General features: G+C 37.3%; 1 protein-coding gene across 3 annotated transcripts; it reads right to left on the bottom strand.

The window, feature by feature from the left end:
- Positions 1 to 4,790: 4,790 nt before the first annotated feature.
- Positions 4,791 to 60,952, bottom strand: LIPK (lipase family member K). Of its 3 annotated transcripts, XM_037496992.1 has the most exons (10): positions 60,925 to 60,952; positions 33,085 to 33,199; positions 30,150 to 30,267; positions 29,036 to 29,234; positions 25,784 to 25,893; positions 24,634 to 24,770; positions 19,823 to 19,969; positions 17,928 to 17,999; positions 10,953 to 11,024; positions 4,791 to 5,024 (listed from the first exon to the last, which is right to left on the bottom strand). In XM_037496992.1, the coding sequence occupies exons 2-10, from the start codon at positions 33,187 to 33,189 to the stop codon at positions 4,791 to 4,793; spliced, it is 1,194 nt and encodes a 397-aa protein (XP_037352889.1). In that variant the 5' UTR covers positions 33,190 to 33,199; positions 60,925 to 60,952. The 3 variants fall into 3 exon arrangements, with proteins under 3 accessions (XP_037352889.1, XP_037352888.1, XP_054546277.1); XM_037496991.1 differs by lacking the exon at positions 60,925 to 60,952 and having other exon boundaries at positions 29,036 to 29,135; positions 33,085 to 33,189; XM_054690302.1 differs by lacking the exons at positions 19,823 to 19,969; positions 60,925 to 60,952 and having other exon boundaries at positions 33,085 to 33,093.
- Between the last annotated feature and the right edge of the window lie 2,400 nt (positions 60,953 to 63,352).

Genomic DNA, 63,352 nt, shown 5'->3' with positions numbered 1-63,352 from the left:
TACCATTAATTCCCACCCTTCCTTATCACATGACAAATAAGTTGTTAATTTGCAATAACTTGCAGAACACAGAAGTTACTTTTCACTTTACTATCTGTGACCTTTACCTATTGGGGAAGAAAAAATATTATTTTTCTTCAAATTATCAAAGGAAGTTTATAAGATTGTAACAGGCAAAGGAAGGAAGGAAGGGAAGAAGGGAGAAATTATATTGTTCTACATTTTAAACCCGATTTCATTCCTGATGAGTAGACAGTTGAAAATTTTTCAGGTCATTCTAATTACCCAGTCCATACTAGTAACAAGGAAAATGTACCATATAAGTTATCTCAAGTTTCATGCAAGCATGTGGGGAATGAGGAGACAGCAGACTCATCTCTTACAAGAATAGCCTATTTTTATTGCGCTTTAACCTTTTGAAATGGTGTCAGTGAGTTCATCATTTTACAAATGAGGACATTGAGGCTGAGAGTAAGGAAGTGGTACAGAAATGTCCACTAATCCAAAGATCAGTTTCTTAAAGGACCAGGATGTTCAATTTATGAATCTTGCAAAGGAAATAGCATTTTTCTATAAACTGCTCCATTTTTCCTTATAGTAAATCAAGTAACAAGAAACTTTTAAGTATTCACATGGAAAGCAGCCATGGCTCCCAAGCTACTATGTACATCCCTGGCCATGGTTCCATTGACTACCTAGGACTTTTCTTTGCCCTTTATCTGTAGTCCTTATCTCTCAAAATGGAGCAATTTCAATATGGAACAGATGCCTCTCCTGGAAGGAGGTTTCCAGCTGCAGCTGAATCTTTTAGTTTAGGTGGGAAAGCAGTGACAAATTTTCCTCTAGGGAATTCTTTGCTGTGTTGTCTGGTCTAAGTAACTTATCCTTATGTAATGTGCCCTGTGGTTTTAGGACTTTTTTGGTAATGTGAATTCAGAACAGTGGTCTTTTGAAAAGATTGGACCTTATCCTATAGTTAAGCAGTCTTTCTTTAACTGCAAGTTCAAAAATATATTACTATTTATGTGTTTGAGCATTATATTAAAATTAAACAATAAAGCAAGAAAATAAAGAAAATAAATTAAAAGTGAGAATTTAAAGAGGTATAAATAAAAACAAGAAAACCGTACTTGATTAACAAATGCAAGTTGTGACTTAGTATTAATTAACTCCATTCAGTTTAAGGCAAATAGTGTGGGCATATTCTGCTTGTGAGAATGAGAAAGAAGCATGAAAAGAGACAATGCAAATCTTGCCTGCATGAAAGATGTGTATCTGGTTAGGAAACAGAGGCAAATGTAACTTAAAAAACCAAGGGAAGCAGATTATGGGAAAACTGAAAGATAGGAGTTAGCATTTGATGGAATAAAATATAAAACAGAATGTAAGTTCTGCAAGTTTGTCACGGTGATATTTCATGGTGAACACATCCTTTGAACAAGAAACACATGGAGAAAAGGGATCAGTGGGAAAACTTGACATTAAAGACATTAGGGAGGAAGCAGTAAGAGTTTTGCAGAGAAAAATTTAGAATGCAGAAATTTAGAATGTAGAAATACTACATTGGATCGGAAATCTGGAAATAAGGTTCTAATCTTATTTTACTCACAAGCTCATGTACTGTGGGCAGGGCATTTAAACTCATTGTGACTGTTAGTATTTATATTTAAAATCAGAGAGTTGAATTACATCACAGTTGTGCAATATACTGACAGAGTAAATAAAAGAGACAAATTTGCATGGACCAGAGAGGTACTTAAAACTTTCCATATTAGTGTTTTTATTTTACAGTTATTTTCTGTGTCAGGTTACATTGGAGATGTATTAGTGGAATAATATAATTTTTAAAAAGAATCTTGACTTTTGCTTCTGGCCATGAGGGTCTGGAATTATCAATGTATCATAAAATGTTAGAAACTTGAAAAGTAATAAACAATTTTCAAGCACTGGAAGTGAAGCAGTTCAGTCAGACTGTGGTCACTGAGAGAAGGAAAATAAATGAAGTGAGCTCTGTGAACATTTTAATTTTTTGCCTACCATACATTTCTGTATCGCAGCAAAGGTAAGAGAACCCAAAGAAAGAACAATGGTTTGGCCAATTTAAGGATACAGAGATTATAATTCAAGCAGTTGAGGACAATAAAATTTGTTGGTTAGAATACCAGATGAAGAGGGCCTCCCTGGTGCCACAAAGGGTTAAGATGGAGCCCATGAATCTACCCACAGCTACTGCAGCATGAGTTCAATCCCAGGAGGAGCTAACCCACATGGCACAGCAGACCTCTCCTCCCTCTGCTCCCCTCAGCAGTGTATTTCAGTCAATCCACCTATTTTGTTCCCCATTCTGTCTCTCGTGAATCCTCTCACCCTCCTCTGGCCTGTACCCCAGTTCTTGTATACATGAATAAATCAATCTTAAAAAAAAAGAATTAGAGATGAAGAGGAGTAATGCTGAGAATAGCTCCAGAAATAGGGGAGGCAGGCCCTGGAGTCTTTGGCTTGATAATCATCTGCCCTGCAAAGGGTAAAATTATGTAAGAGTGAGCATCACTTCCAAAGAAAGAACATTTTCAGAAAAATGTAGGTTGAACAATTCTTAGTATGTACATAAGAATTTGAATTCCACAGCTTTCTGAAAACACAGGGCAACCCCAGATTAGCCTCAAAAAAAACCAATATGCCTTAGTAGTAAGGCAAAGTTTCTTTAGCAGGTAGATGATTCTAGACCTGTCCTTAAAGAGATGAAAAACAAGCTTTAAAGCAATCAAATATAACTGCAACTGAATTAACTGACTACCCCAGATTCTCTAGCCCTTTTTAAAGGAATAAAGCAAAATTTAGCACTCGGCAATGAAAAATTCACTGAAAAACAGTATGTGACTCCTCAGAAAATTGAAATTACCATCTGATACAGCCATTCTGGGTATCTGTAAGAAGAAAAGGAAGTATCTATATGAAGAAATTGAAAACAGTTTATTACAGGGATATCTGCAGTCCTATGTTTGAATAATTTCTTATTAAAGTAACTCATTATAAAGTACGTTTCAGTGTACATCATTATAAGTCAATATCTCTATGTTTATTACACTTATGTTGATCACTAAAAATCCAGTTCTATCCCTCACCATATAATTGACCCCTTTTACCTGATTTTCCAACCTTTTCCCCCTGCCCATTCACTTCTCGTAGCCACTAATTTGGTCTTAGAGTCTGAAAGCTTATTTTTGTGTTACATACATTATTCATTTGTTCTATTTATGCCCCACATATGAGTGAAAATCATATGGTATTTGTCTTTGTCTGACTTATTTCATTAAGCCTCTATATCCATCCATGTTGTTGAAAAATGGCAGGATTTCATCTTTTATTTTATTTTTTAATAACTGAGTAGTATCCCACTGTGTGTGTATATATTGTATATATACCATATCTTCTTTATTCAGCCATCTATCCATTGGCACTTAGGTTATTTCAAACTCTTGGCTATTTGTGCTCCCATATTTATTGCAGCTTTACAAATAATAACCAAGATATGGAAGCACTGCAAATATACACTAATGGATGAAAGGAAAAGGAATGGACACATACAATGGAATATTAATCAGCCTTAAAAACAAAGCAACCCCTCCCATACAACGTAGATGAACCTGAAGGACAATCATAGGACAAATATTGCATAATTTCACTAATATGAGATATCTAAAACAGTCAAATTCATAAAAGCATAGAGTAGAATGGTGGTTGCCAGTCACTTGTGGGAGGGAGAAATGAGTTGTCTTTCAATAGTTACAACTTTCCAGTTATGCAAAATGAGTAAGTTCTAGAGATCTGAACAACATTGTGCCTATAATTAACAATACTGCAATATACACTTAAAAATCAATGGACAGGGTAGATTTCATGTTAAGTTTTTTACTACAATAAAAGGATATATGAAATGAAGAAATGAAGGTAAATAATGATTTTCAGATACACACTGATTAAATCAATCATTAGCAGATCCTCAAAATAAGAAATATTCAAGGAAGTTCCAAAGGCCAAGGGAAATAAGACAAAGGAAGATAAGAAACAGGTGCTCTCAAACTTTTAACCCAAGTGACATAATAATAATAATAGCTTCTATTATTAATAGCTTCTATTATTATTAATAGTAGTAGTAGTTTGCTATTGCTGATAATAAATTATCACATGCTTAGTCACTTAATACATATTTATTATCTCACTGTTTCTATGGGTCAATAGTCTGGGCATGGTATAGCCAAGTCCTCTGCTCAGGGTTTCACCAATCTGCATTCCATATGTTGTCCAGGATGCTTTCTCAACTGGAAGGTTCCTGAGATGATTAGGCTTCCAAGTTCATTCAGGTTTTAGGCAGAATTCATTTCTTGGTATCTGTTCTGATTGACAGCCCTGTTTTTTTTTTTTTTTTTTGCTAGTTATATGGCTAGAGGTCACTTAAAAATTGCTTGCTATATGAGCTTCCTTAACATAGCTGTTCACTCCATCAGGACAAGGAGAATGTCTTACATCTGCTTGATGGATTCTTACATAATAAGATGTAATCAGAGAGTGGCATCCCATCATCTTTGCCATAAACATGATCCAACCAAGTGCATGATACCCCATCACCTTTTTCAGTTCTGTTAGCTAGAAGAAAAAGTCTCAGGCCCCTCCCATACTCAATGGGACCCTGGGATGTGAGAATCATCTGAGGGGTCACCTTAGCTTAGGTATACCACCTTAATGTTAAGAAAATCTGCTTGCTTAGAGATTGGAAATTGCATTTACCTTTACAAATATTCCTCCATTAATCTAATTAGGTCTTGATAAATTTCCCAGGGTGCATCCATTCCAAGGTAAAAATCCAAATGATTGTAGTGTGGAATCAACTTGTAATAAATAAGCCTGGAAATCTTAGGGAGTAAATTCTCAATGTCCTTGGGATCAGCAATTGGGTCCTGTTGCCCACTCCATACTGCTATTGGAACTTCCATCTTAGTGATGTTGTATATGGGTGGTGTAAGCTAAGTAAAGAGAAAGAAAAAAATTATTGTCACCACATTATAGAAGGAATATTAATAATCAGTTGTTAAGCAAGTTTTCCAAAACTTGCTAAAAGTATTTAATTAAGATATACTTAATGACATATGAACATTAGTATGTTAAAGAAAAATACTTGAAAACACTTTTGTGTGATAATGTAAATTGTGAATTTTAAAAGAAAGCCATTATATTCCTGACTTGCTCTTTGGGAAAATAGAAAAGGATCCTGATGAAAGAGGTGGAAGGGGGCTTGTTTTCTTTCTTCTGGTTCTTCTTTTATGGGGTATTATATTAGCGCTTGGTCTATGAGTATGTCCTTTTCACACAAAATATTGGATACATAAATATAAATACTCCCACTCTATATACAGAAATTCAGACTCAGGGAATTGTTGATACTAGAGCAGACTCTTCAAGGACCATTGAGATCAATGCATGAAAACAGATATTTGAAATATGATGTGAAAAATGAGCCAGTCTGCTATAGAGAAATAGAGTAGCTGTGGTGCTAACACAACCTTTCTTGCACTGATTTAACAAATTCCAACCCCCTGGTTTCAGAGTTATCTAGTGATACTAGACCCACACTGTGAACAGTTAGTGTCCATTTTTCTGGCCATAGTGATGGTATGAAAAACGAACACATGACTATAGTGGACCTAAGTTCTGGAAGTTTTTGGTAAAACTATTGAGAAAATATTGTATGTTCATTAAAAGAGTTTTACAAACTAGGTGCACCCAGTTACCATCTCAGTACTGTCTTGGAAAGAGCCTAGAATGGAAACAGCTTATGCAATTAGAATTGAAAGGGTTGGGGAGAATGTAAGAGGCCTGATGACAGCTTTTAAGTTCAGGCTATGCTGAGTTTACTGCTACACTACACTTCCCATAACAGTAAAGCACTATGATTCTAAACTAGACCTGTTTTCTGCTACTTGCAACTGAGGAGTCCTGACTACTACCATATACTATGGACCAAGTTACGTTTCCCCCAAAATTCAGGTGATGAAGCTTTAACTCCCAATGTGACTATATTTGGAGACAAGGTTTTTTTAAGAGGTAATTGAGGTTTAATGAAGTCATAAGGGTTGGGCCCCAATCCATCAGGATTAGTGGTTTTATGAGATGTGTTAGAGAGCAAACTCTCTCCACACTCACACACATAGGAAAGGCCATGTGAGTACAGGGTGAGAAGGCAGCTCTCTGCAAATCAGGAAGTCACTCTTTTTATGTTACGTATTTTTTGCCAACCTGAAGAGATTAATACACCATGGTTAATTTTGGCAGTAAGTCTAGAAGAAAATGTACCATGGACAAAAACATAGAGTTTTGGGACATGGTAACTTTGACCAGGGGGAGGTTTCTTTTTTAAAAAAAGATTTTATTTATGCATACAAAAACAGGGGTGCAGGCTGGAGTTACAGGGGTTGAGAAGATTCACCAGAGACAAAGTGGGGAGCAGAACAGGCAGATCTACTGAAATACACTGCTGAGGGGAGCAGCAGGCAAGACAGGAGAGATCTGCTGTCCCATGTGGCTAACCTCCCTGGCCAGGGATCGAACTCGTGCTGCAGTAGTTGCAGAAGAGCTTCATAGTGCTGAGTCTTAACCCTTTGTACCATGAGGGAGATCCTAGGGGGAGACCTCTGACTTGGTGATGGTGTATCTCAAGTTCTCTTAGCAGGACGATATTCAGGCAGAGCACACAGGTTCAGCCATCCTGAATGTTACTGTCACTTGATGAGTTGGTGCTCAAGCCTTTGCATTACAAAGTATTTTGAGTATTGCACTTTAACACTGAGTGGCCTGGATCTGAGCTGGGAAGCAAGCAGTAAATAAGAATGTGTTATTTTGAGAAGGCAATGCAAAGGGCAGAGAAGGAAATGAGTGCAGATTAGCACTGAGCAGTAGTGCGTGCAAAGGTAAGATGAACTTAGGAAAGCTTCATGCAGGGTCCCAAATACAAAGTGCAACTGATAAAAGAAGAAGGAAGAGGTATGCTATTCCTAACTCTAGTTTTCTCAGAATAATTGAATTGGTGTCCTATACCACAATTACAATGAGTATGTGAACAGGCTTCCCCACACAAGCAAGCAATTCTCAGCCACCAACTGGGTATCTAAGAATTCAACTCAATTCTGACTCTATCTACTTAGGCACAGCATCAGTTTCCACAAGTAAAACGTTCACTTTTTTTTTTTTATTTATGCATACAAAAGCTGGGGTGCAGGCCAGAGTTGGGAGGGGTGAGAGGATTCACCAGAGACAGAGTGGTGAGCAGAAAACAGGTGAATTGAGCAGAGCAGTGTATTTCACACTGTTAAGGGGAGCAGTAGATGAGACAGGAGAGATCTGCTGTGCCATGGGGTCAGCTCCCTGGCCTGCTGGGCATCGAACTCATTCTGCAGTGGCTGAGGATATTTTCACAGTGCTGATACTTAACCACTTGAGCCACCAGGGAGGCCCAAGTTTCACTCTTTTAAGACAACCATCCACTTCAAAAGCCAGCCTCAAACCCAGGTTACCATCAATTGACTACAATAGAGTTTCCCATGACCTCCTCCTCAGATCTCAGGTGACAGTTGCAAACCTAAATGATTAGCTCTGCTTCTGACAGACTTGGAGAAATCAGATTCCCAGGTCAACTGCATAAGAGGTTGATTAATTTGTCACAATGGCACACAGAAGTCAGGAAACCCATCTGCTCACTAAGATCACCACTTAATTACAAAGGATAAAACTTAGGAACAGCCAGAGGGAAGATACACATAGGGTAAAATATGGGAAAAAGACACAGTTTCCATGTCCTCTACAGGTAGGCCCAGATTCTGGAAATGTCTCCCAAATTGTTAGTGTGTGAGTGAGCGATACCCAGAGACCCAAACAATTAAGGGTTGTATGCTCTAAAGAGACCCATCTATTTATGTGCACAAATGCAAAGAAAGAATATTCTTGGTGTGAAAGAACTTTTTTTTTTTTAAGATTTTTATTTATTTATTTATACAAGAACCGGGGTACAGGCCAGAGGCGTGGGAGGTGAGAGGATTCACCAGAGACAGAGTGGGGAACAGAACAGGCAGACTGACTGAAACACACTGCTAAGGGGAGCAGTGGGAGAGACAGGAGAGGTCTGCCAAGCAATGTGGGACCCCTACAGGCCAGCTGGGATTGAACCGGTGCTGCAGAGGCCGCAGACAGCTTCACAGCACTGCGCTCAATCGCCTGCGCCACCGGGGAGGCCCTTGGTGTGAAAGAACTTTAATAGAATTGCAAAGAAAACGAGAGAGCAAAGCTATTCCAAATAATAGATTCCACGAAAATTATCCATCCCTTCATGGGCAAATGCCTAATCAAGCAGGGTTGGCCTGAAGTGGAACCACTGAGACTCTAAAGCTTGCGACAAGTCAAAGGCACATTTTAGCAGGGAACAGCAAGAAATAGATAACATAGGACTGGGACAAAGGAAGCAAAATCAAAACAGAAATCAAGATAATTGCTGCCACTGTCTGGCAAGGACTCAGGGAGTGGGACTGGAAGCTGCAACCTTCTAATTATAGTCTATTGTCCTGTCAACCAACCCCATTCTTAGGTGCTTCCACAAAAGTGCTCACATTAACATAACAAGAGACACATTTATCACTCTTAATACTTGGGAAATTCCAAAGGATTTGGGGAGTCCTGAGCCAGGAATTGTGGATAAAGACCAAATACATATTACCAAATTATTTATTTCCTGTAAGCCGCAATATGGCAATAATAGAGAACACGAATATTTAGTGCAAAGATGGAGAGAGATAAATAATAGAACAGCAACACGGCACAGAGGTAGCACCAAATATTAGTAAACTTTAAGACACAAAGTGGATCTGAGGAGTCTGAAAGAAGAATGCCTTACTGCAGTGATTTAGTACCCTGCTAAGAATAAATGGGCAAGCCTAGTAAACACAACGCAAAAATAAATATCAAGAAAAGAACCCAAGTGATAGGGTGAATTTTGTCTAAGAATTTTTTTTCTTAGTAATAAAGGATTGGTGATTACATTGGTAATTTTCCCTGTCTTATTTATGGTATTATTACTTATACTTGGGACTAAATTCATTGTTTTTTAAGCATTCTTATTGTTCAACCTGTTTTGGGTTTTCCTCTTTCCCCCCAAAGTCCCAAGTAAAAGATTCATAACTGGGGCCTCCCTAGTGGACAAGGGGTTAAGCGGAAGCAATCCGCAGTCTCTGCAGCACGAGTTCGATCCCCGGCCTGCCAGAGAGAAACCCACATGGCTCAGCAGACCTCGCCTGTCTCGCCCGCTACTCCCCTCAGCAGTGTATTTCAGTCAATCTGCCTGTTCTGCTCCCCATTCTGTCTCTGGTGAATCCTCTCACCCCCCACACCTCTGGCCTGTGCCCCAGCTCCTTTATGCATAAATAAATAAAACTTAAAAAAATAAAAATAAAAATAAAAGATTCATAACTGAACTTGACATACTACGTATTTTGATAGAATCTGCAAGCATCTTGATAAAATTTATACTGTGGCTCTATTCTCAGCTAAGCATGTATCTGAGTTTTTCAGTAAAAAACCTTTCCTAAAATAGCTTCATACTCTTGGCAAGGCAGGACTTGATTAATTATAAGAGTAAATAGTATTTTGACATAGTGTATGTGTCTCTGTGTATAGGAATGACACTCGTACACATAAAATTGTAACAGGTTAGGAGAAAAAATCAGATTTTTTTTTCACAGTTTGAATTTTTGTATTTTCATTATTACAGTTATTATGGTAGCACTGAATACATTTTTTTAATTTCTAGATTTCCACATCTCTGATTTGAAAAATCCATGTACTTTTGATGACTATTTGATTAATTTGAGCTCTGTCCATCAGCAAGAAGCCAAAATTGTTACTGAATTTCTTTCTATACTTAGATCAACAACACATAGCTGCCTTTACTATATGCTCCAAAGCTTTTTATAGATAATGTCAAGAAATATCTTGAGACACCATTACCTGGCAATAGCACCGCTTCTACCTAAAGGTGATATTTCTGTCTGGTGTGTCTTTGATGATCAATATGTTGTTGTTCTTTTTGTAAAGATTTATTTCTTCATAGAATTGTGGTGTAGGCCAGAGATGTGGATTCACCAGAGACAGAGTGGGGAGCAGAACAGGCAGATTGACTGAAATAGACAGCTGAGGGGAGCAGTGGGCTAGACAGGAAAGGTCTGCAGCACCATGTGGGTTAGGTCCCTGGCCTGGGATTGAATTTAGGCCTCAGTAGTTAGTGAGATAATGCTGAGACTTAACCCCCAGGCCACCAGGGAGGCCCCTGTTGTTGTTCTTTTAAATGAGTAGTAAATGACATCTCAAAGAACTATTAGGGCAGTGTTAGTTCATTTTGTGAGAGATGGATAAGAGGTCATGAAATGAATATGCCTTGTAATAAAGATAGTATGTCTTTGTCTCTTTAAAATATGGTCTTAGTCAACTGCTAAGAGTTTCCATTTTTTGAGAAAGAATAAGTGTAATAGAAGAAGAATGGACTTTAGATCCAGGAGCCCATGGGTAACATTGTGGTTCTTTTTAAATTTTATTTGTTGTTATTGAGGTAATGTTGGTTTACAGCACTGTATATGATTCAGAGATACATAATCATACCTCTCTGGATATATGTTACCACACCACGCCTAGCACCAAGGTGCAGCTCTTTACTAGTTAAATAATTTTGACAATTTTTCTAACTTCTCTGAGCCTCTTGAAAAATGTGGATAAAATATTTTCCTTGTAAGTACATTGTGAGGACTAGAAGCAATGCTATGGCAAATGTTAAGAACTCACTGAGTAGCATCTGATGAATACTAGTGAATATTTTTATCAGTTCATTTGTAATATGCTGCTGCTGATTATTATAGTACCTGGTGGAAGTGCTTCATGTTCTGATCAGGGTTCCCCCAGTCAAAAGCTTGGAACCGACCAGAATTAACAGCCTATAATAAAATAAAAATAATAAACACATTAAAATCATAAAAGAAAACAGTGCACATTTAAAGACAGCAAACTAGAAATACAGAGAATTGACATTATGTCCCACTGCATAGCACAGGAGTTAAAATTCAATAAAAATTAATCAGCCAGATAATAAAATGATAAAATTTGATACTATTTCGGGGAACTGACTTTATATTTCCTTTTTTATTTTTATATTTTCCCTGTAATACTATGTATTATATATATTTTTATATTTTCCTTTGATTTTCCAGTGAAAATCCTCAATCTGCAATGTCTCTATTATCAGAGTGCTGCATGTAGAAATTTCTTAAAGGGCACTGAATTGAATGATTCTTGATCATCTTTACTTCAGAAATTTTGGTAATTCCTTTTTTCTTTCAAAGACACCAGCTGGGCCTCCCTGGTGGTGCAAGGGGTAAAGTTGCAGCACTACGAAGCTATCAGCAGCCATTGCAACACAAGTTCAATCCCAGTCCAGGGAGCTATCCACATGGCCCAGCAGACCTCTCCTGTCTTGCCTGCTGCTCCCCTCAGCAGTGTATTTCAGTCATCTCCTATTCTGGTCCCCTCTGTCTCTGGTGAATCCTCTTACCCCACCCCCACCCCTGGCCTGTACCCCAGCTCTTGTACGCGTAAATAAATAAATCTTAAAAAAAAAGACACCAGGGGCTTCCCCTGGTGGCGCAGCAGTTGAGCGCTGGGCTGAGAAGCTGCCCGCAGCCTCTGCAGCGCTGGTTCCATCCCCAGCCGCCAGCGAGGGTCCCACAGGGCTTGCAGACCTCTCCTGCCGGGCCCGCTGCTCCCCTCAGGAGTGTATTTCGTCAGTCTGCCTGTTCTGTTCTCCACTCTGGCTCTGGTGAATTCTCTCACCCTCCCACGCTTCTGACTGTACCCAGTGCTTGTATAAATAAATAAATAAAGCTTAGGAAAAAAATAAAAATAAAAATAAATAAAAAAAGACACCAGCTACATACTACCCATATTAAAAAATTGCTGTTGTTATTATCAAGTAACTCTATACTTATTCTCCTTTTCAAATGGTTAAGAATATTAAGCTGTCGTTCCTAGTCTTAAACATTTTTGTTATTTTTAAAAGTCTACTCTCAGAGGCCTCAGGCTTTCTGCTGAGGTGCAGTACATGCCTGCGGGACCAAACAGTCTACTGTGATGTGTAACAGGCCAAAGGCCGAGGGGCAGAGATACCACGATCATTTTTACATTTTAATTTTTAGACTTTTAGGTATTAGAATAGAACCATTCATACACCTTGGGGTTTATTTTCTTGCTCTTTGCCACCATGTTGAATTGAAGCAAATGATTTTCACATTTACCTCAAGCACTTTATTATTCTCCAACTACTATAGGGGTTTGATTCTCAGATATTTTTCACTTTCATTCGTTTAATCCTGATTTTTAGTTTCAATTAATTCCAACATGATTTATCTGGACAGAGTCAGTAGTCCAGTGCTACTGAAATTCAGTAGACTTTTCCATAAGAGGAAGCAATATAGTATGCTGGTCAGGAATTTGGATTCAAGCATCAAGTAGACCTGGTCTGAATCTAGGTTAATGCATTTTGGTTTTATTTTTTATTTTTATTTTTACTTATTTATTTATACATACAAGAACTGGGGTCTAGGCCGGAGGTGGGGGGTGGGGGTGAAAGTCAGAGGGGAGAGCAGAACAGACAGATTGACTGAAATACGCAGGCAAGACAGGAGAGATCTGCTGCACCATGTGGGTTAGCTCCCTGGTGGGGACTGAACTGATACTGAGGTGGCTGGCAATAGCTTGATAGCGCAGAGATTTAAACCCTGGGTCACCAGGGAGGCCTGCTCATGCACTTTGAATTCATGATTCAGGGCAAGAGATTTCTCTTGTTTTCTCATCTAGAAACCAGGAATGACAATAACATTCTTCTCACAGGGAAGCAAAGATTAAATAAGATCTATGTAATTTAGGAATAAATATTTTATCTCCTCTCTCACCCTCTCTCATCCTGAAGAGGATTTCTGTCAAAACTGAAGAGTTCTCCTTAAAAGGAGCCATTTATGAGCAGTATAAAGGATTGACCCTCATGTTTGCAGAACGGAGCTAGGAATGGAGCTAAGATTTTACCTTGTCACTGAAAGATTATTATGAGAATTCAGTGAACTGAGAGCAATTGCATTTATGAATAGCAAGGTAAGTACACATGGGATGTGAACATGAAGTTGCATTATGTGGAAGGTTATGTTCCTCTGCGAGTCTATCTGTCTCCTCCCCAGTAGGAGTCACTGTGTCCCAAACGTTTTCTTCCTCTAGGAAACTGAAGCTGCATCTCCTGGGTGTGGAGCTTGTCAAAGAATTTCAGAAATCCTTAACTAGTGTTTCAAGCTGTCTGAGGTGAGTTACCTATAACATTTTTTTCTTTGATGTGCTAACTAAACACTGTATTAAGTACTGGCTCCTTTAGGGCAGATGAACATCTTGCTTTGGGGCATAATAATTTATCTGTCTTTTGGATTGACCCATCCAGTGTTTCTTAAACCCTGTGCATTTGTGAGATTTTTCATTTAACCCTTACTTACCTGCGCAATGAAACTCCAATTTTTTAAATCTTAAGATTTTCTACAAATTGCTAACATAGCTTAAGGATCCTTTATTCCCAATACAATAATTTGGGGAAAATAGACTACAATATACAGTCTTTTCATTCAGGAATATGAAATTTATCTCCAGTCATTCAAATCATCTTTTATGACTTTTTAATTTTCTTCATGTGGTTTCTTTTCATCTGTTTTTTAAAGGATTTTTTTTAAGTTCTTTTTTAAAAAAATACTTTTTTTACTTTAAGTTTTTCCCCACCATAATCCCTTGTGTCCCCTGTCCCTATCCCTCCCCCTCCCTCTTAATCTCAGAGCCCTCAGTATGCTTGTTGATTGTTCATCAATTTTTGAAAGATTTTACCTTGTCAAAGTTGTTTTACTTTGTTAAATTGCCTGTCCAATATTTAGGAATGGTCCAATATTGGATTTTATTGCTCTGACTTATTTTAATCCACATAATTCTCTCAAATTCCCTCCACCTTTTTGAAAATGGCTGCATTTCATCCTTTCTTGTTGCTAATATTCCATGAATCTTCTTCTTTTTTAAAAGATCTATTTATTTATGCATACAAGAACTGGGGTACTGGACAGAGGTATGAGGGGGTGAGAAGATTCACCAGAGACAGAGTGAGGAACAGAACAGGCAGACTGACTGAAATACACTGCTGAGGGGAGCAGCAGGAGAAAGAGGAGAGGTCTGCTGCATCATGTGGGTAGCTCCCTGGCTGGAAATGGAACTCGTGCAACAGATAGCTTCATAGGTTGCGTCTTAACCCCTTGCACCACCAGGGAGGCCCTTCCATGGATCTTCTTGATCCAATCATATGTTGAAGGAGATCTAGGCTGCTTCCATGTTCTATCTATTGTAAACAAGGCTGCTGTGCATGTTGTGGAATGTGAGTTTTTGGTTTCATGAACCTATGGTTGATGGTGTCATATTCTGTGAGTATATGCCTGAGTGGGGTTGCTGAGGCATATGGAATTTCCATTTTTAATTTTTTAAGGTAAACCCAGATAACTTTCCCTAAAGGTTTTATCAGTGCACATTCCCAACAACAGTGTAACAGGGTTCCTTTTTCTCTGCCTCCTATGCAGCACTTGTTTTGGGGGTCTTTTTGGTATGTGCTGTTCTCATGGGTGTGTGATGGTAATGGTATCTCATTGTAGTTTTTAATCTGCATCTCTGTTATCAGAGTGTCGTTGAACATTTTTTCAAATGATAGTCTTTTAGATGAATTAACTTCATATATGTTGCAAATTTGTTAATTGGGTTATTTGTTGAATTGTATGAGCTTTTTTTCTATTTTATCTATTTATCCCTTATCAGTTATATAGTATATAAATATTTTCCCCATTCTGTAGGTGTCTACTTAATAATCTTGTATTTTCATTCACTGTACAGAAACTTTTAAACTAGAGGTAATTCCTGCTGTTAATTTTTGCTTTTAATTCTATTGACATAAGGGTTGAGTCACCAGAAATATCTTTATTGTTGATATCTTGATATGTATCATCAATGTTTTCTTCTATGTATTTTATTGTTGCAGGTTTTATATCTAAATCTTTGAACCATTTGCTATTTACTTTTGTGTATGGTGTTAGCAAGTAATCCAACTTCAATGTTTTATATGTGACTTTCTAATTTTCCCAGCACCATTTACTAAAGAGTCTGTCTTTCCAAACATTTCATGGTCCAGGATGTTTTATCATAGATTAGGTGCTGGATTTCAGTTTTGTTCATGTATCTATTTTTGTGCCCATACCATACTGCCTTTTTTTTTTTTTAAGATCTATTTATTAATACAAGAGCTGGTAAACAAGCCAGAGGCATGGCAGGGTGAGAGGATTCACCAGAAACAGAGCAGGGAGCAGAACAGGCAGAACGGACCGAAAGTACTGCTGAGGGAAGCAGCAGGTGAGACAGGAGAGGTCTACCGCGCCGTATGGGTATCTCCCTGCCCAGTCAGGAATTGAACCTGTGCTACAGAGGCTGCAGACAGCTTCACAGTGCTGCACTCAACCCACTGTGCCACCGGGGAGGCCCACCATATTGTTTTTAACATTATTGCTTTATAGTTAAGTTTGAAGACAGGTAACACGATACCTCTGTTTCTGTTTTCTTCAGATTGTTTTTGTGATTGAAGGCCTTTTATGGTTCCACATAAATTTCAATAATTTTTGTTCAATTTCTTTGAAAAACACTCCTGGGATTTTGATGGGGATTGTGTTAAATTTGTATATCATCTCATGCAAGATAGTCATTTTTATTTTATAGATTCTCTCCATCCATGACTGTGGGCTATCATTCCATTTCCTTATGTTCCCATCTAAGTCCTTTAATAACGTCTTGTACTTCTCATTGTATAGATCTTTTACTTCCTATGTTAGGTTGATTCCAAGTTATTTAATTCTTTTTCAAGCAATTATAAATACAGTTATTTTCTTGACTTCTTTTGCTTTTGTTCACTGTTAGTATCTAAAAAAGGTATAGATTTTGTACGTTGATTTTGTAGTATGTCATTTTGTTATATTTATTGTTGCTAATAACATCTGATGGAGTTTTTAGGATCTTCCAGATATAATATCATATCATCTGTGAATAGTGATAATTTCACTTCTTTTCCTACTTATATTCCTTTTATTTCCTGTGTTTGCCTGATAGCTCTTGTTAAAATCAGTAGTGCTAAGTTAAACAGAAGTTGTGACAATGGGCATCCTTGTCTTGTGCCAGATCTTATGGGGAAAACCTTCAGTTTTTCACTATTGAGTATTATATTGGCTACTGGTTTGTGATATATGGCCTTTATTATATATAGAGAGAGAGATATAAAAATACTGCAGTATTATGGGCCTCCCTGGTGGCACAGCAGGTTGAGCGCAATGCTGTGAAGTTGTCTGCAGCCTTTGCAGTGCAGGTTTGATTCCCAGCTGGCCGGGGAAATACCCACATGGCACGGCAGACCTCTCCTATCTCACCCACTGCTCCCCTCAGCAGTGTTTTTGGTCCATCTTCTTGTTCTGCTCCCTGCTCTGTCTCTGGTGAATCCTCTCACCCTCCTGCACCTCTGGACTGTGCCCCAGTTCTTGTATAAAGAAGTAAATCTTTAAAAAAAACACTGCAGTATTATATATACATATGTGATATATTATTATATTGCAGTAGATTATATTATATATACTGTAATATTGAGGCAAGTTCCTTCTGTGCCCATCTTGTTTAGAGTTTTTATCATAAATGGATATTGAATCTTATCAAATATATTCTCTGCATCTATTGATGTTGACAATCATGATAATTATTATAATTTTTATCTTTACTTTTGTTGGCATAGGTATATAACATTGATTGATTTACATATATTAAAAATTATTGCATTCCTGCAATGAATCCCATTTAATCATGGTGTATAATCCTTCTGATATACTGTTAAATTTGATTTGCTAGTATTTTGTTGAAATTTTTTATATCAATGTTTCAATATTCACCAAGTTCTATAGTTTTCTTTTTTTTGTGTTATCTATTTGGTTTCAGCATTAAGATAATGTTGGTGTCCTAAAATGTATTAGGGAGGATCCCTTCTCCTTGTATTTTTAAAAACAATTTGAGCTGGTGGGTATCAGTTCTTTAAAAATTTGGTAAAATTCATATGTTTTAGTATGTTTTTAGTATGTTTCAATTTCCGTGTCTGTGATTGGTTTGTTCAGTTCATGTTTCTTTCTGGGCTAGTCTTGGTTGATTATGTTGACTTAGAAATTTATTCGTTTCTACAAGGTTATCAAATTTATTGGCATATGGTTGTTTCTAGAAATCTCTTATAATCTTTTGTTTTCCTGTATTATCTATCATGACTACTCTGTTCAACTTTTTTTGAGTAATATACCTTTTCCATATTTTAATCACCCTTGGCATTCAACCTTTTTTGGAATAATATACCTTTTCCAATCTGAAATGCCTTATGTGTTAATTGAAATAACCTTTATTATATTATGTAAAGTTTAGTTCAAATTATTGATTTCTCAAAAGAGGAAATACAAGTTTTTCCTAGAACAGGCAGTTTGGAGTCATCTAAGGACCAGATTTTAGTCAGATTATTTGGGAACCATGTCCAAACCCCAGACACTGAATATATACTGAATAGAGGAAATAAAGGAAATCAAAATGAGTTAGTGTCAATTCCAGAAACATCAACCTGACAGTAATAAGTGTCTGAGAAACCCTGCAGTGAACTCTCTGGCGGTGCTCATCGGGATCCTACGGAGAAGGGTGTGTGTGTGACATAAGGAGGCACATACCTGGGCCCAGTGCAGCATATTCTGTACAGATGTCCCTGCAGAGCTGTGTGCCCAATAAACATCCAAGCGACTCTGCAAAGTAAAAAGATTATTTTTCATCTGGAGGCGAATCAGATAATCACATCATCATACCAGAAGTAAATCTGATTTTGTTTTTTAAGGAATAAGCACATACCATACCCTCTGAAGACCTATCAGCCAAAGAAACCATCTTTAAGAACCTTTCCCTTCATAGCTCTATTCTTCTGCCCTGGCTATTGTCTTCATAAAGCCCCTGGTCAAAGACAGATGTAAAGCAATTTTTCTTTGCAGTCTTACCAAGAGCATAGCAGATCAAGGGATAGAAGTCCCAATGACCTCTCCTTCACTCTGTGTGAATTTCCTAAAGACAGTCCGAGAAACTGTTGATCATAAGACATGGAGAACAGATCTGTTTCCTTCTGTTTTCTAGCTTAATGTGGCAAATATTCTACCAGGTTCTTTGAAAGCCTATGGGATATCATCCATCCATCTAATATTTCAACCTCTATTAATATTCAGATTTTTTCTGTAAGTAAAAACTTGACGCTTTCATATTTTCAACTGTATTTTGTTTTTCAAAAAATATATACACAAGAACGATTGTTCCATGAAGTGAGCATCAGAAGCATGCTTTAAAGAAATTCAACTACCTATATGCTACCCAAACCTATGAATCAATATGAAGATCTATAGGGTGAGTGCTGGACATGAATATTTTTTCAAATTTCCAACAATGCTATTTATGCATGCCTGGTTATGCGCCACTAAATTAAGCCTCTTTTCAGGCACCATAATACTCCATTGTCCTCAACAAAGGAAAAAGGCAATCTGACTGTATAGATGTACCATGATGTTCCCCACTGACTGGTCAAAGGTGTCATTTTATGAGGTTTGTATTTACCCAACTCTTAGGTCATGACAAGAGGGTGCTTCAGAAATCTCTTTTTGTTGTTTAAAGATCTTTTTACTTAGCTCTGCTTTTGTGGTATGCCTTTATTGGCATGCTATGTTTCTATATAAGTGATAAGCAAACAGTTTCCTTAGTAAACTGATAAAGTGAAAAAAGAATGTGAAAAGGCATTAGCTAAGGCATGCTTTATATTTTTATAAATCTTGCTGAAAAGCAAGGAGACTGTTCATCAATGTTTTCCACTGACAGGGAGTGGAGGTTCTGGGCAGAAGTCTCAGAGCTATATGGAGACCATCTCAGATTTGTAGCATATCAAATGTATCTACTCTCCAGCTGGGGAGTAGTGAACAGTAGCTTTTTGTCTTTGTCCCTTTCACCCTTCAAATCAGTAGTAGTAGCTTAGAAAGGAAAGGACCTCGGTTAAGTTGGAAAGGACTCAACAAGTACTCCAACACTCAGTTCCCCTTGAACAGGAAATCTGTAGCTGTCATCGAAGAACCATCCTTTTATACCTTTGGATTAAAGAAATAAGTGGTTTACAAAATGACTATTTACAAATTAGCCATCAAAATGGAAAACTGGTAAAAACAAAACAAAAAATACATGACTGGACTCACTCCCTGAAATTCTTTCTAGTGGGATTGAGATCGGGCTCAGGTACAGCAAGATAAATTTTAAAACCATAGGTTTATTAATCTAAATGAAATATTTTTTTTCAGTGTGGCAATTTAGCCAACAGCAAGAGTTGGTGAGAATGTTCATCCACAAAACCTTCTCAACTCTTCCTAATAGAGGAGGTGAACTCTACTCTGACCGGAGACCATCAACATGTTTATCATATTCCAGGAGTCAAAAGAAGTCAAAAGAAGACCTTGAAATGTGGCTTCTGTGTAATCTAGAATGAATTCTCCTCATCCCTTTGTAACAAGCAATAGTTTTCCCTCATCTAACTACTTATACCTACCATGTTTAAGTTGTTTGCATCATATCCACCCACATTAAATAGGAAATTGCTGCACATGCGATGAAATAGCTTCTTGTTGCAGAAGTTGGTAGCAAAGAATTGTTCAAAAAATGTATGAGGCCTGAACATCTTGTCACCAAATAACCCCTGCAATATCAATTTAAGACATCATCAAATTTCATATATGGGGATGTCAAGAATCAAGAGATAATTCAAAGACTGGACAGGAGGTCATATCTGCTCAGCAGTAGTTCTCAGTGAAACCAAGACTCCTGTTACATTTCATCTTTGTAGCTCTCCCAGCTCACCTCTTGATGCAGTTCCCAGGATTCTTTATTTGGATTGTTTTTAGGAATGCCCCCTGAAAAACCAATTCCCAGAGGAAACTGGTAAGACTTAGGAGTCATTCTGGATTCTATCTCTTACACCTTAGGGAAACACTTAATTTCTATTATGTTGAATTTTTCAACCATAAAATGGAAAAGTAGTGTTGATTAGGAAGGACTGTTATAAAGATAATAGGTCATGTTTAAAAGGCTCCTATACTGTTCTAGAACCAATTAAAAATTGTAAAGTCAATGACTCTTATTGTAACGATTGACTGATATAGACTTAAGGAGTCATTCATTCCAGAATCTTTTAATAAACTCTTTCTACAGGCAAATGCTTCACCCAAAGAAATGAATCTTTATTAGTGGAATTTCTGGTAATGTTGTGATTTAAACTTACCTTTTGAACTTTAGGAATCCCTTTAAATTATGGCATAAATTAGTATCTAATCCCTGTAAAATGCTGCTTTTGTTTCACAATAACTTCTTTTATAATCAGAGGACAATAAATTAGATATGAAGTTAAAAAATGTTCGGGCTTTTTTTTGCATAGAAGAACTGGGATGCAGACCAGAGGTTTGGGGGGTTAGAAGATTCACCAGAGACAAAGCGAGGAGCAGAAAAAAGGAGAATTTACTGAAATACACTGCTGAGGGGAGCAGTAGGTAAGACAAGAGAGGTCTGCTGTGCCAAATGTGGTTTATAGATCCCTGACTGCGGATCGAACTCAGGGCACGGCAGTGATAGCACTGAGACTTAACCCCTAGGCCACCATGGAGGCTGAAAAAATTTTTTTTAATTATTAAAATATTTAGGTTTACTGTACTTATAAAAGTTGGCATATTTTTCTCCTGGAATTCTTTATTAACTAGCAATTACAACTGAAAAACAATAATAACTATCACTTATTTTTTAATATTTATTTATTTATGCATACAGGAGCTGGGGTACAGGTCAGCAATGCGGGGGGTGGTGTGGGGGGTGAGAGGATTCACCAGAGACAGAGTGGGGAACAGAACAGGCAGATTAACCGAAATATACTGCTGAGGGGATCAGCCGGCGAGTCAGGAGAGGTCTGCTGCACCATGTGGGTTGCTCCCTGGCCAGCCGGGGATTGAATTCTGATCAAACTTGTGCTGCAGAGGCTGCGGATAGCTTCATAGTGCGGTGCTTAACCCCTTGTGCCACCAGGGAGGCCCCAACTTATTTTTTTTATTATACTAATGTACTACAATATCTTATACTATCCTTGGCAAACTAAATCTAGTAAATTCCTACTGTGTGTTATTTATTGAGGTCTGAGTTTAAAAATATATTATTCTTTTAATGGAATATTTGATTTTCCATGAATCAGTAAAGGAAAATATGATAAACCATAACTTCACTATCCCTTTATGGTATAGGGAGGAAAGAAGAAAAATAGAAGAGGAGAAGAGAGGCAGAGAAACTGCAGAGATTATGATATATTAAGCTAGTTTAAGTCATACTTCTTTAAGTCCAGAGAGCAATAATTAGCCCCTGCAGACATTATCTAATTTGTCTCCCTTCTTCTTCATTTGTCATAATCACTGGGACACTTGGACAATACCAAATGATTATTTAATCTACTTACCAAATGGTGACTCTTCCTGTGTAATTGTGCACATGACAGTTTAATAATAGGAGTAGTAAACACAGAGAATGGAGCAAAAGGAAGGGAAGGAAGGAAAGGATGATTAATTGGTAAACAGAAGATAAGAAATGCCAAGGGCCATGGTTTTGATTCTAAAAGTAAAATCAGTTGATGGTACAATATAATGTTTATTGAGCACCTGCTAGAGCCCAGGTATGGTGCTGAAACACATATTAAGCTAATGAATCTCCCAAACAACCTGGCAAATTCTACACATTTTATTTATTTATTTATTTGTTTGTTTGTTTATAAGTGTATTTATGACTTTATTGAGAAATAATTGACAACTATAATTGTATGCCTATAAACTATATGATGATTTGATATAAGTGATTTGCTAATTTGATGTAAACATACACTACGGAATTATTATGGAGTTTAAGATAATTAGCACATCCATCATCTCACATAATTAACTGTATTTTATGGTGAGAATATAAGATCTATTCGCAGCCAATTTAAAGTATGTATTATTAATTATAGAAACTTTGTTGTACACTATATTTGAGAACATTTAGGTAACAGGAGAGGAGAAAGCCCAGCCATCCTCATGTTCCATTGACCTAAATTACCAAACACCTGTCAGCTGATGTGTAATAATAATCCCATACCCACTCTCCTCATGTTTGCTGCTCTTGATGGCCTTTATTCCCATCCACTCTTGGTTACCAGGAGAATCTTTCTAAAAAAGATCTTATAGGTGTCATTCCCCTGTGCAAATACCTTCTATATTAAACTAATGAATCTTGTTCATTACCTTTCAGAAGCTCAAGTACATACAGAATCTATTCCTACATTTCCAATATTATTTCTCATACTGCTTTTCACATGTAAAAACAGTTGGTTTCCCAAGGCTTGTACTTTGCTACTTCAATGCTGTTCCTGTTTCCTTCTTAGTTAAGAAAACCTTCCCGTACCAGCTTGCATATTGAAACTTTTCCTTAAACCCAAAATCAAATACTGTCTCATCCCAGAAGTCTTCTGTGATTGCAACAGATAGAATTTGTTTAACAATTTCTTTGCTCTAACATTAGGTTGATGCTGAAATTTCTATTTGGAATCAGTGGATCATATGTAGTAGTAGTTCTATTGGGAGTTAAAACTCTTTGGGGGCAATATATCTAAAAAAGACAAATCTGATCAATCCATTTCTTTCCTTAATTTCACCAATGACTTCCCTCTACTGCGAAAAAAATCTAAACTCCTTAACATGACATAAGTGCTCCCCTTTTACTGTCCCACACTAGCTCCTTGGTTGAACCTCTTACCACTCTTACATGTACCCTAGTTTTCAGTGATACCAATTGATTGAAGTATCTTTATAGTCAGACCTGTTTCCTGATATCATACTTTTGCAATAGTAGCGCCTAGATAGCTTTTCATTGAATTGAACTAACTGCACTACAGTCATGCTAAAGCATTTATAACTGAAGCACAGTTGTGCCAATTCAGAAGAATGGAGAGATCCCACCATCTCAAAATATCTGAACTGTTGGGAATGCTGAAATAATTTAGCAAGATATCCAGTGTTATTTACCCAATTTTTTGAAACTAGCCTGGACTGAAATCTCTGAGGTTTAAACAAGCCCAAGTACTAAGAGGGAAATTGGAACATTTCCCCTGATATCTGTTTTTCTGGGTTGTATAAATACAGAATTGACTCATCATGGGCTAATTTGCTTACCTCTCACCAATCAAAATCTTTGACTTCTCTAAAATTATTTCACTTCACAGACTTTCACTGAAATCATTGAACAGTCTGATGACATTCAGTCTGCCATGAGGCAGCCCATGTTGATATCAACAAGATAACACACCGACACATAGAGATAAATTCATCTCAACTGAGTAAATGATAGTATCAGATAGCTATTAGCTAGCAGAGAGAATCTGGGGCCTAGAATATTCCCTAAGTTTTGAGGATTTGACACACTGAGAATCTGTGAAGTGTGAGCAAGTGGAAAAGTTTGATTATTAGTGATGGAGAAAAAAAAAATCTCTTCTTTAGAAATCACAACAGCAATAATAATAGCTGGAATTTTTTAAAGATTTCTAATGTGTAAGACATGGCTCTAAAGGATATGCATATATTAAACACTGAAGGTCTTGACCAAATTTACCCAGCTAATGGCTTCCCATCTGCCTGTATGTTCTGATCTCAACTACTACAGCTTACTATCCCTAAAACTTTAGGGGGCATCAGGGAGAAATTTTACCTTCTAGATTAAATAAGTCAATTACTCAAATGACCTCTCATTTATCTATGATTAAGGATTGACATAAGAGAATAGGCTGTGGATGCAGAAATAGACAATAGGGTAAAAAAAATCCTGTTGGTAAAATTGTACATCATCAGTGAATTTACATGGATATCTTAACCACCTACAATGTTCTCAGAAGTTTGTAAAATGTCATTTGACTTAGGTTCTTGACTTTTTTTTTTTAGATTTATTTATTTATTTATACAAGCAATGGGTACAGTCAGAAGCACAGGAGGGTGAGAGAATTCACCAGAGCCAGAGCGGGAAACAGAACAGGCAGACCGATGAAATACACTGCTGAGGGGAGCAGCGTGCAATAGGAGAGGTCTGCGCGCCATGTGGGACCCTTGCCCAGCAGCTGGGGATCGAACTGGCACCGCAGAGGCTGTGGGCAGCTTCGCAACCCAGTGCTCAACCGCCATGCCACCGTGGAGGCCCTAGGTTCTTTACTCTTGAAATCAGTGAAAATAATTGTTTTTCTTTTTAAGTTGGCAATTAAAATAGAGTTGGTTTTAATTACTATAGAGTCAAACCAGGGAAGTCACATACCTTGATTACTTTTCTGGAAAGAGTGGTTAATTTTCTCATAGGACTATGGGAATATTTTACCGTGACAACTGGAGCCAATGCAAAAAATATCTTAATTCTTTTAGCCAGCTCTGGATTTGTAGAGAATGCTATGAAAGCTGAAATGGAAGAAGATAGATTTAGAAAAAAAGGTCATCACTCATTTTAGATTATAAAAATCAGTATATTAAAAACAAAACAAATAAAAACCAATTCAGAATAAGTACTATTTTAGTCAATAATCTTGGCTTCCCATTCACCAGCTGTGAAAACTAAGGTGAGTTACTTCTGCTACATGAGTCTCAGCTTGCTCAATTTTTAAATGTGGAATGTAAAATCCTTACATGGAGATTATTTTGAAGACTTAATTATAGACATATTATATATAACTATACATACTATAACATAAATTGTAGAACTGAAGATGCTATTTGACATTATCGTCAGTTGAAAGAATTCCTATTGTAAATTCAGCCACTTGTAAAATATGGATAATAATGGCCTCAAATGTTTGTTGTCTCTAATGAGAGAATGCATGTAAAATGAAGGATATAGTACGTACATATAAAGAACTACTTCACACCAGGAACCTGATTAGGATTGAGACACAGAAAAGAGGCCGGTGCAATATGGTTGGTGGCAGTGTGGTTTCTAACTGATTAAAGAGCAACGAGGGGGGCGAGTCTCTTGGCCAGCATGACTCCAGCTTATGCCAGCATCTCCTGGGAAATGCAAGTCACACTGATAGTGATATAATCATTGGGCTTTATAATTTTCTGCTTTTCTTGTTTGTGTCTCTTACTAGGCTGAGATTTTTTAGGGAAAGACACGTGCCATATTTATCTTGGCCCCCTAGCATCTAACCAGGTGTGTTACAAATGTGTGTTGGATACACAAATGAATTCACAAATCTCTCTCTCTAAGGCTTATATATAAATCCCAAGTTCAGTCCTGGGGGGTACAATCCCCATTGTCATCTTCATTTTATTTACTCTTCAGAAACTAGCCAGAGAAAATGGTTTCCCAGCTCAAGTCCCTTAGTTAGATGCTGCAGAGTGAAGGAATCGTGACTCTTTTCATGAACATGGAAGATGACCCCGACACTCTTAGGTCACACCTGCCTCAAACGCACCAATTGTGGTGCCCTGGGAGTGGCCCACATAGTAGAGTCGCTCCTGTCCAGTTTTCTCTACGATAAAATTGATTGTGGCTGGAAGGTCGTATTTAGCCATCTCATCCAGACTGCCAAAGAAAAGAACAAAAGAAATGGAAGAAAGATTTCATTGTTAGGTCTGCAATATCTATATCTCCCTATCTTTACCTATTTTTCCATCTATTCATCTATATAATAGAATATTCTTTTTTAGGCCCACAATATTTATTTATTATTTTTTTAAGATTTATTTATTCATTTATACAAGCACTGGGTACAGTCTGAAGCACAGGAGGGTGAGAGAATTCACCAGAGCCAGAGTGGGGAACAGAACAGGCAGACCAATGAAACACACTGTTGAGAGGAGCAGCGGGTGCAGCAGAAGAGGTCTGTGCACCATGTGGGACCCTCGGTGGTGGCTGGGGATCGAACCAGCACTGCAGAGGCTGCGGGCAGCTTCGCAGTCCAGTGCTCAACCGCTGCACCACCTTAGGAGGCCCAACCCACAATATTTAAATGCATTAAATGCAGACATAGATAGTTAACTTTTGTTAAATATAACGCCAGGGTCAATATGATAACATACATCTGTGAAACTTGAAGATATCATCTTGAGTGTAAGAGTCATCTTGTTAAGAAATTGGAAGGAATTAGGGTCTCTTTGGTGGTGCAAGGGTTAAAGACAGCGCTATGAAACTATCACCAGCCACTGCAGCACAAGCTAACCCACATGGTGCAGCCCAGACCTCTCCTGACTGGACTGCTGCTCCCCTCAGCAGTGTATTTGAGTCCATCTGCCTGTTATGCTCCCCACTCTCTCTGGTGAATCCTCTCACCTGCCCCCACTTGTACCTCTGGTCTACTCCCCAATTCTTTTATGTATAACAATTAAATCTTAAAAAGAAAAAAAGAAAGAAACTGGAACTAGAAAACTATGACATGCAAAGGCCTATAGAAGCTTTTCCTAAAAGGTTAGTTATATTTCACTTGATTCTATAGCAGCTTCACCAGATTCACTTGAAAAGTAAAATTACCTGAAATGCTTATTTAAAAATCAGAACAAAGCAATCAGATTTACAGACCTCAGCCAAGACAGACTGACTGAATCAGAATTTTCAGGGAAGAAATCTGGTAATCTTTGTATTTATAGATCACCTCAGGTGCTGTTTTTCACATGAGCAGTTGAGAAAGCTCTCACTTACCACATCCTGATATATGCAATAGTGCAATGGCACATCCATACTGAGGAAGTAGGAAATGCCAAATGACTGCAGGAATAAGCCAGGAGTGAGGCCATGGAAGTGACCTTCACAGCATGGTCCTACACAGCATAGGGGTTTTGTCCTTGTGACCAAGCCAGGCTACCTGCTAGAGCTGACAGTACCCCAAGGGTTATTGCTGCCAATTTTTCTCTTTATTTTTTTAAGATTTATTTATTTATGCAAGAACTGGGGTACAGGCCAGAGGTGCTGGAAGGTGAAAGGATTCACCAGAGACAGAGTGGGGAGCAGGACAGGCAGAAAGACCAAAGACAGTGCTGAGAGAAGCAGCAGGCGACACAGGAGAGGTCTGCCGCACCATGTGGGTAGCTCCCTGGCTGGCCAGGAATCGAACCCGCACTGCAGAGGACACAGGAGAGGTCTGCCACACCATGTGGGTAGCTCCCTGGCTGGCCAGGAATCGAACCCGCACTGCAGAGGCTGCAGATAGCTTTACAGCACAGCACTCAACCCGCTGCATCCCCGGGGAGGCCCCAATTCTGCTCTTTAGTCTCTGTGATCAGCCTTGTCTTTATTGCCCCAGGATCTGACTCCAGGAACAGGTTTCAGCACCCCTCCTGCGGGAAGAGTTCTGTGACTACTCAGTGGATAAATATATTTATCCACTTGTCATGAAACATTAAAAAAAAAATGTAATTTCTTATTACACAAATAGTTAACATAAAAAATGTCATTATTCTTTGGTGGAAAGGATCTTCTGGAATTTAAAAGTTTAGATCTTTTAATTTCCTGTTGTTTTGACTTAAAGATATGTTGATGCTCTGTATGTGCAGAGAGAGACTTGTCATCAACTTATGGGTCTCAGAATTTTCCACCAGAAGCCTTGCTCGGTTTTATTTTTTCCTCTTTAGTAAGGGTACCATGTAAATTTCCTGTGGGGCACAGACTGACAAAGTGATAGTTCTGGAACTAAACTTTCTAATGTTAACTTTTGCATTTTTTTTTTTCATATGTGAATATATCATAAATGTTCTTGGAAATTTGAGTTTTCTCCCTCTTGGTGTTTAGCTCCCCCTGCTGGTTTAGAAAGCCATCTGCATAGACAAAATCAAAATAGGCATTTCACTATTTTGTGAAGCAGCTATGCGCAAAAAAAAAAAAAATGCTGCCTGCAGATAAACTAGCCATTCAACCCCCACTAACGACCAATTAGCTGGGTATAGAAAATTTAAACAATGGTAAGCCAGCTTTTGCCTCTTCACAGTACATTCTTTAGAAATCAGGAAGTGATTAAACTCCAGCATTTGCCTTCCTCTGCACACAGAGTATCAACAAACAGGAAATTAAAAGATCTAAACCTTTTAATTCCAGAAGAGCCCTTCCACCCATGAATAATGACCTTTTTATGTCAACTTTTTTATGTAATAAAAATTACTTTTTGGGGGGCTGCCCGCAGCCTCTGCAGTGCCGGTTCGATCCCCGGCCGCCAGCGAGGGTCCCACATGGCACGCAGACCTCTCCTGCCGTGCCCACTGCTCCCCTCAGCAGTGTACTTTGTCAGTTTGCCTGTTCTATTCCCTGCTCTGTCTCTGGTGAATCCTCTCACTCTCCTGCACTTCTGACTGTACCCAGTGCTTGTATAAATAAATAAATCTTTTTAAAAATTACTTTTTTAAAAATGTTTCATAATTACTGGAACAGATCTCACGGGGTAGCTTCTGTTGGTTGGACTGCACTCTAGGTTTGAATCCTCAACTATTATTGAGACTTATATTTCAGTTAACAAATAATTTACATGCACATACATGCCATAAGTGTAGTTTTTAAGTCAAACATCAGAGGAAAAATAAGGTCATTTTTCACGGTGAAGAAAGCCTACATAGAGGAAGAAATAATTATTTCTTTCTTGTAGAGGCCATTGTGTGAATTTGGATGGAAGGGAGAAATCAAAAGGTATTTTTTCATATAATGAACAAAGTACATGCTTTATTCTTAGTGGGTATCTGCCTACCTAAATGCCCAGTATTCTGGTGATTTGATTGAAAATTTCAAGTGTTTTCTAGACCATGTGTTTCCCCGGCTGTTCCCCATCCACACATCATAACCACTGTCTGCCAGAAAGAAGGCCAAGCTGTTGTTGGGCAGATTGGAGATCCAGCAACTGGAAGATGAGATTAAGCCATGCTGCAAGAACACAACAGGTTTTGGATCTGCAAGACACCAATGACAAAAATTCATGTCTGAACTTCCTCAGTGTTTATAAGAACATTCTCTTTCCTGATTTCCTGTAGTATCAAAGACAGATTGAAAAATGAAATCTGGCACCAATTTAGGTTATTTATCTTCTCTATGCTTTCGTTTTCTCTTTCTAAATTGGGACTGGGCCTCCCTGGTGGTGCAAGGGGTTAAGCACTGCACTATAAAGCAATCCGAAGCCTCTGTAGCATGGGTTTGATCCTCAGCCCACCAGGGAGCAGCACACATGGTGAAACAGACTTCTCCTGTCTTGCCCATTGCTCCCCTCAGCAGTGAATTTCGGTTAGTCTGCCTGTTCTGTTCCCCACTCTGTCTCTGGTGAATCCTCTCACCTCCTAGACCTCTGGCCTGTACCCGAGCTCTTTGTATACATAAATAAATAAACCTTTAAATAAATAAATAAATTTGGGACTATATATAATGATTGAACTACTATTTAGGTATTGGAATCATATTGCTCTGGTTCAAAATCTATTCTGCTTTGTATTAACTTCTTTGTGCCTCAGTTAACATCTGTGTCATGGGGAATGATAAAAAATGCTAATTCACTGTGTAGTTTTAAGAATTAAATCAAAATTTAAATAAATAAGACTGTCTAGCACAATAAATATTTGTTCTGTGATTATTATTTATATTATAAGCCTTTATTTCTCAAGAAGCATCTGATTGCAGAATTGTTTTTCTCAAAAATAAGCAGTATATATGAAAATTGTTTTAAATTCCAAAGGGTTATGCAAATGAAGTAATAGAGAGAAATGTGATATTTTCTTCCTCTATTTGGTTCTATTTCAAAATGAAATCTGCCTTGCTACTCTCAGCGCATCTAGGACTTTCCAAATTAGGCATGACATCTTCATAATAAATCCTACCTGTTTTCCTTGAACACCCTCTCCCATGAGGAATCCTGTAAATTCCAAGGATATAACCATCTGTTGTCACAACATCATACTCTTCATAAGGATAACCCCAGTAGGAAATAATCTCGCTCTGAAAAGGGGGAAGAGAGTTATACACTTCATGATGCACTCTCTTGACTTTGATACATGCATTTCAATACAGTACTTTAAATCACATCCTACTATTCATCTATGCATTGGGTCATAATATAGCAGGGAAGTCAGGTTAACTAGAAGAAGATTTTAAAAGTGTAAGAGGGTAGTGCCCAGGAAAAGGGGAGGTTCCAGGTTCCCTGCCCCACCCAAAGGAGGGTGTGCTGAGCAGGGAGAAGTTGGAGAGGAGACTGAAGAAGGAAAGAAGCAGGATGGAGAGTAAAGAGGAGACCTGAAGGATGCACATGGAGCAGAGAGACACATGAAGAGCTTCACTTGCTTCTTGGTCCTGAACTTGTTGACACAGATGTGGGTGAGAGACCCGTGGGGAGGATGACAATGGCAGCTTTCATCTTGATTTTGATTTTGCTCTTTTCCTTCCAGACTTGTCTGGCTGTTTCTGACCCCTTTCTATGGGTCCCTGCCAGAAGGTGCTTTAGACTTGTGGCAGGATTTTGGGCCTTGCTCTGGGCCAGTCCAATTTGGGTGGACTTTTATCCACAAAAGGACAGGTAATTTTGGGTGCTTATTTAGAAACTATATTCTTTGTCTTTTCTTTATTGTTCACTAATTATATTAAAGTTCCTTTCCATGAAAGGTCTTATATGTTTTGTCTTGATGCAGCAGATGGCAGAATCTATTTAGAGCAGGCAGTTTGAGGGTTCTGGGGTGCCCCTTTCCCTGCCCTGTAATAAAAGAAGAATGTATGCAAAGTATGGACTATGTAAGGTGAGTTGACCATACCTCTTGCTTTGCATACTAGTTCACTCTTAAAGCATTCTGATAAAAAATTTATATGTCATCAAATGAAGGGGCTTGTGCAGGGCCCTCTGACTAGTAACTAGTGAGCTATTATCAGCCTTATACCTGAAGAGAGATGGGAGGAGTGGTTAACAGAATCCAGCATCAAGAAATCAAGTAGAGAGGTCACATTGAGAGGAGGTGTGACCTTTAAAACAAAGGGTGAGAGCTTGCCTAAGGTGACCTTGGGAGAGAGCCAGGGCCATAAATCATCTGATCTCATTCTCCTCCCTCCTCTGGTCTCCTGCTCAAGATTTCTATTGGCTGCACTGAACTGAACTGAAAACCAAAGGTCACTGGAGTTTATTAACTTGGTTTTATTAGATCAGCTTCTTGGGCAAGTGAAAGTTGTAAAAGAACAGAATGGATCTAGAGGTATAAACAGCAGATACTGCTCCAGTTATCTGGGGGTTATCTTTTGCATAAAGAATGGTTTATGCCCTCTGTTTTATTAATCCCTCTATAAATCTTTGAGATAGAATTAGACCCATTTTACAGTTGAGAAAATGAAATTTGGAGGAAATCAATAATCTGAGATTGTACACCAGGAAGAGATAAAGAAAGAATTAAAGCCAAAAGTAAGTTTGGCCTCAAGCCATAAGCCTTACAAGAAGATTATATATTTGCCTGTGTGTCTGGCACACAGGAGGTATGTATACATTATAGGGATAAATAATTTTTTTTTTAATTTTTTTTTTTTTAAATAGAGGCATTTTTTTTTTATTTATTTGTTTGTTTGTTTTGTTTATACATGCACTGGGTACAGTCAGAAGCGCCGGAGGGTGAGAGAATTCACCAGAGCCAGAGCAGGGAGCAGAGCAGGCAGAAGGACCGAAGCACACTGCTGAGGGGAGCAGCGGGCGGCAGGAGAGGTCTGCGCGCCATGTGGGACCCTCCTCCGGTGACCGGGGAGCAGAGGCTGCGGGCAGCTTCGCAACCCAGCGCTCAACCGCTGCTCCACCGGGGAGGCCCCATTATAGGATAAATAAAGCAGTTTTTATTAATCCAGATTCTAGAGACACACTGACAAACAGTTCTTCCTCTTGTTAGCTACACAACTTTGGGCAAGTTAGTTTTAGTTTCATTTCCCTCAACTGTAAAATAAAGGTAAAAACAGTAGTGCTTCAAAGATTTCATATAATGATTATACATAAAGTATCTGGAACAGTGCCTGGCACTAATAAATGTTTATTATTCTTATTACAATTATGGAATAATTAAGAGTCAAAAAGCACCCAGAACAGGAAGGAAGAGATTGTGTGTGAATGTGGGAAGAAGAGAAAAATTTGGATTTGAGGATACATATTGATGAACTTGAGTTTAGTAGTGTGGTAGACAATCAAGGATTTTGCTTGGACAGAAGAATAGGAAGTGACACTTATTAAAACACTTTGACATTTCCATTCTTCTAAAAGTTCTAATAAAATGGGTTTGAGGACATCATCAGTGCACAATATATAGAGAAACATGGAATGACCCATTGGAAAGTAGTCTTTGAGTACATTTGGCATTTGTCTTTTTTTTTTTTTTTTGCTAACACTATGCCAAGACTTCTGGTATGAATTCCTGCAAAATATATTATAAGCAACCAAAACCAACCCTGACTTACTAAACTAAAAGTGTACACTAATGCAGCTTGTCAAATAAAAAAACTGCTGTAGTAAAGCCTAAGGAAGAACTCAAAAACACTCTATTGATCTTCATGATGTCATGAGCCTTCTCTTCAGTTAACCACCATCACGTGGCAGCTCAAGTCACCAGGAGAAGGACTATTTTTGCCTCAACTTTGGGCAGTTCTTTCAGCTCTTAGATTAGCTGCGCCATGGAAAAGGGAGAAAGCACGTGGCTAGAAGCCACAGGAACTGATGAAAACAAGACAGGCAAGCCAATTATCTAAAATTATGATGCATTAGTGATTCCTTATCTCAAAGTTTTGTTTTATTGAGCAACTTACAATATTCATATTAGCTTCAGGATTTGTCTTGCTTCTTTGCTTGTGAGTACCATATATAGGTCCAAGAAGGAGCATCCAGCATGCTACTGCTAAAAGCTGCCACATTTGAGGTCTGCTTGAGAAAGGAAATATTAATATGTCTATCATCACCGAGAAATTCTCAACATGAAATTTGGTGTAATCTTTCTACAACACCACTAGAAGGGAACAGAAGTATGTTTCTCTTGTGTTTAACAAGTTGTGTTTAACAAGTAATATGTTTAATATGAAAAATATGAAATGAAAAATATGAAATGGTAATTTTTTAATAAGAAAAGAAAAAGAAGAAGGAAGGAAAGAAAGAAGGGGGGAAGTAAAGAAGAAAGGAAAATTACCAGCATCAATTATATCTCCAATAGATAACTGGACAAAAGGAAGGAAAGTGTAATTTGCAGAAAAAGAAACATAATTTGATTAATGTATTAATCAAAGAACATTTAATATCTCTAGTTGTGAGATAAGTCATTATTTTTTTTTCTGATGGCAGGAGTGAGCATTGGTACAACCTTGATTGAAAGAAATTATTAACATGTCTTCCAAATTTAAAAATATTCATATTTTCACTCAACCATCCTATTTATAGGACTCTCTCCAAAAGGAAAATAACATGTCTATAAGTAGCACTTATAAAATTATTCCCTTTGGTATATATTAAAATAGTGAAATTTCTTAAAATAAGAGATTGGTAAAATAATTATGGGCAAGGAAGAATGTAACTTCAGCTACCAAATATTATGTGTGATATGTGACATCTCTACAATATTATATTAAATAAAAAACACAATGTAAGTAACACATAATTTTGAGCTCAATGATGAACAAAGAGAAAACATAACTAAGCATCAAATTATAATTACAATTAGATGAATTATTTTTGGTGCTTTCTAATTTGAAGAATTTTCTAATTTTCTATTTCAGTATAACTTTATGTAAGAAAGAAGACATTTTTCAAATAGAAAATTGTGAAAATTATGAGGGAAAAGATAATGAATATATCCCCATTGTATTGTGAAACGACTTACCTTTAAAAACAAACAACAGATAAATAAACAACTTTACAAAAATAACTGAGGGGCATTTGGCAAGAAACCCTCCATTACTACTATATTTACAAAATGCACATCTTCAAATTATGTTAGAAAATTCTATCTACTAATCAGTTGCGTTTTCTTCACAAAATGAGAGAATGGATACTCTTATCCTGTAGCAAATAGGAGATTTTTTTGAGTAGTACTTTTTTCTTCTATTATATAAAATTCCTTGAATTCCTCTTTTGGATTTGTCAAAGTCAAAAACTCAGTTGATCGTATGCATTAATATATATTAATATAATTAACCTATAATTAATAATATATGATATTTATGCTAGATATATAATTGTATATTAACACTATAAATTTGTGCAATTAATATAGTGTTAAAAACAAAATGGAATTACTTATTTTAAGGGCTCATATCACCAGAGATTTAACTTAATTACAGTTTTAAGAAATAAAATCTCAATTCAATCAGCAATCACTTAAAAACACAAGATAGAGTGATAGATCCTGTCATCCTTTAAAAGAAAGTGATCTTATAATAATCAACCTTTTTCTTTTCATCTAACAGTACTTCCATATTCCTGTTCATACTCCCTTATTCCTATAAAATGTTTTCATTTTGTACAACTCCTTAGAATCTCTTTATATTGGCTAGATTTCAGGTTGCCAAATCCATAAATTATTGAATAAAACAATAATATCTTTAAAATGTATTTAGTTGAATTTTGTTCTTAATAGCTTGATTCTGGTGAATCACTCTGTAAGTGATAATAAAAGCATAGCCAACAGTAATGATGATTATTACTATTACAACTATGTATTGAGCACCTTTTATATGCCAAATATATGCCATACATATTTTATCTTCAAAATAATCCTAAGGAATAAGAATTGTTATCCTCATTTTATTTAAAAAGCAAAAGGGTGTTATAAAGTCATTTGCATGAGACCAAAAAGATACAGTAAGTTCAGAGGAAAAAAATCTGTGTGATTATAGAAGGGTTAAAATAATGCAAGTAGCCAAAATTGGAACCTTATTTTTGAAGTTTTATGTAGACAAATTGCCTCTGAAATGATAATAAATGCTGCCATAGACTTATTCAGATTTGGCCTGAAAAAGATAATACGTGGAATGTGACCACTTGTGAGTATACTCCATTGCCCAAAATTCTTCTTTCTCTAAGAGTTGTTTTCTGTCATTCTCCTTAACTACTTTGGCCAGAAGAAAATTTAAGACTTTCAAAAGAATATTGCCTTGTTGCATGTCCACAGGTAGAAAATGTCAATTTTGATTTTGAATCAGATTTATTTTGCTCCATGCTATTTTCACTGACTCTTTCTCCCTCCTATGAAATTATTCTAGGGGATAGAGCCAAGATAGAGTAAGAGGAGGTTCCCTGCTTCACTCCCGGGAGAATAATCTAAAGTAGCCCAAAGGGGCACTGGACTCAGAGGATTTAATGACTTGGGGTGAAACTAAAACCTCTCCTGGACATTGGAGACCAATTTTGACTGTGTGCAACAGAAGAGAAGCTGAGGAAATTCAGGTTTACACAACAAAAGGTAGATGGCTTGGTGAGGTGCCTAGAGAAAGTGGGCAGAGCAGAATATGTTGTCCAAATCCATGTAACCTTAGTAGGGTGAACCCTAGTGGGCAGAGTTGCTTAGTGTGCACCTAACCGTGGGGAGATAGCTGGGAAAGTGCTACGGTAAGACAGGTAAACAGCTTCTCCAGTGAAGAAGATAAAACAGAACATCAACACCCCTCCCAAAACTCCTGGACTTGAACTGATACAGTCAAGTTGTGCTTGACAGCATCAGAATGAAGTTGACCTGAAAGTCTGGCCTAAAGTCTACAGAGACATGGATCTGAGACCCAGAAAGCAGGAGCAGCATTGGTAACACAGGCATCAACTACCCCGCCCTCCCCCACCCCCTACACACACATATTACTTTCACTAGCAACAGACCCCTCCAGGCATATCCTCCACCAAAGAACAAGGAACTACAGCTTAGTACTCCTTGACAGATGGTGCCATCTACTGGAAAAGTGGAAATACAGCACCTTTAAGACAAACACATAACAACATAAAAAGCTAAAAATGGGAGAACAGAAAAATATGATACACAGGACCTTGAGTCCTCATGGGAATACTCCACCAAAAAGAGAACAAATCTCCAGAAACCAACCACAAAGAATGAAAGATATTTTCTTCCTATCAGCTACACAGTTCAAAATTGCCATGATAAGGCAATTAAAAGAAATGGAAGAGGGCATCCCTGGTGGTGCGAGGGTTGAGCACAGTGCTGTGAAGCTATCCGCAGCCTCTGCAGCATGAGTTTGATCCCTGGCCAGGGAGCCACCCACATGGTGCAGCAGACCTCTCCTGTCTTGGCCGCTGCTCCTCTCAGCAGTGTATTTCAGTCCATCTGCCTGTTCTGCTCCCCATTCTGTCACTGGTGAATCCTCTCACCGCCCCCCACCCCACACCTCTCACCTGTACCTCAGTTCTTGTGTGCATAAATAAATAAATAATTTAACAAAATAAAGAAATGGAAATCAATATATAAAACACACAAATAATGGGCTAGAAGAGGAAGAAATCAAGGAAACAATGCCATTTATAATGGCATGAAAAAGAATTAAATATCTAGGAGTAAACTTAACAAGAGATGAAGGACCTGTACAGTGAAACCTAAAGACATTGTTAAAATAAACAGAAGACACAAAGAAAGGGAAAGACATCCCCTGCACATGGATTGGAAGGATTAACATTGTCAAAATGGCTCTCTTACCCAAGGCAATATGCAGATTCAGTGCAATTAAAGTTTTAATGGGATCCTTCAAAAAATAGATGAAATATTGGAATTCATATGGAACTACAAAAGACACTAAATAGCCAAAACAATCCTAACAAAAAAGGGGAACAATAGTGGTTTCATAACCTGGGCTTTTAAATATATTACAAAACTATAATAACCCAAACAGTATGGTCCTGGGACAACGACAGATACTTAAACCAATGAAATATAATTGAGAACCAGAAATAAATCCACATCTATATGGCCATTTAATCTACTACAAAGGAGTCAAGAATACAAATTGAAGAAAGGAAAGTTTCTTTACTAAATAGATTTGGGAAAACTAGACAACATTCAAAAGAATGAAACTAGTCTATTATCTCCAATTACACACAAAAATTAACTCAAATAGATATGACTGGGATGTAAGTCCTGAAACCACAAAATACATAGAAGAAAAGATAGGTAAAACAATCTATGACATAGTTATCAGTGATGTCTTTATGGATTTGTCTATAATAGCAAGAAAAACAAGAGACTATAAGCCATTGGAACTACACCGAACTAAAAAGCTTCTTTTTAGTTTTAGCTTCTTTTTATTTTTTTATATAATTTTTTTTAAAGATTTATTTATTTATTTATACAAGCACTCGGTACAGTCAGAAGCGTGAGAAGGTGAAAGAATTCACCAGAGCCAGAGGGGAGAGCAGAGTAGGCAGACTGACGAAGTACACTGCTGAGGGGAACAGCAGGCAGCAGGAGAGGTCTGTGTGCCATGTGGGACCCTCGCCAGAGGCCGGGGATCGAACTGCGGACAGCTTTGTAACCCAGTGCTCAACTGCTGCGCCACCAGGGAGGCCCCAAACTAAAAAGCTTCTGCACGGTGTAATAAACTGTCACTAAAACTAACCAAGCAAACAAACAAACAAAAAGCATACTGAATGGGAAAAAATATTTGCATACCATACATCTGACAAGAGACTGATACACAAGACATACAAAAAACTCAACAACTCAATACAAAGAAAACAAATAACCCAATCAAAAAATGGACAATGGAATTAAATCAGCACTTCTTCAAAGAATATATACAGATATCCAACAGGCTCATGAAAAAATATTTATCACCATATATCATCAGGAAAATACAAATCAAAACCATGGTGAGGGATGACCTCCCACCTGTGAGAATGATCCATATCAAAAAGACCAGAAACCACAAGTGTTGGCACAGCCTTGGAGAAAAAGGAACCCTCTTACTAGTATTGGAGGGAATGTAAACTGGTCTATCCCTAATGGAAAACAGTATGGAGGTTTCTCAAAATAATTAAAAATGGATCTACCAATGACCCAGGAATTCCACTCTTAGGTAATTACATAAATGACACAAAAACACTTATTCAAAGCGATATATGTACTCCTATGTTCATTGCAGCTCTATTTACTTATGGAAATAACCTAACTGGGAAAAAAATGAGTAGATTGGGAGGATGTGATATATATACATATACACAATGAAATACTATTCAACTTTAAAAAAGAAAAAAAAATGAACTCTTGCCATTTGAACAATATGGATGGTACTGGATGAGATTATGCTAAGGGAAATAAATCAGAAAGGAAGGACAAATAACAGATAGTGTCACTTATATATATGGAGTAGATAGAAACAAACCAAAGGGTCAGATAAAGTCAGATAACAAATCCTAGAAATCTGATCCTAGAACTGAGGCTATCAGAGTGGGAGAGGGAAGGGAGAGAACAAGCTGGGAAGGGAGCACAATGTACTATGGTAGAGGACTATGGGTATTTTGATGGTGGGTGTGATGAAGGAGAAGATCCAACAGGTCTAAATCATATACAATATTGTGAACCAATGTTAACTCAATAATGTTTCTTTAAACATTAAAAATATATCCACCGGGGCCTCCCTGGTGGTGCAAGGGATTTAGCATTGTACTATGAAGCAATCTGATGCCTCTGCAGCACAAGTTCAATCCCTGGCTGGCCAGGGAGCAACCCACATGATGCAGCAAACCTCTCCTGACTCTCCTGCTGCTCCCTTCAGCAGTGTATTTCAGTCACTCTGCCTGTTCTGTTCCCCACTCTGTCTCTGGTGAATCTTCTCACCACCCCCACCCCCCACATCTCTGGCCTGTATCCTAGCTTTTGTATGCCTAAATAAATAAATATTTAAAATATATATATATGTATATCTACCAAATGATCCATCAATACCACTCTTATGAGGAATGCAAAGAATTCAAAAGGAAATATACACTCCTATGCTCACTGTAGCACAATTTACAATAGTCAAGATATGGAAGCAACCTAACTGCTCAACAACAGATGAGTGGGTTAAGAGGGTGGGAATATATGCACAATAGAATACTGCTCACGTATTGCTCAGCTATAAACAAAGATGAAATCTTGCCATTTGCAACATCATTGATGGAATTGGATAGGATTATGCTAAGCAAATTAAGTCACACCAGAAAGAATAATACTCAGTGTTTTCACTCAATTTGGAAAATAGAGCAACAAAATAAAGAAACAGATGCTAGAAATCAGACTCCAAAATTGAGTTTAGCAGAGCATGAGGGAGTCAACGGAGATCAAGTGTGGGTTCAACTGATTGAACCCACTGTAGGATTATGAGCGTTTTGATGATGGGTGTGGTATGATAGGATTATGAGTGCTTTGGTGGGGGGTGTGGTGTGGTAACACACATCTGAGAGGCGCATATACCTCTAAATCTCATACAGTGTTGTAAACCAAATCAACTTTTATAAAAATTGATGCAATTAAAAAAAATAATGAAAATCCTCAAAGTATTAATAGACATTAGAATGTTTGGGCACAGTATAAATGTATGGAAGATTGGATCAGAAGAACAATTTTGTCTTAATGGATTTGAGTATAACATTCTTGGTGTCACTTTTATGTGGAATGTAGAAAAACCAAGCAAAGTGTCAGTCAAGGACAAACATTAAAATTAACCTCTGAAAGCTGATCATAGATCTGAAACACCCAGAGGGTGAAAGGGAGGGATGGGTAGGGGCGAGAATTGGGTGGGGGGAGCACAATGGACTATGGTGGATGACTATGAGTGCTCTGGTAGAGGGAGATCTACAGTGACCACACCTGAGGGGAGAAATCTTATAGCCTAAAAATGTTAACAGGGATGTAAATCAGTGGTACTTCATTAACAAGTTAAATAAAAAATAAGTAAAAAGTACTTATCAGGGCCTCCCCGGTGGCGCAGCGGTTGAGCGCTGGGTTGCAAAGCTGCCTGCAGCCTCTGCAGCACCAGTTCAATCTCCAGCCACCAGGCGAGGGTCCCACATGGCACGCAGATCTCTCCTGCCACCCACTGCTCCCCTCAGCAGTGTACTTTGTCACTCTGCCAGTTCTATTCTCTGCTCTGGCTCTGGAGAATTCTCTCACCCTCCCACGCTTCTGACTGTACCCAGTGCTTATATAAATAAATAAAAAAGTACTTATCAGTGACAAAATTGAAATGGGATAGTGTCTAGAAATATGAAACTACCTTGTGTACACAGGTTACCTAGTAATCAAATGAAAGTCATAAGATAAAATCAACATGAATATATATAATAAAATTTAAATTAAATGTATGATAGTCTCACAAACCAAGTGAGATGTCATAATTGGTATGAAAATTTTATATATATAAGGAGGCCAAGTGGAACATTAAAGACTTGCAATCTGGCTTTCCTGTCATCAGTAATGGAATATTTTTTTTTTGCTTCATCTTTTATTTTGACAAAGGTTAAACGATTCAAAATTATAATGAATCAATGTCACTTATGCGATTATTACCAGGTTATATACACTGAAAGATTTATCTTCTTGTGCCAAAATAAAGAAAAAGGAAAACAAAAGGATGTAAGTTCAAGAAATAATAATACATTAAAAAACACACTTGGACAAATTAGTGCTGTCTTTTCACATCTGCCTTAAAACTGGCTATATTTGAGCAATTTCTCTATGTTCAATTGCAGATAAAGTTTGTAGTAGAGCTTAGACAAATAGCACTTGAATTATATATTTCTGTATATCCCCCAGAGACATATTAACAGAACATTTATGACAATTATTAATTCAATTATTTTTGTTCTCAACTAGACCATATTGTACATCAACATTTCTGCAACTGGGAAGACAGCGGGAAAAGTTTATCACAGTGTAGAATTAAAACAGGTATTGGGAAAAAACTGGAAGAACTATACAAGAATAGGAAAGACAGAAAACTTCTAGCGTGGGTCTTTCTTTTCCTATTCAATATAACACATGGGACTAACCGTACATGTCCTGTGCAGTGTACCTCAGAAGCTTGCTTCAAAGATAAAAGCTAATGTTAGTAACAGCTATTTTCAAGAATTGTGGCTTGAGATAAAAGTGGAGCACCCCTTAGACATCAGAGACCAACACAGATTCCACCAAAAGGAATACAGGGGAGATTCATGCTTGACTGGATGAGAGGTCAGTAGGGAGAAATGACAGGAAGCTGTGGGCTGAAAGCAGGAGGCTTCCTTAAGAATAGCTGCACTGATGCTCAGCCAGTGGTCCAAGGGAGGGAGGATCAAAATGTTGTGGAGTCACACACTTTACAGGGGGAAAGTAAGTTCAGAGAAGTTAGGGTGCTTCCTCCAGGTTGATTCCCCACTTGGTTTATTTTTTCATAACTTCAAAGCAGCAAAATGGACAGGCCAAAAAAGAAAAAAAAGAAAAGAAAAGAAAAAACCCACTCCACAACACATGCAAATTGAGACTTCAAAAGCATGAAATCACAAGGAGAGACCAACTCTCCAAAATCAAACCACAAGGGCATGGAAATTTTTATTTTCCTGTTAGATGGAGAGTTCAAAATTGCCATAATAAAATTAAAAAGATGGAAGAAAAGGAAGTCAAAGTGATATAAAAAAACTCAGAAAATTTAATCAAAAAGATTAAAAAAATCAGAAAAATGAATGAATTAAAATTAATGAACAGCTAAATAAGAAAATTACTGAGATTCAGGATGTAAAACACTCAATAGATGAATTTTAAATTTAAAGAGAAAGCTAGGGAAGCAGAATAGATGATGTGGGGTATCAAATCAGTGACTGCTAAGATAATGCAAAAAGCACCCAGGGGGAAGAAAGCACACAAAAAAATCAGAAACACTTTGAGAACTATATGACTCCATTTGGAAAAGCAACATAGGAATAATGGAATCACAAAAAGGGAAGAGAAACAGAGAACACAGAGTTTATTCAAAGAAATTATAAAGGAAAAATTCAAATCTGATGAAGGAACTGAATATAAAATTCAGTATTAATACAGAAATCTGATCAATGCTATAACCAATTCCATCTAATTAACATTTGCAGAACACATCTAAAAAAACCATAGATAACTGCAAAATTGAGAGGGAAATTAGACAATAGTTGTAGCTGCACTGTACTAAAAACACTACTTATCAAAATTAAGAATGTAGCAATGTAGTACTTAGAAATTTAGAGATTTAACTTTCTGTGTTAGAAAAGTTTATAATCGGTAATCTGAATATTTTATTAAGTATATTTCATTAACTAGAAAAAGAAAATCAAACCAAGTCCAAATAAGTAGCAGAAAATAGTCAATAAAATATTAAAGAAAATAAAAACAAAAGTTGATCCTTTGAAAAGATTAATAAGATTGAAAAAGCACTAACAAAACTAATCAAAGAAAAATTAAATTATATAAAGTACCACTGTTAAAATGAAAGCATGAATATCATTCAAAAATCACAAACAAAATGTTTACAAGGGAATATGATGAAAACTACACATGAATAAGTTTGATAAATTAAACTAACTGGACAAATACTTTGAAAAACACAATTTCAAAAACTGCTTCAAGAAGAAATAGCACAGATGATTAGCTCTATAGCTATTAAAGAAGTTGAATTTGTTTTCAAAAACATTTTCACACACAGGAACTAAAATTCCTGATTTCTACAGCTTCCTTGGTGAATATCTTACTTAAAATTTTAATAATTATTTTAATTAATCAAAAACTTATGAGGTTGAAACCCACCCAGAAACTAGCCCTTCATACTTCCTGCCCATAGTTTAGCTATTAACCAAGTCTAACCACTTTGTTTTCCAGCCTGGCTAATTAAATCACACAACAATGACCCCTTTGCTATAATACCAAGACTAACCTGTTCTTCCCTAGCAATTCTGCTTCTCCAGATAAAGAAAATCTAGCAATCTGGGCCCAGCCCTTATCCATGAGGCACCGACAACATTGGAAGGATCTGAACTTCAGCCCAAATACAGACAAGAATCTGCCACCACCAACCCTGCATTCAGCTGTCTGCTTTGCCCATTCATTTTCTGCTGAAACTGCAATGATTCCTGCACCCTCAGCCCACATCCCAGGTAATGGAATTCTATTATTTTCTTCTCCCAAGACTTGCTTCCCCAAATCTGATTACTGTCCATGCCCCTGCTCTTTTGGGGAGAGAGACCTGAGTCTCGCAACTACTACCTCTAACTGAGTCGGTTTTGCATTAAAATCCTTTATTTTCCCAAATCTGTCTTTTGTCATTTATACTTTATACATATTAGTCAGAAGAACCCTCAATTTTGGAATAACAAGCTCCAAAGAATAGGAACCACTTTCTGGTCATTGCATTGAAGTTATATCTTCTAGAAAGGGAGGCATACATTTAGGAAGCAAAAACAAAAAAATAACTGTTATTCAAAGATAAGGGAATTTTGCAGGGTTCATCTACATATGCACTGAAAATAAGTCTTATAAGTCTTAACCCAGGGTGATAAGGCTGTAAGACCCATATCCCACTTCCAAAACTACCAATGATTTACTTGTTTTTTTGGTGGGAGGGGAGTAGGTGAACTTAGCTAAGTAGGAAAAACATCATTATTGGATCTTCATTTTCTTAAGCAGCATTCACCAATTTGATTCCAACAAAAGCCGAAACTATAAAAATTTTGGCAGAAAAGTTTTGTGACCTTGGGATAGACAAAGGTATTTTAGAGCACAGAAATTACAAAGGAAAAATAAATAAATTGGACTTTACTAAAATTAAAACCTTGTACTCCTGAAAAGATAGCACTAAAAAATTAAAAATGCAAGTCTTAAACTTAGGGGAAAATGTTTCTAAAAACATGAATTTCTATAAATAATTTTTATCAAGAATATTTAGTGTTCTCTCATAGTTCAATAAGAAATCAAATCACCACTAGTAAAATGGACAAAGCTTGAACAAGCATTTTATTAGAAAAGATATATGAAGGACTAAAGTAATTGAAAAGGTTGTCCCCAAGTTTAGTCATCAGGGAAATGCAGATTAAAACTACAATGAGATAATTCTTCCCGCCCAATATAATAGCTAGAATTAAAAAGACCTATAGTTGAGAAGGACTGTGAACAATTGCAACTCTCCTGTTTCCCTGGAAGTATAAACATTAGATGAAACAATTTGGTATTGTCTTATTAAAGTGTTGTAGAAATAAATAAACATTGACTGTATGAGTTAGCGTTTCCACTCATAGGTATTTACCAAGAGAAATAAAAATCTGAGAGTTTATCAGATGGCAGCAGAGTGAACACACCAGGCTTACTTCCTCTACATTCTTACAATCAAATTATACCTAAACAAAGACAATGACTCCTGAAAAACACGTGACTATTCTATCCATCAAAAATGACAGCACCCCAGAAAGGAGAGGAAAAAGCTAATTAAACTGTTTTAGAGTCATACCAGGGCAGCCCCACAACAGCGAGCAGCTGCTCAGCTGTTGTCAACTCAGGGACACACGCCCATATCAGGAATTAAAGATTGGGGACTATACTGGAGAAACAGGTACAAAGAGTTGGCATGCGGGGCAGAGGCCACATCACTGGGGAGCTATAGGACTTAGGGAGCAGAATGGTAATCGCTTGAGCCTGTGGTTCTCCAATGAGAAAAGCTGAAATCCTAATTGATGGAGAGGGCCAGATAGAATCACCTATGTCTCCACCTAGCAGAGGCTATTATTTGGCTATTATTTATAGCCTGTGGCTGAGACATGCAAAACTCCTCACTTACCCCTACTCAGGGCTAAAATCAAGTTAACCACCAAATGCTATTAACCAAAGTTTGAAGCTCCTAGAACTTCACAACAGGAACAAGTAGCCCAGGGTAAGGCACTATCCTGGAAAAGCAAAGAGAACAGTTTCTGGCTTGTGTCCCTGTCTTAACTATAACCCCCATCTCATGCTAAATCTATTGTTCAATCACAATTTAGAGATTGAGGCTGGCATACAATTGCTCCACATATTTTGGGTGATGATTTGGTGTAAGGAAGGGAGTCATTGTGGATCCCCACCACACAACTCAGAAAGCCACAACACTGTAGGAACCTCAAAGGCTGGTGCTCACTGACCATTTGGTGCCATCCTTATCCCCTACCTACTTATTACTGTTTATTAGCATCAGTGTACCTGTCACTTGAAGAGGGCCAGAAACACTGGTCTATGAAATAATAAACACCTACAGGTCCTGGTGAAAAACAAAACAAAACTTGGAATTACATCCAGCTACATTCATCTAGGTGAGTAATCAATTTATTAAGATAAGAAAATTTCCTGTTACAACACATAGAAACTACAAATGAATAGACATGAGATGATACAAATGCTGGAGTAAAAAGACCTGGAAAACAAACCCAAAAGCCCTGAGAGATGTCTAAATGCAGCAGAACTTTGGCATGAACCTGATGAAAAGCTTAAGATGACAGTTATAACCCTGCATGTCAAACATGTCAAATTAAGGAAAACAATGAATGATGAAGAATAGGAACTTAATAAAGATAGAGAAAGGGCCTCCCTGGTGTCCTAAGGGCTAAATCTCAGTGCTATCACTACCATGGCCTGAGTTTGATTCACCAGGGAGCTGAACCACATGGCGCAGCAGACCTCCCCTGTCTCGCCCTCTGCTCCCCTCAGCAGTGTATTTCATCAGTCTGCCTGTTCTGCTCCCCACTCTGTCTCTGGTGAATCCTCCCCCCACCCCACCCTGCAGCTCTGGCCTATAGCCTAGTTCTTCCATGAAAAAAGAAAAGAAAAGAAAAGAAAATATGACACACAGTTACAAAGAAAATTAATAGAATTCTGTGTGTGTGTGTGTGTGTGTGTGTATAGATAGATAGATAGATAGATAGATAGGTAGATAATAGATAGACAGATAACTGAGTTTAAAAAATACAATAAAGGGTCACATGAGTAGACAAATACAGGTAATGAAAAGTATTAGCTAACTTGAAAGCACAGTGGCAAAAAGTACACAAATAGAACCAAAAAAAAAAAAAGGAATAAAAAAATTATAACAGTGCAAAGCTCTTAGGATAACCCAAAGACAAACGATATTGATATCACGGGGGTCCTACAAGAAGGCAAGACAGAAAGAGGCATAGAATATTAATTTTAAGAAATAATTGCTGAGAATCATCTCAATCGGGGAAACAAACCAGACATCTTGACCCAAGATAACCAAAGAGTTCTAAACAAAGTAATACCAGACCTACATAGTCTGAAGTTCATTATCATTTAACTGTTGAAAGCTAATGACCAGGAAGAAATACTAAAAGTATGGAAAGAAGAGTAACCTAGAAGGGAATATACATTAGACTGTCCACAGACAACAGAAAATTTACAGGAAAAAAGGAATGGCAGAAAATATTTAAAACACTAAACAAATATTTCTTTCACACTACACAAAGCTATAGTAATCAAAACAGTATGATGCTAGAACATAAGCTGACACACAGACTGATGGAGTAGAATTGAGAACCCAGAAATAAATCTGTATATCTATGGACAGTTAATCTATACTAAAGGAGCTAAGAGATACATTTAAGGAGAGCCACTTCAATAAAACTGGTGCTGGGAAAACTGGACAAACACAGATCACCAACTCACACCTTACACAAATATTAACTCAAAATGGATTAAAGACATAAATGTAAGACCCAGCACCATTAAATACACTGAAGAAAGCACACAAAATATGCCATGACATTAGTTTCAATTATATCCTTATGGACTCATTCCCAAGAGCAAGAAAAACAAGTTATTATAAACAAATGTGAGTAAATCAAATTAAAAAAGCTTCTGATTCGCAAAAGAAACTATCAATAAAATAAAGACACCTAATTGAATGGTAGAAAATATTTGCCCATCTTACATCAAAGAACCGATGTCCAAGATTTAAAAAGAACACATGAAACTCAACAACAAGAAAACAAATCACCCAATCCGAAAAATGGGCAGAAGACTCAAATAGACACCTCTCCAAAGAAAACATACAGATGATAAAAGGCACATGCAAAAGTGCTCATTGTCACTTATTATCAGGGAAACGCAAAGGAAAACCACTTTGAGAGGGCTCCTTACACATGTGAGGATGGTCCACATTAAAAAGGTCAGAAACAAGTACTTGCCAGAAGATGGAGAAAAAGGAAGACTTATGTACCTTTGGTGGGAATACAGATTGGTTCAGACCCTTTGGAAAACAGTATGGAGGTTTCTCAAACTATTAAAAATAAATCTAACATGTGATTCCACAATTTTACTACTAGATATTTGCACAAGAATGCAAAAAACACTAATTTGAAGGGGTGTATACATTCCTATATTCACTGCAGCACTGTTCACAATAGCCAAGCTGTGGAAACAACCTAAGTGTTCAAGGAGAGAAGAATAGATAATAAAAAATGAGGTATATATAGATAATGGATTACTGCTCAGCCATATTTTTTTTAAAAGGTGAACTCCTGCTATTTGCAACAACATGGATGAAAATGGACATGAAAATACTAAGTGAAATAAGTCAGAAAGATGAAGGTAAATATTGGATGGTTTCACTTATATGTGGAATGTACAGAAATGACTGCACAGTTGAAGCTCTAAGTCATGGAGGGGGAGAGGGAAAACAAAATGAGGATGGGGTACAGTGAACTGCAGTGTAAGGCTGTGTCTCCTGGTGGTGGGTGTGATCTGGAGACATGCGTCTAAGAGATGTGATCTTATACCTCTGAATCACATAGTGTTATAAACCAATGTTACCTCAATGATAAAGTTTCTTTTCTTTTCTCAGAAAGTAAAAGATTTTCAATCTAGAACGCTTTATCCTATTAGACTATCGCTCAAGAAAGAGGGAAGGATAAGGAGTTTCACTGAAAAGCAAAGATTAAAAATATTTATATCAACACCAAGCTGGATTTGAAAGAAGTACTAAATTGGGCTTATTAACATAGAGGTAACAGTGATTTTTGGTGTAGACAGCTCCAAAATCGCACTTTGAGAAACACATGTCTCTAACCAGATTTAATTTCTATTTCTCTCCCATTACCATTGTTTCCCACACTTGTAATAGCCCCCCACCTTTTTTTCTCTCCAAATTTTTTCATTCTCTTCCGGTTCCAAAATTTTGAGTCAGTCTCTGCTCATTGCTCTGAACTTTTCTTTGAGGGAATTTGAAAATGACACCACTGGGCATCAAATGATTTTTTAATGGTTTAATTTGTGTCATCTCTTAAATTACAGAGTGAGCTTCTGGCCATACCCTTTCTTCATGAACTTCTCAGAGAGGAAAAGTACATCTTTGACCAGTGGTTGGTTAAGCTTGGTTAATTCTTAGTCGTCTCCAGAGAGATCTGAAATAACCGAACATCTCCGGGCCATCAGCCAAATTTGTTCTTTTGTTTCACTTATTGGAAAAAATCAAACAAACAAATATCTTGTCATTCTTTTTATTTCACAACTATGTTCTCATTGTAAAGTCAGTTTTAGACTTAGTCTCTATAAGAGAATTGAGAGTATTGGGCATCTAGTTGATACTTGTTAATACTGTTAGATTCTAATTCAACTAACATGTCAGAGAGTCACTAAATTATGTCCACTTTGCAGAAAAATGATAGCAGTCTCCCCTTTGGGAAACATTCTGTCAGGACATGATTAGACACATACTCATAATAACTGAGCAGAAGCACAACAGAACCAGAAATTCAGTAGTTCATAAAAGCATGTTTCTTCCAGAAACATATTTTCTTGTTTAGAACACACACTCATCTCTCTCGCTTTCCTGTCACCAACAATAAAAATATTACTAGTAATATTTATGATGAAAAAAAAATACAATGAAAGCAATAACATCATTTTGGTTAGTATCCTGTGTAGTAATGATTAATGAAAATAACTCTGTGCCAGAGTTTTAAATCACTTTAAAAATGCTTTATGTGAATTAACTTATTTAATCCACGAAATAGTTTTCTCAGTAGGTACTACTATTATTATCTCCCTTCATTTGTTTGTTTTATGGAAGGTAAAACAGGCACAGAAAGGATAGTGTGATGGCTAAATTCATTAAGTTTTCATTTCTGGCAATGAGATTTTTATGTTTGGTTTGATCCAAGATTCTATAGAAATTTCAGCAATGTGACATCCATAGACAGGGGCGGTCCCAGGTCCCCTACCCTACCCAAGGAAGGGTGGAGGAGACTCTAGAAAAGACTGAGAAAGGGAAGGAAAAGAGGAGGGAGAGAAAACCTGGAGGAGACACATGGAGCACAGAGACTTGTGAAGAAGAAGCTGCTCTTGCTTCTCGGCCTTGGACTTTTACTAGGGACTTGGGGACATGGAAGGAGACACCTGTGAGGAGGCCGACAATAGCAGTCTTTATGTTGATTTGCATTTTGATTTTGTTCCTTTCCTTCCAAACTTGCCTGCCCCTTCTGCCCCTTTGCTATGGGTCCCAGCCAGAAGGGGCCTTAAGACTTATGGCAGCTTTTGGACCTTGACTGCCCTGCTATGGACCAACCATGTTCAGCTGGACACTTACCTACAAAGGAATGGGTAACTTCGGCAGTTTCATGGGAAAATTATCTTCTTTTTCTTCTCTTTATAGCACACTAATTGTCTCACTATTGCACACCAATTGTATTAAAGCTCTTTTTCTTTTTCTTTTTTTATTTTTATATTCCCCATACAATTGCACCCCCCCTTATTTTGACCCCATCCCTCCTTTCCACACCCCCCCATAGTATTAGGGTTAGGGTTATAGTTGTTTTTGATTTTGATTTTTTCTTTCTTATAGTTATTCTTTTCCTGATGCCTTATTTAGGTTTTCTAGATTCCTGCTATGAGTGAGACCATCCGGTATTTTTCTTTTTCTTTCTGGCTTATTTCACTGAGCATGATCCCTTCCAGCTCCGTCCATGTTGCTGCAAATTGCATGAGTTTATCTTTCTTGATTGCTGAGTAATATTCCATTGTGTATGTGTACCACATCTTCTTGATCCAGTCATCTATTTTTGGGCATTTGGGTTGTTTCCAAAGCTTAGCAATTATAAATAGCGCTGCTATAAACATGGGGGTGCAGGTACCCTTTGGAATTGATGTTTCTGTGTCCTTTGGGTAGATCCCTAGGAGTGGAATTGCTGGATCATATGGAAGCTCCATCTTTAGCAGGTTGAGGAATCTCCACACAGCTTTCCATAGTGGTTGGACCAGTTTGCAGTACAGGAGAGTTCCTTTTTCTCCACATCCCTGCCAACATTTGTTGTTGTTAGTTTTTTTAATATGTGCCATTCTCACTGGTGTGAGATGGTATCTCATGGTAGTTTTGATTTGCATTTCCCTGATTACAAGTGATGTTGAACATTTTTTCATATACCTGTTGGCCATTTGCATTTCCTCTTCAGAGAAGTTACTTTTTAGCTCTTCTGCCCATTTTTTGACTGGATTATTTTCTTTGTTTTTGTTGAGTCTCGTCAGCTCTTTGTAGATTTTTGTGATCAGTCCTTTATCATTAATGTTGTGTGCAAAAATTTTTCCCAGTTGGTGGGGTTTCTCTTTGTTTTGGTTATTGTCTCTTTTGCAGTGCAGAAGCTCTTTAATTTGATGTAGCCCCAGCTGTTTATCTTTGCCTTCACTATCACTGCTTTGGGTGAATGTGTCTGTAAAGATGTCTTTGAGGTGCTTGTCATGTAGTGTTTTGCCTATATTTCCTTCTATATATATTATGGTTTCAGGTCTTATGTCTAGTTCTTTGATCCATTTTGAGTTGGTTTTTGTACATGGTGTGAGATAGTAGTCAAGGTTCATTCTTTTGCATGTAGTGACCCAGTTTTCCCAGCACCATTTACTGTACAAACTTTCTTTGCTCCAATGCATATTCATTGCTCTTTTGTCAAAGATTAGTTGACCATAAACCTGTGGGTTTTTTCCTGGGTTTTCTGTTTGGTTCCGTTGGTCCGTGTGTCTGCTTTTGTTCCAATACCATGCAGTTTTGATTATTATGGCTTTGTAGTATAGTTTGAAATCTGGGTAAGTGATATCTCCATTCCCTTCTTTTTTCTTCAGGAGGGTTTTGGCTATTTGGGGTTTTTGGTGGCTCCATATGAATTTCATCAATATTTTTTCTATTTCTTTGAAGAATGACATTGAAATTTTAATTGAAATAGCATTGAATCTGTAGATTGATTTTGGTAGGATGGCCATTTTGATAATGTTAATTTTTCTGATCCATGAGCAGGGGATGTCTTTCCATTTCTTTGTGTCTACTTCTATTTCTTTTCTTTTTTTTTAAATATTTATTTATTTATTTATATAAGCACTGGGTATATAAGCGCAGGGTTGTGAGAGAATTCACTAAAGCCAGAGCAGGGAACAGAACAGGCAGACCGATGAAATACACTGCTGAGGGGAGCAGCGGGCGTGGCAGGAGAGGTCTGCATGCCATGTGGGACCCTTGCTGGAGGCTGGGGATTGAACCTACGCTGCAGAGGCTGCGGACAGCTTCACAGGCCAGTGCTCAATCACTGCGCCACCAGGGGAGGCCCTACTTCTATTTCTTTTAACAGTGTTTTATAGTTTTCTTTGTATAGATCCTTTACTTCTTTTGTTAGGTTTATTCCTAAGTATTCCTACTTGGTCGTGGTGAATTATCTTATGGATGCATTGTTGGCTTCTGTTGGCAAGGATTTTGTTGAGGATTTTTGCATCAATGTTCATTTGGGAGATTGGCCTGTAATTTTCTTTTTTTGTGCTGTCTTTGTTTGGTTTTGGTAGTAGTGTAATGTTGGCTTCGTAGAACGTATTTGGTAGTATTCCTTCTTTTTCAATTTTTTGAGAGAGTTTGTGTAGGATAGGCACTAATTCACTGCTGAATGTTTGGTAGAGTTCATTTGTGAAGCCGTCTGGGCCTGGGCTTTTGTTTTTGGACAGTGCTTTGATTACTGCCTCAATTTCGCTGCTTGTAATTGGTCTTTTCATTTGTTCTGTTTCTTCTTTGTCCAGCTTTAGATGATTATATCGTTCTAGGAATTTGTCCATCTCTTCTAGGTTGTTGAATTTGTTTGCATGTAAGTGTTCATAGTAATCTCTGATTATTCTTTTGATTTCTACTGAGTTTGTTGTGATTTCTCCTCTTTCATTTATAATCCTATTTATATGTGTTTTCTCCCATTTTTTCTTTGTGAACCTCGCTAGAGGTTTGCCTATTTTGTTTATTTTTTCAAAGAACCAACTTTCAGTTTCCTTGATCTTTTGGATTGTTTTTATTATTTCCAATTTGTTTATTTCTGCTTTGACTTTTATTATTTCCTTTCTTCTAGTTCTTTTCTATTGAAGGTCTTATGCACTAGAGTATGCTTTGCTTTCATGCAGCAGATGGCAGAATCCATTTAGAGCAGGCAGTTTTGGGGATCTCAGGCTGCCCCTCATTCTGTCCTCTAACAATGTAAACACTACCCTATACTGCCTCTCCTGGGTAGACCATTCTTTGCGTCCTTTCATTTCTTTCAATAACTATCAGCAAGACTACATTTCATGGAGTTTTAATAGTTCAGTATAATGTGTTATAGGGTGAAAATCTTATTTAAAAGAACTTGGTCACTTTCTAGCTTCCTCATTGGCTATCCCATTAAAAATGGGATAAGCCTCTTTATTCAAGAGAAAGAGAAATCGCTGACCAATGGTGGTGTCCTATCTCAAAAGTGTGCTTTCTCTCCATCTTCATAAATACATATAGCCCCTTCTCTCCCTTTTTCTCTTCTTTCTTCTTTTTCCTTTATTGCTCTCTTCCCTTTCTTCTACCCTCCTTCACACCCGCATTTTGATTTTAAAGGGCTTCTAAATGGGTCCATTCTCCCTGAGGTAAATCATCAGAAGATTAAGTAGAAACAATAAAGATAATCAGCTTCAGATACACATAAATGGCTGTAATTAGTCTGAACTGGAGCTGAGTGTTAATGAGAAGAGGAAAACAAACTGGCTCTGATGACTCACAGTGTAGAGTTGAATAATTAAACACATTGTCTGACATAATTAGGAAACGACTGCTAGGAAGAATCTCTGAGGAAGCATACTGTGTTGACAGTAAATTCTTTATCTGCTCACCATTATGAAAACCTAGGTCATTAATGTGTGGCACATGGTCCATCCACAATATAAATTTGCTGAATAAATGTGAGAACTATAAATAGATAAATGAAGCTTACTTGCTTTGTCACCAAACACACTGCTGCTGTCATTACTGGTTTTAGCTTTTTTTCAGCTGAAAATATTATTAAATATATTGACATTGATCAAATTAGTTAATAATTATGGTCACTTTTGAAACTGGAAAATGGATTTGACAAAACTCAATACCTGTTCCTAACAAAAGATTCAGTTGAAGGACTCTACAAAAAATTTCTTCAGTTTCAATTATAATCATGGTAACATATTGACTATTTCACCTTAAGAATGGGATAAGAGAAAGGATGTCTGCTCCAATTGATTCTATTCATCATGGTATTGGAGGTGCTGTTAAAGAAAGTAAAAAAGGAAAGGAAAGAATAAAACTCATAAAGATAGGAAAATAAAAGAGACTGAATTTATTTGCAGATGACATAATGGATGATATGATTAGGAAATCCCAGCTATGTATTCTGCCCCCAAATTACTAGATCTAGCAAGTAAATATAGGAAAGTTTTAGTATACAAGGTCAACATAAAAAAAAACAAACCAGCAGTTGTTTACTTTGAGTTAACAAAAAATACCTAGAAAAAAATTATGAAAAAACTATAAAAAACAAAAATAGTAACAAATAAGTAGAACAAAAAATAATAAGATCTTATCACTGGAAATTATAAAACATAAAGAAATGTAAATAAACAGAGAGAACTACCTTTCTTATATATCAAAGAACTCATGTTGTTAATCTGTCACTTTCTAAATTTAGCAATTATAGATTGATTAAATTCCAACAAGAATCCCAAAGACTTTTTTTATAAAACGTGATGTATATAGGAATATGAAGACTCTATAATAGCCTATATTATCATGAAAAAGAATAATAAAGTTGGAGGACTTACATAACATTTAGATTTACTCTAAAGCTATTGTAATTAAGACAATACGGTATTGACAAAAAGATTAAAAAAGATCTATGAAAAGAATAGAGTGAAAATTAGACCAGATTATAAAGTAATCTAATTACTTTTGATACTAGCTCCAATGTTGTCCAATAAGAAAAGGAATAGCATTTCAACCATTATTTCTGCTGGACACTTGGTTATCAATTCTGAAAATTAAAAACCTTGCTATATTTTTCAACCCAGACACAAAAATATACTTGAATATAATGCACACCTAAAAGTAAAAGCTAAACTATAAATCTCTTGGAAGAAAACAGAAGATATCTGTTTTGCAACCATTCTGGGCTGGATAGATTCATCCCCAGTTTTCACAGGAAAAAAAAGATAATTTTGGAGCCTTTAATGCTGACTCAGGGGACAGAAAGCCTTTCTCAGTATTTCTTTGGTTGTCTCCTCTTGTCTTATAGTCCCATCTCTGAGTGATGCCACCTCTCCCTCTCACCCCTCTGCCTCTCAGCACTAGTGCCCACACTTACACATGGGCACACCCACGTTCCCTGGGTCCACATGTCTACAATCAACAGTGCATGTGCCCTGTGCCCACACCTCTTGGCTCATGCATAGAGCAGATAAAACCTGGTTTTTTTTTTTAAGAATTATTTTTATTTATTATGTATACAAGAACTGGGGTATAGTCCAGAGGTGCAGGAGTTGAGAGGATTCACCAGAGAGAGTGGGGAGCAGAACAGGTGGATCTACTGAAATACACTGCTGAGGGGAACAGCAGGTGAGGCAGGAGAGGTCTGCTGCGCCATGTGTGTAGCTCCCTGGTAGGGGATGGAACTTAGGCCACCATTGGTGACAATGCTGAGACTTAACCACTGGGCCACCTGATTTTTAACTCATTTACCCTAAAATAGCATTACAGATTTGGGGTGGGAAATTAACCATAAAAGAAAAAAAGCGTAAGTTTATTAAAATAATAAATTTTGGTTATCAAAGCATCGTTAAGAAAATAAAAAGACAATTTAAAAATGGACAGAAACATCCCAAAAGAAGGTATATGAAGGAATAATAAACACACAAAAAGATGCTTAATATTATTGATTATAAGAAAAATGCAAATTAAAACCCTCATGAACTCCTAGTGCCTAGCTACTACTCAGCTATCATGTAAAAGACCAGAACCCTCAGATGTTGGAGAGGATCAGGAGCAACTGGATCTCTCATACACTGCTGATGGTATTTTATAATATTCTGAATATAGAAAACTGGTAGTTTCTTGAAATCCTGTGAGATTACATTTTCACTTTTAGGTAGTAATTTGAAAAAAGAGATAATATAAGTATACATGAAGATTTATCACTGAGGCTTTGTTCACAATAACAAATTACTGCAAATAACTCAAATGTCCACCAACAATAAGAAAGGAAACACAATTATTTATACAAGAGGGTGCTACTCATTGACACATATGATAGCATAGCAGTAGGTTTCCCTGACTCGAGACACCAGACCAAATTCAGTATCAGAGGAAAATCTGCTGACCAAGGAGAAAGAAGATAATGAAAAAAACAACAACTGGAAATGAAGCAAGAGCCTTCAGCAATACCTGCTCCAGGAGGAGGCCAGAGCCTACCTAAAAAGAATATATAAAGTAGCCCAGGAAACTACCTCACTCGTGTCTCACTCGAGACCCCCTCCTCTGCGGGAGTTATACTGACCTGTCTTGCCCTTAATAAAGCTCTTACTTATTTACTCCCTCTGAGTTTCTGTCCTTCCTTACTGATAGCTGTGGGAACTCACTTCAATCTTTGGAGTTTGAACTTCCAAACTGGTTTGGGCAGGTTTGTGAACCTTCCCCTGTTTCAGCATCATGTAAACATGTTTTTGCAGCTCTTAATCTGTTAAAGAGATGAGAAAGAACTGATGCTAAACTTTGTCTCATCTGTCAATAAAGAATATGATTACTGGGTATATAAATTAAAAGGAAAAGATCCATAATATCATTGAGCTTTATTGCTATTTAAATTTGATTTTAATGATTAATAATTACTTATTGAATGTTTAATATATTGATGGTCCTGATACCAAATGCCAGCCTCAGTTTCCCTCAGCCAATAACAGGAAACAGAGTTTGAGGAAAAGGAAAGTGGTTTAATTTGCCGACAAAAGAGGAGGGCAGCAGACTCCTGTCTGGAAGACAATCATCCTGCTCTTTGGCAGAGTGCAGGGTTATTTATACAAAGGGGAAAAAAAAAGGGAAGATGGGCAAGGGTCTGCAAAGGGGAGCAGGAAGGGGTCTTCACAGAGACAGGTGGGCGGCAGCTTGTTTTTTTTCAACTGCTGTTTGACTCCCTTTTCCTTGGCATGCAAGAAAACAAACCTGTCAAATAAGGGGGAAATTGCAAGAAATGGGGGAAGAAAAACTTGTTAATTCTTATCTGAGAGACCAGTCATTTGTAACTGCATCAGTCCCTTAACTAGCTACATTATGATAAAAATTACAATGACAGGGCCTCCCTGGTGGCAGAAGGGGTTAAGCACAGCACTATGAAGCTATCCACAGCTTCTGTAACACGAGTTCCATCCCCAGCCAGCCAGGAAGCTACCCACATGGTGCAGCAGACCTCTCCTAACTGGCCTGCTGCTCCCCTTAGCAGTGTATTTCAGTCAGTCTGCCTGTTCTGTTCCAAACTCTGTCTATAGTGAATCCTCTCACCCCCACACCTCTGGCCTGTACCCCAGTTTTGTATGTATAAATAAATAAATCTTTAAAAAAAATTACAATGGCAAATCATTAAAAAGTTCAATGGCAATACAATCACAACTTAAATTTCAAAGAGTATCTAGTTTTCAATTTCAGGATAGAAGCATCAACTGATTAATAAACTTTTTTATGCATATGAGTATATTACTAATATATATATTTATGGAAATATATAAAACATCTGTAGAGAAAATGGAATTAAAATGAATTCAAGGAGAAAAATAAAAAAATACAAAATTTCAATTTATTTATTAAGATATTTTTCCAACAGATATTAGGTATCAAATTGTTAGGGGAGGACATCCTTTTCCCCCTAACAAAATCACTATTCTATTGGATATATTTTTAAACATGTGTAACAATTTTATTTTAAACTGTCAATATTTGCAATGTGTTTTAAAATACATCCTTTGCAATTATTTAGAATTACAGAAAGAAAAAATTTTATGTCAGCCTAGAAATTTTTAAGCATTTATAGAGTTTTGCAGAATTTGTGAGGGACTGCAGAAATAAAGTCAATTTTTAAACAAATTTGGTTACAATTTTATTTTTTAAATATTTTAAGTAAATAAACAAACCAGAGAAGTGCCTTCAGAAAGACTAAAAGGATTACCTCCCAAAGATAACGCTTATATTTGGATGCTAGAAATTAAAATTTTCACTTTCTACTAACTTTTTGGTTACATGTTTTCCTCAGTGACCTTATTCACTTGAGTTACTCAAAATAAAAACATACTTATGACAATTAGAAACAATTAGATGTAGATTTAAATTCAATGACTGCTGAGTAGAGGCCAAAGGAGTCTTCTCATGGGGCAAAATCCATACATTTTAGCAACTGAAATGGTTATAACAACAATTTCAACAATTGTTCTTTATTACAAAATTTTTGACATTCACACAAATGACTGGGCTTGTCAGAAAGTGCTGTCAATTAAAATATTTTGCCATGTTTCCCATTTTCATCTGACATTTCCAATCTAAAACTCATTGGAATGTTTATAAAAATGTAGATTCTTCTTGCCCTTATCCCAGGTTCCTTCAAAAGTTTCTGGTAATCTTATCTTTTACCAAAGAAGAGTGATTCACAAATTTACATGAATACTATTGATAGTAGCAAAATTAATCAGGTGTAGAGCTAAATTGGTTCTCTGTTTTCTGAATTCCTCCACCCACAGAGTAAATGAGTCAGGAAGAGTGAGGATTCTATCAACAAGTGAAAGACAGGAAATGATTACAGAATATGATCTCCTTGCCTACCAAGTTCAGTTTCAAAGATTAAGCAAACACCTTTGTGTGAAAGCAAAGACTAGGCATCTTTGATAGGATCTTCAGATAGGAGAGAGAGGCCAATGACTCTGTGCTCTAGGCCCAAAGGCAGCAGAAAGGAGCTTTAAGGATAAAGAGGGAATACAGTGCCTAAAGGAGAAAAGAAAAACAAATGGCATATATCTAAACAGCACTGCATTTTTATTGTTATTCTATAATATTAAAGACAAAGCACTTGTTCTGCTTGGTGAAATAGCCTCTGAAAGATTATTTGTTCCTTCAGAATTTAAAAAATAGAATAAGTGACAAAAGAGGAATTGTGAAGGAAAAAAATGTTTTCTGTGATTTGTTTCACAATGTAAAGGAGACATAGGACAGGCTATTGAAGAAACTGTATTGTAGTAAAATGAAGTCTTGCACGCCACTTTCCTATCTCCAAATTTATTTCCACACTATCGCATTTCCTGTCTGACGTGTTAGGTGTGCAAAAGTCTTTACATATTTGCTATATGTTATCTATCTTTTTTTTAGAAATGAAGAAAATGTGGTAACAGCTTCTTTTTATTTCTATAACAGAAAATAAAGAATAAGTATATTGTAAAAACCAGCAAACAAACAAACAAAAAACAAAAACAACCATTTGGCTTTGAAATAGAGAATGAAAGGATATCATTTAATCTCTCAATTTCTAGGAGGTGGATATCAGACCATCAGGCCAGCTCATCTTCATCTCTCTAGTTGATACTGAACGCCGGCCTCAGTTTCCCTCAGCCAATAACAGGAAACAGAGTTTGAGGAAAAGGAAAGTGGTTTAATTTGTTGACAAATGAGGAGGGCAAAGATTAAGCAAACACTTCCAGACTCATGTCTGTAAGACAACCATCCTGCTCTTTGGCAGAGTGCAGGGGTATTTATACAAAGGGGGAAAAAAAAGGGAAAATGGGCAACTGCAAAGGGGAGTAGGAAGGAGTCTTCACAGAGACAGGTGGGCGGCAGCTTGCTTTTTTCAGCAACTGTTGTTTAACTCCCTTTTCCTTGGAATGCAAGAAGACAAACCTGTCACACAAGGGGGTAATTGCAAGAAATACGGGAAAGACAAACTTGCTAATGCTTGAGAGACCTGTCATAAAGAAGGCAAACTTGTCAAATAAGGGGGAAATTGCAAGCAATGGGGGAAGACAAACTTGTTAATTCTTATCTGAGAGACTCATCATTTGTAACTGCATCATAGTCTTGAATGTGGGTCTGTAATTATGAGGGTTGCAGGAGCATGTACTTTTAAAGAATATTCACATTCATATGAATCACTTTTTCATTCCTCATTCAGTAAGGCTATTCACTACAAAGCAGGGAAAACAAAACAAAAAAAAAAATGAATGGTGTGTCCTACATAAACTATCAGAAGGGTGTTTATAAATTCCAAGGAGGAAAGTCACTTAGCACAGTACTCTTTCTACTCAGTCCACATTTCTCTCTAGATCCCACTCACCAGGAGGAATATTCATCAGAGAGATACAGGCACCCCCGTGTTCACTGCAGTATTATCTCCAATAGCCAACAGTTGAAGACAACTTAAGTGCCATTGACAGATGATTGAATAAAGAATATGTGGTAGATAAACACAATGAAATACTACTCAGCTATAAAAAAAGAAAGATGAAATCTGCCATTTGCAACACTATGGAAGGACTTAAAGGGTATTTTTCTTAGTGAAATAAGTCAGAAAATGAAAGAAACCCAACATGTGATTTGAGCCATCCGTAATCCATAAAGAAGCAAAACACTAAATAAATTTGACTATAAAACTAAATTAACAGTTACCAGAAGAAAAGGGGGCAGGTGGGTAGGTAAATTGGTAACAAGGGTCAGTTGTATAAAGGATGGAATCAGATTTTTAGTGGTGAATATAATATACTATATGCAGTTGTTGATTTATAATAATGTACACCTGAAACTTATATAATGCTATCATGCAAATGTTACTTTGCTAAAAATTCTGAAATGTGTGTACTTTTAATACTGAGTCATGAATTACTTCCTTAAAAAAATTCTCTAAAAGAAAAGAAAGAATATTTATGCTCAAGACAATTGGAATGAGATAATAATGGTTTTTCAAAAATATTAAGTAGTTTTAAAAACATTATCTAAATATTGTTTTGTAAACCTCAAGATGCACAACCTGAAAGAAAGGTCTTAAATCCTTTAAAGTGTCTGTCACTAGCATTTCTCAGGTATAGACTTGTGATACAACTTCTGCTTGATAACCATGTGTACTTTTGAAATGCCTTGAGAGGGAAAACTCAGCATAACATATCTAGAAAACTCCTCATTGTATTTTCATCTGGAGGAGTCACAATATATTCAAGCTATGTCATGTTTAACTAAAGAGATTCAAAGCACAATGTTAGTCACCAACCTTTAAAGTTTTGTACCTCCCAAAATTTCACAGGTTTCATTGAAATATCATCCCCAAGGCTCTTCTAGTAGATTAATAGTCATTACCTGATCTCTGAAGCCTCAGGGGTCTGTCTTCAAGTGCTGGGAGCTTCAGAGTGATTCCAGCTTCTTCCAGAGGCAAATGAGTGAGAGGAGCGTGCTGTGTTCGAAACAGCTGGAAAGATGTTGTAAGTAGCAGTTTCTCAACTGGAGGCACATTAATTATAGAAGATGCCGCCCAGGCAACCTTGTTTGGTGAGTTGTTAGCTGGTGATGAAAATGAACTACTGGACTAAAACCTTGCTCCAGCCAAGGCAGTCCCAGAGTTGTGTGCCTCAAGGGTACTGTGGTTTGGAAGCTTCTCAGCAGCATATAGAGACTAGACTCTCTATTCAGAAAATACTTACCGCCTAGAATGGGTGCAATGACCCAGTCATTTTTAAGTATCTCTATAGAATACTTAATTTCCCCACATTATCCAACTGCAAAATCTGAAATGGTGAAATTTTTTTCAAGATTTTTTTATTTATGCATACAAGAACTGGGGTGTAGTCCAGAGGTGCAGGAGAGGTGAGAGGATTCACCAGAGACAGAGTGGGGAGCAGAACAGGCAGATCTACTGTAATACACTGTTGAGGGGAGCAGCAGGCAAGACACGAGAGGTCTGCTGTGCCATGTGGGTTGCTCCCTGGCAGGCCTGGGATCAAACTCATGCTGCAGTGCGTGGTGATAGCTTCCTAAGTGGCATTGTTATAGGGCAGCCCCGATATTGAACAGGTTGCCTGGCTGTGGGTCCTCACCTGTGCACTTAAAAGGGACTTGTTAATACTCCACTACAGGCACACACAAAGGTTAATAAAAGGTTTATTTACAAGGGAAAAGGAAATAAGGAAATGTACAACTCAGGGAGAAAATAGGGAAATAAAGTCTTTAATGCGTCCTACCAGATCCACCGACCTGGAAACCCAAAGGCACTCTCAGAGCTGGCCGGACGCTGCGAGCTGGCGGAGAGCCAAAAATGGGGGATCCCCCCCCAAAGCCCACATGTCTAGCTTTATATCAACCTGGCTGCTTAACCCCACCCTCAGGTCCCAGCCACCTTCCCTTTGGTGGTGATGGGACTTGGAGTTGGGGGCGGGTGGAGTCCACAAAGCCTGTGTGGAAATAGCTTTAGGACATCCTTTTCCCCCTAACAGTATGTCTATAATCCTTGTGCCATCAGGGAGTCCCATGAAATGGGGAAATTTTGAGGGGATTTCCTCTCACTTTCTTTGGCCCAGAAATAAATTGAGATGATAGAGATACACAAGAGAAAAGACAATTTTACCTTTGTGTGCACAGAATTCAAAAGATATGGAACCTAGTGAATGACCAAAGCCGGCAGTTTATGTAGCTTTTAGAGAAAAAGACAATATATCTGTGAAGAACAGACAAGACCAAGAAGTTATTGAAAGTTTTGCTTTGGACAACTAACCTAGTGAGTTAAGCAATTTGTTGATGTAGCCCTGTCCTTGTCTCTGTGTAGGGAAGGTACTTTCTCATGGAGATTATTTCCCACTTTCAGAGGAAAAGAGGAGTAGGGTCAGAGAAATTTCTTGCTTTCTACATGAAAGGGAAATTTAAGATACCATTCATTTGAAGACTATCTTTTTTCTAATTCAAAATAATTGGTACAACTTGGGGTCTGGGACCTAACAAGTGTTATTCATCCCCAATTACTGCTTTGACAGTGCTAAATTCCTTCTAACCTTGTTATATAAATTGGGTATTAGGAGTGGCTGGAAACTCGAAAAAATGTTGCATTCAATTCTTCTGACTGAATCCTAGAAGGACGTTGTCTTGGTCCAGATCTCCACTTTGCTGGAAGCAAAACACAGGCTTTTTCCTTCTACAACCACTTTCTTTCCAACCACATAAGCAACTCTGGGTAGAGGTTTGGTTTTAGGTAAACTGCAGGGAATTTAAGAATTGTGCAAGTTTCTATTTTCCATTTTCACGGTCACAAGGGCACACATCTTATTTGGTTAAACTAAGCCAACCAAATTTCTAGAATGACTCCAAAGCTAATGCTTTCTGTGTTATTTATTTCAGAGGAAGAAGAACAGTTCTGAATTCCTGAATCCTCATGGTGCATCAGTCATGTCTCTGTCAACTCAGAACACACTTGTTTCATAACTGACATTTTAGTCAGGCAGCCAACATTCAACACTTGAGGCAGATTTAAATATCTCCAAATTTTAGATTGTGTCAATTAGTAATTAGATAGCTTGTGTCAGTAATTAGATTGTACTAATTTAATTAGCAATTAAATTATTCAAAATTGTAGTTAGAATTGGTTTGCTTCTTCTGTACAGCAAAAGAGACAGTAAGAAAAACAAAGAGAAACCTCACTGATGGGGAGAAAATTTTTGCACACAACACTAATGATAAAGGACTGATCACAAAAATCTACAAAGAGCTAGGAGACTCAACAAAAACAAATAGCCCAGTCAAA

This window comes from Talpa occidentalis, unplaced genomic scaffold (genome assembly GCF_014898055.3).
Source record: "Talpa occidentalis isolate TD23 unplaced genomic scaffold, MPIMG_talOcc4v2.1 talOcc4.8, whole genome shotgun sequence".
In the NCBI taxonomy this organism is placed as follows: domain Eukaryota; kingdom Metazoa; phylum Chordata; class Mammalia; order Eulipotyphla; family Talpidae; genus Talpa; species Talpa occidentalis.
Note: the sequence above shows the minus strand (reverse complement) of the source record. Positions and strands in the feature narration are given on the sequence as shown.

Coding starts and splice junctions, on each gene's coding strand:
- LIPK (XM_037496992.1), bottom strand. CDS start 33,189: ATGTGGCAGCTTTTAGCAGTAGCATGCTGGATGCTCCTTCTTGGACCT. Junction 24,771..25,783: donor CTCCCAGGGCACCACAATTG/GTGCGTTTGAGG, acceptor CTTCCATTTCAG/CTTTCATAGCATTCTCTACA. Junction 18,000..19,822: donor ATGCAAACAACTTAAACATG/GTAGGTATAAGT, acceptor TTTACTTTGCAG/AGTCGCTTGGATGTTTATTG.